This window comes from Bos indicus x Bos taurus, chromosome 1 (assembly GCF_003369695.1).
Source record: "Bos indicus x Bos taurus breed Angus x Brahman F1 hybrid chromosome 1, Bos_hybrid_MaternalHap_v2.0, whole genome shotgun sequence".
Classification (NCBI taxonomy): Eukaryota; Metazoa; Chordata; class Mammalia; order Artiodactyla; family Bovidae; genus Bos; species Bos indicus x Bos taurus.
Window position 1 is genome coordinate 103,690,983 of NC_040076.1, and position 72,089 is coordinate 103,763,071.

Consider the following 72,089-nt stretch of genomic DNA (forward strand, 5'->3'; position numbering starts at 1 on the left):
TTTTCCCTCAAATATTTTGACATATAAGTCCATACAAATTTAAAATTATGTCTTTATATTGACCTTTTTCATTAGACAATATCTCCTTTTAATACATATTTTCCTATTCTATTTGAAATTGATATAGGTACTAAAACTATCTTTTGATTAGTGTGAGCAAACTATGTCTTTCTCCATCACTTTTCTTTTAAACTAACTTTTTATTTAAGTGGTTTTCATATTTAAAATGGATTTTGACATATAGTTGGATCTTTCTTGCTTTTCCCCCACCCCACATGGAATTAAAGGATATTAAACTAGAAATAGCTAGTACAGAGAAGTATTTGGAGACATTTTACTGCAAAAGAGAACAAATAAATGTTAGAGCATATAACATGAGATGGAGTGAAAATAATGTTTTACATTTTTTTTTTTTTTGGCTGGGTAAATAACAATATCAGCCAGGATTGTGCAAATATACTACAGTTAAAAAATGATGTTACCAGCTCTGTTAATTAATCCAGCTAATATTTATTTCATACTCATGCAAAGTATGTGGGTTTTTTTTTTAATTTTTCCAGAATTATCAGTTTTGCCATAGCTCCCTACCAACTAAATGTTTTAAATATCCCTATAGCAGGTAAAGGGAGCATAATAAATCATTCAATGCCTCTCATCACTGGGAATGATTCAAAGTTGCTTTATTAAAGAGGTTGTCTTGAAGGCAAATAAGCACATGAGTAGTTGTTCATATCATTAGCCATTAGGAAAATCAACTAAAATTTTGGTGATATCTCCCTATATGCAACTGTATTAGTTAGATGGGTTACCATACAAAATACCAAAGACTAGATAGCTTAAACAACATAATTTTAGAGTCTCATAATTCTGGAAGATAATAGCACTAACTCAAGGTATTTGGCCAATTTGATTTCTGCTAACTGTACAAAAAAGATCTTTATGACCCAGGTAATCACAATGGTATGATCACTCATCTAGAGCCAGACATCCTGGAATGTGAAGTCAAGTGGACCTTAGTAAGCATCACTACGAATAAAACTAGGGTGGTGATAGACTTCCAGTTGAGCTATTTCAAATCCTGAAAGATAATGCTGTGAAAGTGCTGCAGTCAATATGCCAGAAAATTTGGAAAACTCAGCAGTGGCCACAGAACTGGAAAAGATCAGTGTTTATTCCAATCCAATAGAAAGGCAATGCCAAAGGAAGCTCAAACTACTGCACAATTGCAGTCATCTCACACATTACTAGTAAAGTAACACTCAAAATGCTCCAAGCAGGGCTTCAGCAATACATGAACCATGAACCTCCAGATGTTCAAGCTGGTTTTAGAAAAGGCAGAGGAAACAACATCCGCTGGATCATTGAAAAAGCAAGAGAATTCCAGAAATTCCAGAATTCCAGAAAAACATATTTCTTCTTTATTGACTAAGCCAAAGCCTTTGACTCTGTGTATCACAATAAACTGTGGAATATTCTGAAAGAGATGGGAATACCAGACCATCTGACCTGCCTCTTGAGAAACCTGTATGCAGGTCAGGAAGCAACAGTTAGAACTGGACATGGAACAACAGACTGGTTCCAAATAGGAAAAGGAGTCCATCAAGGCTGCACCCTGATTATTTAACTTAGAGTACATCATGAGAAATGCTGGTCTGGAAGAAGCACAAGCTGGAATCAAGATTGCTGGGAGAAATATAAATCACCTCAGATATGCAGATGACACCACCCTTATGACAGAAAGTGAAGGAGATCTAAAGAGCCTCTTGATAAAAGTGAAAGAGGAAAGTGAAAAAGTTAGCTTAAAGTTCAACATTCAGAAAACTAAGATTATGGCATCCGGTCCCATCATTTCGTGGCAAATAGATGGGGAAACAGTGACTGACTTTATTGTTTTGGGCTGTAAAATCACTGCAGATGGTGACTGCAGCCATGAAAGATGCTTACTTCATGGAAGGAAAGTTATGACCAACCTAGACAGCATATTCAAAAGCAGAGACATTAATTTGCCAACAAAGGTCTGTCTAGTCAAGGCTATGGTTTTTCCAGTGGTCATGTATGGATGTGAGAGTTGGACTGTGAAGAAAGCTGAGAGCTGAAGAACTGATACTTTTGAACTGTATTGTTGGAGAAGATGCTATAGAGCCTTGGACTGCAAGGAGATCCAATCAGTCCACCCTAAAGGAAACCAGTCCCGGGTGTCCATTGGAAGGACTGATGCTGAAGCTGAAACAAGTACTTTGGCCACCTCATGCAAAGAGTTGACTCACTGGAAAAGACCCTCATGCTGGGAGGGATTGGGGGCAGGAGGAGAAGGGGACCGCGGAGGATGAGATGGCTGGATGGCATCACTGACTCTATGTACATGAGTTTGGGTGAACTCCGGGAGTTGATGATGGACAGGAGGGCCTGGCGTGCTGTGATTCATGGGGTTGCAAAGAGTCAGACACGACTGAGCAACTGAACTGAACTGTCAAACAATTTCCAGAGTGATTACAACATTTTACACTCACATGAGAAATGTTTGAGGACTACAGATTCTTTGCACTTTTACTAACATCTGCATATTGTCAGTATTTTTATTTTAGCCATTGTACTAGTTATGGATTTAAAGTGAATTATAATCCCTAAAATATATACATGGAAGCCTTAATGTCCAAGCTGCCTGTTTTGGAGATAAGGCCTTTATGGGAGAATTGGATTAAACAAGGTCATAAATATGGGGTCTTTATCTAGATAGAACTGATGTCCTTAAAAGAAAGTAATACCAGAACTTTCTTTCTCCATAAGTTCCAAGGAAATTCTGTGTGAGAAATATAATGAGAATATGGCCATCTGTGAGGCATAAAGGGAGCTCTTCAGGTCAGTTCAGATAAGTTCTGTCGCTCAGTCATATCCGACTATCTGCTTTTCAATATGCCATCTAGGTTGGTCATAACTTTTCTTCCAAGGAGTAAGCAGCTTTTAATTTCATGGCTGCAATCACCATCTGCAGTGATTTTAGAACACCAGAAAATAAAGTCTGACACTGCTTCCACTGTTTCCCCATCTATTTCCCGTGAAGTGATGGGACCAGATGCCATGATCTTTGTTTTCTGAATGTTGAGCTTTAAGCCAACTTTTTCACTCTCCTCTTTCACTTTCATCAAGAGGCCTGTTAATTCCTTTCACTTTCTGCCATAAGGGTGGTGTCATCTGCATATCTGAGGTTATTGATATCATTTGACAGTATCAAAAAAATTTATAACTCAGATGTCCAATTCCTAAATTTTCACTCTTAAAAACTTTTAGCTATATATTAAATTTTATAGGAAAATTTAGGGGCTCTATTTATAATCACCACAACTTTGAAATAACCGAAATATTGTTCATTGAATAAACAGATGAACAAATTGTGGTTTAGTATCCAAAAGAATACCATTGTGGAGGTTATTTTTATGTATCAATCGTATTGTGTCATGGTGAGTACCCAGGTATTTAGGTAAACATTATTTTTGGATGCATCTGTGAAAGTGTTTCCAGGTGAGAGAATAACATTTGAATTGATGGACTCAGTAAAACATCACCTTCCCCTTGAGGGATTATAAGATGATTCAATAAGATTTTATATGTGTGTGGTGGGTGTGTGTACATATATGTATATGTGCTATTGATTCTATTTCTTTGGATAACCCTGACTAATATAAGTACCCATTATCTTACTCAGTTTATTTCAGTTGCTCAGTCACGTCCGACTCTTTGCGACCCCATGGACTGCAGCATGCCAAGCCTCCCAGGAGTTTACTCAAACTCATGTCAGTTGAGTTGGTGATGCCATCCAAATATCTCATCCTCTGTCATCCCCTTCTTCTGACTTCAATCTTTCCCAGAATCAGGGTCTTTTCAAAATAGTTAGTTTTTCATATCGGGTGGCCAAAGTACTGGAGTTTCAGCTTCAGCATCAGTCCTTCCAATGAACATTCAGGACTGATTTCCTTTAGGATGGACTGGTTGGATCTCCTTGCAGTCCAAGGGACTCTCAAGAGTCTTTTCCAACACGACAGTTCAAAAGCATTAATTCTTAGGCACTCAGCTTTCTTTATAGTCCAAATCTCACATTCATACATGACTGCTGGAAAAACCATAGCTTTGACTAGATGGACCTTTGTTGGCAAAGTAACGTTTCTGCTTTTTAATATGCTGTCTAGGTTGGTCATTATCTCACTAATAATATAAAAATACCGAAAAGAAAGCATTAACAGAGGATGAATTTAAATCTATTAAGCTGAATGAAAACAATTAGTTTCAAAGATTACCTTTTATGTGAGTCCATTTACATAGTATTCTCAAAAACAAAACTAAAGTTTCAGAAAGCAAGTTTTGTAGTTGCCAAGTGTTTGAGTGAGATTCAGTCATGACTATTAATGGAAAACATAAGGGAGTATAATGGAAAACATTTGGGGGTAATGAACTGTTGCTGTGTACCTTGATTGTTGTAGGTATATAAGTCTATACATATTTTAAACTCAAAAAACTGTACACCAAAAAAATAAATTCACTGTCTATTAAATTAGAAAATAACATTGTAAGATATAAAATTAAAAATAATAATGGAAATTTTGTATTGATATAGAGAATTGGAAAAAAAAAGTTTCAAAAAATAGAAGAACTGGGACCATTAAATGGATTCCAACAGATAAATATATATAGGAATGCTATATATGGTATAGGTGACATTTCATTTCAATGAAGAAATACATGATACATTTAGTAAATAGTAATAGCACAAGTAGCCATGCCAAAGTAATTCACAGTATAAATAAAAATATTTGTATTAAATTAAAAATCATAAATGTGAAGAATGTTCACAACAATAAAATTAAAAACTTAGAATAATATTTTGGATATATTCACAATTATCAATTCTCTCCCCCTTATTTATTGATAGAACCACTAAGTTTTAGCTAAGCACTTTTATGGTCACCTAAATATAGACAACTTTTTGCTGGCTCTCTTGCAGCTAAACTGTCAAATAATTAAATTCATTCCAACATGATTTGAGTGGAAACATAGTATTGTCTCTTCCAGGAAATATCTATTAATGAATAGGTAGACCCTTATTTCCATGCTATAATTATTATATTACTAACATAGTAATACATTAGAAAGAGAAATACAGTTGTTGAAGATATAGAACAGCAAGATAGAGAATTTGGAGCCTCCTTGCCAACCTTGAATTGGTAACTTCCAAAATACATTTACATGAGAGAGAGATAGCTTTCTATCTTTTGTATCATTGGCACTTTAGAGTTTCTATTACTTTGAAGCCTGTAACTTAACTCTTAACCAAAAGGGACACCTGGTCATAATGAAATAGAAAACACCTTTTTAATTAAAGTCAGAATAACTAGAAACTATACATGAAAATATTAATATATTTACATAAATAAAAGCAAAAAAAGTTTCACATATGTTTTAGATTTAAAAAAAACTCTCAAAACTGTATGTAAACAAAATAGTAAGGGGATAAGGGGCAGAGACAAGTTGTCAGAATTAAATTTTGATTTCCTTTCTTTGAATCAATGTATTCACATGAACTCCAAGCAAAAAGTGAATTGCTTCCTTCTGAAAAGGATTCCAGAATGGAGTGGGGGTGGGTGGGGGACAGGTGGTATTTTAGAACTATGTTATTCCTAGTTTTCAGCTGCATAGCATCAGGTCATAAATTGAATTTCACATAGTGGTCCTAAGGAGGTCAGGAATTCATTTGATAACTCAACAAGAATTGTGCTATGCATTTGCTTTTTAGTTGGGTCTTAAGCAGGCTTTAGTTCCAAGAAAGCCCATAAATTACACAAATATATTTTTTAATGTTATATAACATACTGGGGGAAGGTAACTTTCTAAAGCAAAATAAGGTATTCATTCCAGAAAAAGAAGAAATGAATGATGAGTAGACAAAATGATAACTGTCCACTATAAAATCAACTTTGACTTGTAATTGTTTTACTTTTCCATTTTTGGATAGTTTACTTAAAATGAAACACTGATAAATATGCTAGAATTATCACATGAGCTAGACAGTTTATTCTCATACTGATCATGGACAATAATGCCTTTGGCTATACAGTTGCCATTAAGGAAAATAAAATAGGAAAATTTCTTCACTGCTTAAAATACATTACACATTTTTTTCATGTTCTCCTATAGAATCTCTATCAGTATATACTCTGCTAGCACAGTTTAGAAAATTTACATGTCTATTATCAGGGGCAGCTCTATTGCTCTCTATATATCCCTTACTCTACCAGTGCCTACTTCTACTCACATGATTGACCTTTCTACATACTCGCCCCAGGCCCCAGCTGGTAATTATTATCAAAGGGGCTGTAAGGGGCATGCCCTTCTGCTTGTTTCCTTGGTAATGAATGAGCCAACCTGATGTCAATTACCCCTATAACTGGCAATCTCTCCTTCCCCCAAGAGCAAAGATTGCTGCCACATCCTGCAGGCAGCACATGGCAGGGTGTCAGTGAAGTGTCAATCCAGGATTTTGCTTCAGATGTATGAAGTTTCTCTATCCATTAAGGCTTTGAAGTCTCTCTTGCTGACTCTGGGCTCTTTTCTTCAGTCAAAACTGGGCAATTGCAGGCTTTATAGGCCTAAAGGCTGCAGCCCAATATAGGTTTATTCTAAACTTTATTTCTCTTAAAGCTAGTGTTTTCCATTCTCCAGCTAAATACATCTTTAATTTCTTATTACTGCAGATCTATTTCATTAGACATATTTATCTCCAGTGAAAAGTTAGACCACTTAGCCTCTCTTCTCATAGTTTTACAGCATTTAATTTACTTTATACAATTCAATAAAAACTTACAAAATATGCATCTCTTTAAAATTATTATTTTTTTTGTTTTTATTTCTCATTCTTAGGAAGTTCAGGAATGTATTGTGGGGAGAAAAAGCTTAAAATAAGTAATTAAAATATTATAAAAGGCCATTTTTTGTTGCTTGGCACTGTCCCTGCATTCCCCATCACCCCTAAACATGAACCACAAAAACAAGCCAGCAGGGATCATTGCATTAGGGAGAAGGGACAGACAGCCCCAGGGCGGTACTGCCCTGACAAAGAAAGAGTCCAAGGTCTAGCACTCAGGGAAGTCTGGTATCTGCTTTGACAAAAGCAATCATGTTAAATTACATACAGGTTGTATGTATGTATATATATTTATTTTATGTGTGAGAATTTGTTGCTGTTTAGTCACTTAAGTCATGGCAGATTCTTTTGTGATTCCACCGACTGTAGCCCACCAGGCTCCTCTGTCCATGAGATTTCCCAGGCAAGAATACTAGAGTGGGTTTGAGAATACTCTAATTATTGGTAACCTTGATTTATCTATATTTTTTCTTATAACATCACTTTATTTTTGTTTTGTAATAGTCTTTGCTTAACAGCTAAGTTTGATTGAGAATTCAGCTAAAACCAGGGATACATTTTTAGCCTTACTTTGTGTGTTACATGTGATTGATTCCCTTTTGTATACTAGGAATTTGCAGGTTAGCACAACTGTGACATTTGCTCAATTAGTCAAGATCAAGTTTGTTTCATACTGTTGATGGGGTTCTCAAGGTAGAATACTGAAGTGGTTTGGCATTCCCTTTTCCCAGGGAATATTCACTGGAAGGGCTGATGCTGAAGCTGAAACTCCAATACTTTGGCCACCTGATGCAAAGAACTGACTCATTGGAAAAGACCCTGATACTGGGAAAGATCGAAATCAGGAGGAGAAGGGGATGACAGAGGATGAGATGGTTGGATGGATGGCATCACTGACTCAATGGACATGAGTTTGAGTAAGGTCCGGGAGTTGGTGATGGACAGGGAAGCCTAGCATGCTGCAGTCCATTGGGTTGCAAAGAGTCAGACACGACTGAGTGACTGAACTGAACAGAAATTTATTTATTGAAAATATTTTTTAGAGATATCTGTGGCTCTATCCTTGAGTCAGGAAGCTCCCTGGATGAGGAAATGGCAACACACTCCAATACTCTTGTCTGGAAAATCTCATGGACAGAGGAGCTTGGCAGGCTACAATCCATAAGGCCACAGAGAATCAGATACAACTTAGAGACTAAACAATAATAATAATAAATGATTTACTCTAAAGTTCTGCTATATAAAGTGAAGTGAAGTGAAAGTTGCTTAGTCATATCCAACTTTTTGCAACCCCATGGATTATACAGTCCATGGAATTCTCCAGGCCAGAGTACTAGAGTGGGTAGCCTTTCCCTTCTCCAGGGGATCTTCCCAACACAGGAATTGAACCAGGGTCTCCTGCATTGTAGGCAGATTCTTTACCAATTGAGCTATGAGGGAAGCCAAAGTTCTACTATAAAATCTTTATATATAATAGAAAATTTAACGTGTCCACATACTTCCTGTTTTCTCAGAAAAATTAAACCAGTGGACTTAATATAATAGCAGAGGGTTCTTGATCATTCACAAAATCTCCCCTTGTGAATTATTTCCATTCCTGACATTGGTATTGCTATTAACATGATACTGTAAATATGAAAATTTTAATAATATGTTATGAAGTTACATTCAAGTAATGAACACAAGGGCTTCCCAGGTGGCTCAACAGTAAAGAATCTGCCTGCCAATGCAGAAGATGCTAGCTAGATCCATGGGTCAGGAGGATCCCCTGGAGAAGGAAATGGCAACCCACTCTAGTATTCTTGCCTGGGAAATCCCATGGACAGAGGAACTTGGAAAGCTACAGTCCATGAGGTCCAAAGAGTCAGACATGACTTAACATCTAAAACAACAACAATGAACACAATGAACATATTTTACTAATAATAACTAATATATTTTAATTTTTTATAGAGCAATGCACTGAATACATTATTTTTAAAACTATTTGATTATACCTTGATTATGAAGAATAGAAACAACCATTATTTCCTTAAATAGAAAGCAAGAAATATGTCATTTTATAGATAAGTAATGTATCACATAGTCATAACTCTGGGAGACAGCTTTGTAACATACTTAAAGCTTATATTTATATCTCACTCTATATACAATGTACAAAAGTAAGGTATTTTTTAAAAATAGTTTTTTCCTTAGAGATTTTGATTCCCCTCATTTTTTAAGTGCTTCTCATTTATTTCAAAGAAATTTCCATAGGTAGAGATCATATCAATTCAATATTTTTTCAATCCACAACATAATTATTTATATATTACTTTATTAGAAATATATATATATCTACATATATGTGTATACATATAAATGTTTTTATATATACATACAGACCCATTGCTTTTGTATTATGAAAATTAGACTGAGACAGAGGAGCCCGGTAGGCTGCAGTCCATGGGGTCGCTAAGAATCGGACACGACTGAGCGACTTCACTTTCACTTTTCACTTTCATGCTTTGGAGAAGGAAATGGCAACCCACTCCAGTGTTCTTGCCTGGAGAATCCCAGGGACGGGGGAGCCTGGTGGGCTGCCGTCTATGGGGTCGCACAGAGTCGGACACGACTGAAGTGACTTAGCAGCAGCAGCAGCAGCCTTCAACCCAAAACATGTCTTTGAGTTCAGTGCTGAACAGACTCATGAAGAATACATTTTTATGGCAATTAAAAATTTCAGCAACTTGTCTACTTTTTTAGCTTTCAATTACTTCTGTATCTATACATTTAATTATACACAATCATAGTTTGTCTTCTCTTTATGCAGATGCTGCTACAAAGGCATTAGACTTTTATATCTTTTAAGGATATAGTATTTTGTTATTTCAGAAAACCAGTGATATACCTTTCCTTTTATATCATACTTAAATTCTAAAGTAAATAAAATTGTTTGTTTATATTTCTATAGTTTTTTGTGTTTTTTTTTGTTTTAGTAAGTAGCATAGTATCTATAAAGAATAAAAAATCTTAAATGAAATTGTGCATACTTTCAGAATGCTGTTCTCAATTGTTTTTACATTCTTTAAAAAATGATAACAGAAAATATTTTCTTTCATTTAAATTACATCATTCCACATATTAGATATATATTTTTATATATTTATCCTTAAATAAAGAAATAGAGAAATATAGTTTTAGAGAGAAAAAAAATATTTGTATAGATACAGACACACACACATTTTTTTTCTTTTTCTCAAAATCCCTCACAGGGAGTGAGCTTTGAGAGGTTCTGGGGTCAGATGCTTGTGTACTCATTGACAGAGACGATAATGATGCTCCTGACAGCGCTGAGATACTGCACGCTGTATGACAACAGGCTTGAAAAGGCATCACTGAAGGTGATAATAATGAGGACCAGCAGGAGGACACACTTCAGACTGAGAAACTGGGAGGGTATTATCAGTCTGATGGAACAGACTGAGCTCTGGATCCATGTGCATGTCATTCTTCTTTTATTGAGAAACCTGCTGAAATAGATATCCTGTACTCTAAGATAGGCTTTTTGCAGCAGCTAAAGAAACTGCAAAATATTCTTCATGCAAGAGCAAGTCTGGAGAATGACAAAGTTCCCACATAAAGAGAATTTTTAAAAAGCAAGAGACTTTAAAAATTATCTTGAGTTCAAATGTATTATAAAACTAAGCAATTTATGCTATATTTTACTGTATATCTATTAATATAAAATTATACATCAGTTTTCCTATCTATAATCAGTCTTTCTAGAACATAGGATATAAAGTCATTGCCCATTTTAATCAGCAGGTTTACCAGTACTACAAATAATGTTCTACCCAGCATGCAATTTGTAGTGGAGTCCTGAATTCGACAAAGGAATTTTCAAAAGAGGCTTGGAACAAGTTCTACATCCTACAATTCCCTTAATCTAAGCACTAGCTAACACAGATGAAGACTTATGTAGTAACATATCTAGGAAGGACAATTTTGGAAATGTAAGGACTCACACTAAATTTGTAACTGAATTTTTAGGAATCACAAGTATAGAAGGAGATAAGAAAATGTCCCTGTTTTTTGTATGAGGAATACATTCTGGGTGTAATTCCAACTGATTTGATTAAATACTCAAGGCACACTCTTCCTTGAATGGTTGCCTAGTTGATCCTAAATGCCTTGGTAGACACATTTTTTTTTTTTTTTGATAAGTGATTTTTCCTTAAATTGTATTTATTTATTATATCTATTTTTAGCTGTACTGGGTCTTCATTCCGGCACCAGGGCTTTCTCTAGCTGTGGAAAGTGGGTGCTACTCTCTAGTTGCAGTGCACAGGCTTTTCATTGCGGTGGCTTCTCTCGTTGAGGCTCAGGCTCTAGAGCACAGGCTCAGAAGTTGTGGCACGTGGGCTCAGTTTCTCCAAGGCATGTGGAATCTTCCCAGACCAGGGATTGAACCCATGTCTCCTGCATTGGCAGACAGATAAAAGGTCTGCCATTGAAAAAAAAAAAAAAATTCTACAGGGGAAGTGACATGGAGGATTCTGCAGCCCTTGAAGAAGATGGCCCATAAGTGGCTAAATACCCATTTCTATTCAGGAGAGATCAAAGTCGATCTGTTTCAGGACACAGGATTCATGTCCATCAAATCCCATTAAAAGAATTGATTATATTTTCTATGTCAGTGTTTTTACTAACCAATCATTTTGAGCCCCTCATAGTCAGCTTCTGCTCCAACCATATCGTTGAATGCCAAGTTTCTAATCATTCTGTTTTTAATTCCAAAGGACACAATTAGCTATTTCATCAGCTTTCTTTGTAATATTTTATTTTATTCCTTCCTTTAAAATTCTTTACTTTTCTCCACAAGATTCTACAACCTCCCATTTTATCTTATTTTTTCCAGCTATTCCTTCTCAATATATTTTAGCATTCCTAATGGATAATAGTAGTGCATCTCTCTTCCTAAATAACATTACTCAAACTGATGCTTCAGAGGATTATATTTCTACTTTCTCACATTTCTCTGAGCTCTAGCATTCTTTATTCTACTGCCTTTAGAAATTTCAACTGGATTGTTTTGAAAGTATTTAAGGTACTTATTTTTTAAATTTTATTTATTTTTAATTGAAGAATAATTGCTTTACAGAATTTTGTTGTTTTCTGTAAAACAACAAAAAAATAGCATTTCATCTGAAACTTTTGGTCTTTTCAAGTATTATTGCTTACTTTTCTTTCAAATTAGGACATTTCTTTATGAAATCCAGTTTCTCCCAACAAAAGATTTTAATTTGTCCTTTTATTTTAACATTAGGTCAACTTTCCACCCCAATCTCCTCTCCTGTGTCTTTTTTTCTATGTATTTTGGACTGTTGTCTGAGCAAGTAAGCTAACTTAACTTCCTGGAAGATAGGCATAAGTAGGAATAAAACAGTCTAACTTGGTTTTATGATAAAGAGGATAACATATGAAAATAATTTAACAGAGTGTGCTACATTTGATAGATCCTTTCTTTGTTTTCCCATTCAGTGCTACTTGTTCAAAATGTTCATGAAACATTCTCAGAGAGGATATCGTCAACAACACTATCTGAATTTGCTCTTGCCCATCTCTGTCCCTTAATACTATCATGCTATCTCATGTCATATATTTATTGGTAGGCTAGGTAAATATATCTTAAAACTTAGTATTTAAGACTGTCCAGTTGAACACTGTATCCAATTTCCTAAAACAACATTGGCAGGCAGTACTTACTCAATAAAGTGTTGATGAATGAATCAATGAAAGAACATACTCTTAAACACAGACATATTATAAAAATATGACTGGAATAACTGTGTATAAATCAAGTATGCACAAAGTATCACCATGTACATTCACAATTTTGAGGCCCCTAAGCAAGTTACTATTATCCTCAATTTATGTTTCTCTTCTTTTTTTGTGAGAAGATCAAGAAAGATAAAGTGTTCCCTTTATGAAGGATTTTCTAATACGAAATATATGACATTTAAAAACCTTCCTGGAATATTACTCAGACATAAAAGGGGATGAAATTGAGTCATTGCAGAGTCATGAATGGACCTAGGGACTACCATATGGAGTGAAGTAAGTCAGAAATAGAAAAACAAATATCATAGAATATCACTTATATGATGCATATATTATCTTTATACTCATTAATTCAATACATAATGAAAAATTTCTCATGCTGTTAAAAATTCTTCAAAAGTGTCTTTACTTGCACTGTAATAACAGATTGTATTCATGAGTCACCTAATAATTCTATTATGGACATTTAGCTATTTTACCAAAATTTGCCATTATAAATGGCCGTCTTCATAGACAACTTCTGTCTGCATTTCTGGCTATTTTCTTTATTATTCTTCAAAATTAATTTACTGGTCAAGTATTTTAAGATTCATGAATTATTGGCCAATATCCAAATAAGCTTCCAGCATCAATGTGTGAAATTATTCATTTTATCCAAAATTCATTCAGCATGCATTCTTATTGCAAAAGTAGCACTTAAATTGTGTTTAAAATAATTTGCACTATTAACATTTTCTCAATCTTGTCGTTATTCTTAAATTTGTCTTTAATTTCTTTTGGTTTGTAATTTTATAGCATATTTTTAAATATTTATAGAATATTTATAGAATAACATTCCTATTGCCAACATAAATATTTCATTGCATTGCCATATATATTAGTTATGAAATAAATCAAGCACACAATCCTTGTTCAGATCAATTTAACTGGTTCAGCTAGTATGAATTTTGTCACCTGCAACAGGTAGGTATAATGTTACATTTATTTCACTTCTCTAAGTGAAATATTGTCTGTTCTAGATCCCATTGAAACATGGAGGTAGGAAATTCAATGGCAGTCACTGTTGGGATTCTTTTTCCCATCCAGAATTCTGGTTAAGTAGAGGGATCTTGGGTAGTTTAGAATCTAGAAGCAGAGAGACGCAATGATTACTGTTTACATACTTCCTCTAACTGCAGGAAATATTTTAGATTTTTCTCTCTACTTCCTGAAGTCTTGCTGTCTGTGGCATAAGGAATAACATGTCTGACAGAGCTTAACTGCTTAAGAGTGAGCCTATCTCCATTTCTTAAACATAATGTATCTCCTGCTACCTAACTACCACATTTAACCCTTTCTTAAAAGTCACTTCTGTTGGGACTTCTCTGGTGGTCTAGTGATTAAGAACCTACCTTGTAATACAGGGAACTTGGGTTCAATCTCTGGTCAGGGAACTAAGATCCCAGATGCCATGGAGCAACTAAACCCATGCATCACAACTACTGAAAGCTGTGCACTCTAGAGCCCCTGTGTCATAACTAGAGAGCCCAAACGCTGCAACTACTGAACCTACTCACCACAACTAGAGCGTCCGTGCACCACAACAAAAGATCCCACATGATGCAACAAATAGCCTGTGTGCCGCAATTAAGACCTGACAAGCCAAATAAATTTTTAAAAGTGGGCTGTCTTGATGAATGTGGGTCACTATTTTCCCTAACATAAGGAGAAAATATTACACACAAGCTCCTCTACACTCAAAGTTGCTAACTTTGACATGTTTACTTTGCTATGGGTCAAAGCTCCTCATCAAAGTTGGGTTTTTTGCCTCAAATTTTAAAAGACTTAACTATTTTTTTGGCTACCTACTCCAGTATTCTTGCCTGGAGAATCACATGGATAGAGGAGGCTGGGGTGGGACAGTCCACGGGGTCACAAAGAGTAGGAAACGACTGAAGCAACTTAGCATATGTGCAAGGTACCAGGATCAATTGTAACTGGAAAACCAGAAGACAACACTTGAGTAAGGTGGAGCTTGAAAATGATTATTGTGCTCAATATTATCTGAAGACACCCATATCCTATGTGGAATTTATATTGCTGGTTCTAAAAATCCCAGGTCCATTATCCTCCATAACTTTCTAACCTCAATAATAAATGTAATCACACTTTCTTCTGCTTCTGGGAAAACTTTACGAAATTCACCTGCAGTCCTTCCAAATTTACAATGTGTCAAAAAAGTTTAAAGTATTTAATATCTAGTCACTGTCCCTGAATGTTTGTCTTGAGTACTTGTAGGTAGATTACAAATTTGAAGTTATACTTCTAAATACATCCTATCAGAGGATCATCTCTCTCTACCCACCCACACTCCTTCCCTAACACAAGAGAAAACACATTGCTTTCTGGATATTTTCCAATATTCCAGAGTGGTAGCTGAATACCTTAATTAACATTTAAATATCTATAATCTAAGAAAGGTATTTTATCCCTGTAAAACATCACCAGTTCTAGAATTTTTATTTCTTCTATCAGCCCATGGTCTTTCTAACCCAACATGTAAACCCCTATCTTGGTGGAATTTCCTTTGGAGGGAAAAGAGATGTTTTTTTTTTCAGAACATTGGCAGTACTGGACATTATATGTTCTTCCATTTCTTGTAAGAATTAGGTTTATTATATTTTTAACTTTTTTATTTTTATATTTTATTTATTTTTATTGAAGAATAGTTGATTCACAATGTTGTATTAATCTCATGTATACAGCAAAGTGATTCAGATTTTATATACATACAGAGAGAGAGATACATACATATATATTCTTTTTCAGATTCATTTCCATTATAAATTATTAAAAGATATTGAATATAGTTCCCTGTGCTACCGTCTATGGGGTCGCACAGAGTTGGACGCAACTGAAGTGACTTAGCAGCAGCAGCAGCAGCAGTACTATACAGTAGGCCCTTATTGTTTATCTATTTTATGTATAGTAATGCGTATCTGTTAAATTCAGTCTGTTAGAGAAAACTTAGAAATGCATCTTTCTTGCCCTCATTTTCTTGGCAACCTACAAGAATCACAAACTAAATCTTGGCAGAAAGCTATAAAAAGACTACATTTCCTATTTATTCATTTCTGTACCTAGGTTCTGCTGAGCACCCTATGCCCATCATGCCTTGCAAACCATTGTATAGTAATGTTCCAAAATTCCTCTTATCATAGTTCATTAATATTCCTCAGTCACTACAAATTATGAAATATAACATTCATTTCTACATATGAATTCTCCAGCAGGGTCATGGCTATTGTTTAATTGTTTCCAATTAGTAAGGATGAAAATACTTACTATACAAGAATTATAGCTCATCATTTGATGATGGAGCCTCCATAATTAGAAAGGATAAATTTTACTCCCACATTCAGAACTGAAAATATCAATTAATTTCATTTTTTGAATAAAATTTAGATTACCTACCAAGTTGGTGAGAAACACAATATCAGTTCTTAAGGAAACTTCTGCCCCAGTATCAGGGGAAGGTGATATTTTCAGAAGTCTCATTCTGTCACCTACACATAAGGAGAGCCCAGGATCTTTGGTTAACACAAGACGTTCCTGGTAGACCCATTTTCCAAATGTTCAGTTCAGTTCAGTTCAGTTCAGTCGCTCAGTCCTGTCCGACTCTTTGTGACCCCATGAATCACAGCACGCCAGGCCTCCCTGTCCATCAGCAACTCCCAGAGTTCACCCAGACTCATGTCCACTGAGTCAGTGATACCATCCAGCCATCTCATCTTCTGTCGTCCCCTTCTCCTCTTGCCCCCAATCCCTCCCAGCATCAGAGTCTTTTCCAATGAGTCAACTCTTCGCATGAGGTGGCCAAAGAACTGGAGTTTCAGCTTTAGCACCATTCCTTCCAAAGAAATCCCAGGGCTGATCTCCTTCAGAATGGACTGGTTGGATCTCCTTGCAGTCCAAGGGACTCTCAAGAGTCTTCTCCAACACCACAGTTCAAAAGCATCAATTCTTTGGCGCTCAGCCTTCTTCACAGTCCAACTCTCACACCCATACATGACCACAGGAAAAACCATAGGCTTGACTAGACGAACCTTTGTTGGCAAAGTAATGTCTCTACTTTTGAATATGCTATCTAGGTTGGTCATAACTTTCCTTCCAAGGAGTAAGCGTCTTTTAATTCCATGGCTGCAGTCACAATCTACAGTGATTTTGGAGTCCAAGAAAATAAAGTTTGACACTGTTTCCACTGTTTCCCCATCTATCTCCCATGAAGTGATGGGACCGGATGCCATGATCTTTGTTTTCTGAATGTTGAGCTTTAAGCCAACTTTTTCACTTTCCACTTTCACTTTCATCAAGAGGCTTTTGAGTTCCTCTTCACTTTCTGCCATAAGGGTGGTGTCATCTGCATATCTGAGGTTATTGATATTTCTCCCAGCAATCTTGATTCCAGCTTGTGTTTCTTCCAATCCAGTGTTTCTCATGATGTACTCTGCATATAAGTTAAAGAAACAGGGTGACAATATATAGCCTTGACATACTCCTTTTCCTATTTGGAACCTGTCTGTTGTTCCACGTCCAGTTCTAACTGTTGCTTCCTGACCTGCACAAAAATTTCTCAAGAGGCAAATCAGGTAGTCTGGTATTCCCATCTCTTTCAGAATTTTCCACAGTTTATTGTGATCCACACAGTCAAAGGCTTTGGCATAGTCAATAAAGCAGAAATAGATGTTTTTCTGGAACTCTCTTGCTTTTCACTGATCCAGCAGATGTTGGCAATTTGATCTCTGGTTCCTCTGCCTTTCCTAAAACCAGCTTGAACATCAGGAAGTTCACAGTTCACATATTGCTGAAGCCTGGCTTGGAGAATTTTGAGCATTACTTTACTAGCGTGTGAGATGAGTGCAATTGTGTGGTAGTTTGAGCATTCTTTGGCTGCCTTTCTTTGGGATTGGAATGAAAACTGACAGGCCTCCTTAATGTCAGGTTACTCCTCTGCTCTGTGTTTGGATCACACTTTGGTATCTGGGTCAAAGAAGGATTTTGCTAGGTTTTGGAGCTTCCATGTACAAACCTTGACTCTCTGTGGGTCCTCAGGGTACTGAAAAAGTGGATTCTATAGATCTGTTCTCACATAGACTTTGCAGTCTTGAGAAAAAAATCTCTAAAAACCAACCTCACCTAATACCACTTTTGCACCTTGGACTTGAAGGTCTCATTTGTATTATTTCTTTCTTTGGAGAGCATCTTACTTTTTATTTATACATATTAAAAACTCTTTAGAGGAAGTGTTGTTTTATTGCACTAACAAGATTTTTTTTTCTTTGCTCAATTTGATTTTGTTTATATACACATATTATAGCTCAGTGATTAACTTTGACTCTTCCTGAGATCAGACATATCTTGAATTGAAATTTTGGTCCCAACATTGACTTTCAAAGGTCTCAAACTTTCACTTTTATCTCCACTGTAAAATTAGAATTATCATAACATTATTATGAATATTTCACAAGAAACATGTATAAATGATATAGTCCAGAGCATGACACATGGTAAAAACAACACCTCTCAAGAAATACTGTAATGATTATCACTAACATTTTGATACTAAATAAAAGATGTGTGCATTATATGTAAAAACTTTCTCTTACTTGTTCATAATAATTTTTTTATTTTTCATTAATCTGGAAACTTATTTGTCTAGTGTTATTCTCACTGCTCTGACCCCAGTCCTTAAAAATCAGATTGAGAACTTAGTAAATACTCATTTAATATTTGTTGGTTTAACAAATAGCCATAGACTTTCACTAAGAGAACCCTTCCTTGGCAAAAAGGTATGACAAAACTATACAGTGTATTAAAGAGCAGAGACATCACTTTGTGACAAAGGTCTGTATAGCCAAAGCTGTGGTTTTTCCAGTAGTCATGTATGGATGTGAGAGTTGGACCATCAAGAAGTCTGAGCACCAAAGAATTGATGCTTTTGAACTGTAGTGTTGGAGAAGATTCTTGAGAGTCCTTTGGACAGCAATTAGATCCAACCAGTCAATCCTAAAGGAAATCAGTCCTGAATAATCATTGGAAGCACTGATGCTGAAGCTGAAGCTCCAATACTTTGGCCACCTGATCCAAAGAGCCGACTCATTGGAAAAGATCCTTATGCTGGGAAAGATTGAGGGCAGGAGGAGAAGGTTGTAACAGAGGATAAGATCGTTGGATGGCATTGCTGACTCAGTGAACTTGAGTATGCACAAATTCCAGGAAATAGTGAAGGACAGGGAAGCCTGGCATGTTGCAGTCCATGGCCTCATAAAGAGTCAGATACAACTTTGTAACTGAACAACAAAGAGAACCCTAGATGGGGGTTGAGAGTTGGAAGAAACTTTCTTAAATTTCTTTGTCAAGTGTGAACTACAACAGACCTTGAGGCAAGAAAACACGAGTTCATTTCCACTATTTTCAAATAGGTAAGGAAAAGTATCTAGGGCTGGTTAACAAAGTACAGCTTATTTTCAGCTTATTTATAGTTTATTACAGGATTACTAAGTAATCCTGTCATGATAAAGAATTTTTAAAAACTGAAAAGCATCAGATCAGATCAGATCAGTCGCTCAGTCGTGTCCAACTCTTTGTGACCCCATGAATCGCAGCACGCCAGGCCTCCCTGTCCATCACCAACTCCCGGAGTTCACTCAGACTCACGTCCATCGAGTCAGTGATGCCATCCAGCCATCTCATCTTCTGTCGTCCCCTTCTCCTCTTGCCCCCAATCCCTCCCAGCATCAGAGTCTTTTCCAATGAGTCAACTCTTTGCATGAGGTGGCCAAAGCACTGGAGTTTCAGCTTTAGCATCATTCCTTCCAAAGAAATCCCAGGGCTGATCTCCTGGGATTTCTGAATCTGAAAAGCATGGCATCTAACAAATCAAAGTCATTTGCCATTCATGGCAAAATTGACTGTGACAGTTTGGATTCCAGACACTTGACTTTTATGATTCTAGCTTCATCTACATCCAAATACTAGAAAATGAGTTGTGTAATTCTTACCGCTCTATCATCCTGTGATTACAGTGCTCTTCCCATGATCAAGCTGTGTCTACTCCAAATCCCAAAACATTTTGATAGTGAGGAATACAGTTTAAATGGAAAACTAGTGGGTTTGGTAATAATGAGGTAAAGCAGATTTTTGTGTTTCAGAAACTAGTGTTGGAATCATGTAGCCATGAATTTGGACAGAGCTAGACCTACAAGGCAATGGCACCACACTCCAGTATTCTTGCCTGGAAAATCCCATGGATGGAGGAGCCTGGTAGGCTGCAGTTCATGGGGTTGCTAAGAGTAGGGCACGACTGAGTGACTTCACTTTCACGTTTCACTTTCATGCTTTGGAGAAAGGAAATGGCAACCCACTCCAGTGTTCTTGCCTGGAGAATCCCAGGGACGGGGGAGCCTGGTGGGCTGCCGTCTATGGGGTCACACAGAGTCGGACATGACTGAAGCGACTTAGCAACAGCAGCAGCAGCAGCAGACCTACAAGAGAGGTAGGATGTGGTATCAGGATAATACCCTTCTACCTCTTCTGAAAGGAAGCACTTTGACAGTGAATACAGTAAGACTTGAAACAACTGATCAATACTAAAAGGGGCAGAAAAAAACAGCAGCAGTCTTGAACTTGAAACCCAAAGATGACAAAAAGCTATTCCTTTAGAACGTGAGAAGCTATCTTTTGTCTTGGTAAATTAAAAAGATGCTTTGCAAATGCTGCAAAACCATGTTTTTTTGTTTGTTTTTTTTTTTTTGACTTATACTTCTTATAAAACACCAATTAACATCATATATTTTAGAAAACTGCATTTAAATTTTTCTGTAACTGTGAATGAGAGTGAGTTTAGCAGTCTTTTAATAAGAATAAAATAACATTCTTAATGAGTCAAAGGGCAGTCAAGTGATACTAAGAATGCTTTCTTGAAAAACAGAATCAGTAAATTTTTATTAGAACAGTTTTTTAATATATACATGTATACAGATACTTTTGCAACAACTACAAAAATTGTAATAAAGACAATATAGTGTTTATAGTACTTGCACATATGTACAAAAATAAGTTAAACAGGATTTAAAACCTTGAAAATGGTAACTACCATTTAAATAAACAATTTATTTGCAGGTATTTGTACAATAATGAGATTTTCCTTGTGGCTCAGAGGGTAAAGCGTCTACCTACAACGCGGGAGACCCGAGTTTGATTCCTGGGTCATGAAGATTCCCCTGGAGAAGGAAATAGCAACCCACTCCAGTACCCTTGCCTGGAAACCCATGGACGGAGGAGCCTGGTAGGCAACAGTCCATGGGGTCACAAAGAGTCAGACACGACTGAGCAACTTCACTTTACTTCACTTCACTTCATACAATGATGACTTATAAAATTAAGAAAAAAATCTTTTTACCTGTGATATTCACTGTCTTTAAAGCCATTATTATCATTCAAATAACCAAACACCTACACCTTCAGATAATGCAGGAATTCTGGTGACTAAGATTATACTATTAGCATACATTGTCTCATGTTTAATTTATGACTCTGAAAGTTTAGCTTTTTTCTTTCTTCTTTGGACTGTAGGCATAGTGCTCAATTTCAGCTAATCCTTTCATCTTTTTTCAATCTAGATTGTGAAGGTCGAACTGAATATAATATTCCATATAAAATCAGAACCAAGGTCAGGCTTTGAATTTTATGATCAAAATTTCCCACAGGACAGAAGACTAAGACCTGGGAATCAATCCAGCATCTGAAACCACCATGAGCTAATTACTGAACACTCTTCTCTGAAGGTCTTGGTTTAAAAAACAAAATATATTCCTTGATAAAAACTTTAGAGCTGCAAATCCAAGTTAAAAATAGTAACAACCAAATGGCTTCTTTATTTTAAGATGTGGTCATTTAAGTAGTTTTTGTAAAAAATGACCACATTGCATTCCTGGCAATTACTTGGTTCCTTTACTCTGGACTCAATGCATTTGCAAGCCCATGCACAGCATTTTGACATGACAACATGATCTATAAAAAAACCCTCACTTATACTTCTGTGTCATTTTTTTCTATGCAAATTCAGGATAGATTCTCTTCTTAATGGATTATTAATTTATGGGTAGGGTACATGAAATCCTTCTCAACTTTAAAAATGTCCTTTTAAGTGAGAATTAGGAGAAAGAAAGAAACCTCTACTAATAACTGCTAAATGTATACTCCACCTTTACTGTTCTTGTTTCTATTTTCAACTTTTTATTTATTCCCATTGCAAGAATAATACATAGCTGCTTCTCTCTATTCCCAATTCCACGTGCTATCCAGAACTGGAAACAGTTTTGTGTACTCTTTCTAAATGCTTAAAAACATACACACATTCTCATATTAGAGCCTCTTATTCTGATGTTTCAATAAGTCTATGATCAAAAATATCTATTAAATTTACTTAAAGAGGACAACACATTTCACAATATGGCAGTTTGTTCAATTTTCCTTAATTTACCTGTAGAGTCATCATATCATTTTTTAATATCTGTGGATTATTTGAGTACATAAAATATACGATGTGTATTTATGTATGCACACATAAAATATATGTGCTTGCTTTCCTCAATGATAAGTGTTCAAGTTGTTTCATATAGCTCTTACTTAAAAAGTGGCAATAACATCTCTACACATACATCTTTGCCTATATATGAGTGTAAGATAATTTTATTTATTTCTTGAATTCCAAATCAATGACCTTTATTTTTAAATCTTAAAATTTTGAAAGTAAACAAAACAGTATAGTGAAAAATGTATTAGCAGCCATGTCCTTAGCATCCCGATGTAACAGCTGTTAGCATTTAACCATATTTTTATATCTATGAAATGTGTCAGATTTTTACTTGAAATGCATTTTCCTTCTTTCCATCAAGGAAACCTTGAACCTAAAGTTCAGGTTTACATGCATTGTCAATGTTTTTATTTCACTACAATATATGGTATATATCCAAATATGTTATTATTTGGCTTTTTTACATTTACCTGAACTGCAAAATTTTCTAAATATCCTTTTATTATTTTTTTACATGGCAGTCATACAAGTAGGCATGTGGGGATCAAGTTCATTTGTAATTTATAAGTGCTGTGTTATAGACAAATTTCAGAATATTGTACACTTTGCTTTTTCATTACCCTATTGATGATCATTTAGTTTATTTAAATTTTCACCACTAGAATGAATTGTTTACTGATTTATCTGGTTATCTTGTAGTGCATGCATATACTCAGGTGATATAAGTATACCAACTTGAAAGTAGTATTGCTTCATAATGGAGGTATTCAGATTCAGTTTTATTAAAAAGTAATCTTATGCTATTCAAATTGATAAAGCTAATTTATGGTTTCACTATTGGATCTGAAAGTTAATATGCTCTGTAATGGTGGCTCAATGATAGAATTCTCACCTTCTATGTGTGAGACCCTGGTTTGATTCCTCACCAGTGCATACCTTTAGCTGCTAGGCACTTCACCTTTTGGGCTCCCCTAATGGCTCAGATAATAAAGAATCTGCCTGCAATGAAGGAGAATTGGGTTCAATCCCTGGGTAGGGAAAATCCTCTGGAGAAAGGAATGGCAACCCACTCTAGTATTCTTACCTGGGAAATCCCATGGACAGAAGAGTCTGGTTGGCTACAGTGCATGGGGTCACAAAGAGTTGCACATGAATAAGCAACTAGCACATATATTTTTCAACAGTTTTAACACCTCATTATATTAAAGCTTTGTAAAATTTTAATTTATGACAATTTTATAGTTCTTAATCGGCATTTAATTGTCTTAGTTGTCTTTCTCAGATTACTAGAGAAGTTGAATGAATCTTCATAGATTGGTGACCAACTAGATGGTTCCTTCTATAAAATATATTTTATTTATAATTCTTTTGCCAATATGTAGAAGTTACTTATATACATCTTCTAGTAATTATTTATGTTTTATTTGTTGCAAATACCTTTAGACAGGTCAGGATTATCTTTCAGCTTATTATTGTTTTTATTTTATAAAAGATGACATGTAAGCAGATGTCAGTATTTATTTTCATGAATGATACTGAATATTGAGAATTAAAATCGCTAGCTTCCATAACAAAATAGATCTTAATGACACAGATAACCATGGTGGTGCGATCATTCACCTAGAGCCAGACATCCTGGAGTCCAAAGTCAAGTGGGACTTAAGAAGCATCACTACAAACAAAGCTAGTGAAGGTGATAGAATTCCAGTTGAGCTATTTCAAATGCTAAAATATGATGCTGCACAACTATTTCTTTCAGGAAATTCTTGCCCAGATAGTTAAGGTTAGAAAACAATAAATAACTTTACTGTCAGCAAACAAATGTATATAACTGGACAACCTTTCCTCTATCAGAAAAATAGAAAGCTAAGCTAAGCATACAGCTTACTTATGAAATAATGATTTACTTATCAAAATTAACTTCATGACCTTCACTTCTTAGTGTCTATCAATCATACACTATTACGTTGCTGCTTTGGCCTAGTTCTAATCAGTTTCTCACCTTGAAGCCTCTTAAACAATTGATAGCAGAGTCAGAGATGTGTCAATATTTTCTATGACAAATCAATTTTTTCTAGGAAGTATTAAGACTGTGAAAATGGTGTTCTATCTTACTAAAGTAACTTTAATGAATTTAATTTGCTGATTTGAGTAATCAGCTTTGCTATGTGGTTTTCTGCAAGAAACAAACAGATGACAACCCTGGAAGTCACACCGAGATCCAGTCAAGATCATCCTCACTGCTATACTTCAAAGTCCCCAGCTGGGAAACACTGTACTCCTGGGAGGACATTTTAGCCTTCTTCCCAAGCCCCTCCCCTGCCCACCTCCTGCACCTCCCAGGAGTTATAATGAGATAGGGGTTACACTGTGTCTGATTCCGATTTTTTTTTTTTTGGCTTTTAAAGCTCTCAAATATTTCCTGAGGAATGAGCAGCACTTTTATGAATCCTTAACTATCTGATCAGATATAAAAACTTTTCTCCTGGGCAGAAATTAGCCTGTTTAATAACAACATGACTATCCATTTTTACATATTCTGCTGTGAATCATTAAGAGGGAAACCATAAAGATGAGGATGGATGCAGAACCCATATGGTCATCTCTTGACCTGAATGTAAAGGCTGATGGATTTTTCAACAGAGTATTGTTCTTTAAGACAAAATTTCCTTGGTTCAACTCTCAAAGCCTTGGGAGAAATCTCCCCTCTCTCATCTTGCTTTGTCCCTAAGATGTCCCTAAGAATCCAGTCTGGAAGTGATCTCTTCTCTAAGAATATGGTCTGCCAGGAACTGAAAATCTGTTAGGTCTAAAACAGAGAGATTCAGCCATTAAGTTAGAGGCCTGAGAAATAAGATACACAAATATTAGTCATTCAGCAATTTTCAGACACTCATATGTCTGTCTTGTAAGTTATGTTCACTCCACATCAGATCACTGCTTCTTATGTATATTCAATCTATAGCTTTAATTCTTATGCTTATCTTTAAAAATAGCACAATTTCACCAAGGATAATTGAGAATTCAAAAGCTGTTTGACAAACTTTCAATATGGACAAAATAGTCAGTTGATAAGTACCTAAAGATAGAAAGGGAATATTGTAAAATTACAAACATCCAATTGTCTATATTTTGCATTATTAGTATGTAAAAGTTTCTAATGAAATTTAAACTGCATAAGTGTTTTGATAAAAAATTTTCTTGGCCAGGAAAAATTATGAACCTACAAAGCTTTCTATTCTCCTACATCACCCAAATCCCAATGTGAACACAGTGGTCTTTATTTTAGTAGCCATCTTCCCCTGTGCTATGTACTTTCATTATCATCGCTCTCTAACCTTTTTTATCACCCACTTTATTTCATTTTTCAAGCCAGAAACACCCTCAGCTTAATTGCTTCTTAAAATTAATCTCCCTTTGAAACAGGCACAATCCTCATGGTTAATTTCAGATCCTGGTATCATTCTTTGCTGATAACTGTTATCTAAGAATTTTCAAAATTCTGACAGTATATAATTCTGCACTTCAAGATTTATAAAAATTGGTTTCTATCCTGAAAGCAATCTCAAATGAAAAAAAATGTATATAAAGACAGAGTGGGGAGATTCTGTGAGTGATTTATAAAACAATAAATTACATAGAACACAAAAATTCAGAAAACCTGGACACTGAACAATATCTTTTGGAGGATTTACCCAGAGTCTCTCCTGTGAAATAGATTGGACTCTAATTCAATCTTGCAGATATGAAAGGATGAATCCAATGGAAACTCCCAAATAAGTTAACATAACTGAACAGCATTCAGAAGTGGATTCTGAAACAGATGTGACACTGACTTTCTTTTTACTTTTTTATAACTAACCTTAAGACATAAGTAAATGTATTTAATTTGTAAGCCAAAACCAGATTGGTAAATGACCTTGTTGCCAGATTCTTAACTCCTCACTGAACACTTGCAAAGAGGGGACATAAGTATACCCTAGGCATTAAGTATCTGACAAGGGATCATCTTGATAAAGACACTTGAGGATATTGTACACAGTAGTTCTCTCCCACTGAGGGATAAAAAGCAGCAAAGGCTGAGTGGGGAGTCTGAATTTCACCTTCACTCTTCCCTAATAGGTGATGTCAGTGGAGGCTAAGAGAACATGACCTTTTAGTAATGCCCAGTGACGTCTGATTTTATTTTTCATAATTGATCTGTCATTTGCATTTTACAATGCTTAATGTTTTCTCAGTATTTCCTGTTTCATTTCTAATATCATTTATCTATATACTTTTTTCTTTTTTCTCAAAACATTTTGCCAGAAATTTGTTTTCTATTGTAATTTTCTAGAACCAGCTTTAAGTATTCTGACTTTATGTATTATAATTATTCTGCCTTCCATATTCACTCATATTACTTAATACCTTTAAATTCACAGTTATTTTACTTTGATTTATTGAGTTGATTAAGCATTAGTTAGAAAAATATTTAGAGATAACAGTAAAATTCTTTGTAATTGTTTATTTGGTTTACTAAATAAGACTTCCTTTATTTTCTTTTATTCTCAGAAAAACTGGAAATGGGTGAGTTGATATTAAGATGACAACATAGCTCCCACTTCTGTTCTCCTACAAGTAGACCAACTAGCAAATACCCAGAGAGAAGAAACCATTTTGAAAATCCCACAACCCCAGTCTGAGGCTGATGCACCCCCACCTCCAACCATAAAGACTGAGAAGTGGAATCTGAAAGAGATATGACAGGTAAGAGGAGCTAAGCCACTACGCTTGGACCATTATACCCCTCTCCCAGGTCATCATAGCACTGCAATAGACCCCCATGGGACTCTGGCCTCTCTAGTGGGAAAAGAAAGCCCAAGGTAGACATCCATGCCCTTCAACATTGTGGGATGCTTCCTAGGAGGCCCACTGGGCCCTCCTCATAGAAATCACTGGTGGAAACTATGGGCTAAACCACTGGGATCAAATACAGATGGAGAAGGGCTGAGGCTTACAGTAACCAGTGTTCTTACCTTGGAGAACCCGCATTCTTGCTTGCAGCAGCACTCAATCACAGATGCCAGCCAGTGGCTCTCAGGTGTGGGATTGCTTGATCATATGATAGTTCTAGTTTTAGTATTTTGTGCAATCTCCATACTGCTTTCCACAGCAGCTGCACCATTTACATTCCCACCGATAGTGTATAAGGATTCTGATTTCTCCACAACCTTACCGATTCTCATTATTATCATCAATCTTTTTAGGTTCATAAATTAAAATTTATTCTCCTTTCCCATAACTGGCCAGTGGAGACAAAACACCTATTTTCTAATATCTTGCTGGTAGAGGAGGTCTTCCACTTAAGAACTGGCTTCCCTGGTGTCTGCCTCCAACGCGGGAAACCCAGTTCGATCCGTGGATTCAATTCTTGGGTCGGGAAGATCCCCTGGAGAGTGAAATGGCAACCCACCCCAGTATGCTTGCTTGGAGAATCCCATGGATGGAGGAGCCTGGTAGGCTACGGTCCACGGGGTTGCAAAGCCTCGGACACGACTGAGCGACTTCAATTTCACTTTCACTTTACCACTTTAGTCGTTCAGTTGTGTCTGACTCTTTGCGACCCCATGAATCGCAGCACGCCAGGCCTCCCTGTCCATCACCAACTCCTGGAGTTCACCCAGACTCACGTCCATCGAGTCAACGATGCTATCCAGCCACCTCATCCTCTGTCGTCCCCTTCTTCTCCTGCCCCCAATCCATCCCAGCATCAGAGTCTTTTCCAATGAGTCAACTCTTCGCATGAGGTAGCCAAAGTACTGGAGTTTCAGCTTTAGCATCATTCCTTCCAAAGACATCCCAGGGCTGATCTCCTTTAGAATGGACTGGTTGGATCTCCTTGCAGTCCAAGGGACTCTCAAGTCTTCTTCAACACCACAGTTCAGAAGTATCAATTCTTCGGTGTTCAGCTTTGTTCACAGTCCAACTCTCACATCCATACCTGACTACTGGAAAATCCATAGCCTTGACTAGACGGACCTTTGTTAGCAAAGTAATGTCTCTGCTTTTCAACATGCTATCTAGGTTGGTCATAAATTTTCTTTCAAGGCTCAGATCATGAGCTCCTTATTGCCAAATTCATACTTAAATTGAAGAAAGTAGGGAAAACCACTAGAGCATTCACGTATGACCTAAGTCAAATCCTTTATGATTATACAGTGGAAGAGAGAAATAGATTTAAGGGACTAGATCTGATAGATAGAGAGCCTGATGAACTATGGACAGAGGTTGGTGACATTGTACACGAGACAGGGATCAAGACCATCCCCGTGGAAAAGAAATGCAAAAAAGCAAAATGGCTGTCTGGGGAGGCCTTACAAATAGCTGTGAAAAGAAGAGAAGTGAAAAGCAAAGAAAAGGAAAGATATAAGCATCTGAATACAGAGTTCCAAAGAATAGCAAGAAGAGATAAGAAAGCCTTCCTCAGTGATCAATGCAAAGAAACAGAGGGAAACAACAGAATGGGGAAGACTAGAGTGTCTTCAAGAAAATTAGAGATACCAAGGGAACATTTCACTTTACCACTTAAGAGACCACTTAAGAGAAGAATCAAGTAGGCTCTTTGTAGCTCGATTTTTAAATTTCTTTTTGTAACAAGTCTTAGAAGAAAGAGGCCTGGGACTTTCTTTACTAACTACTTCTTTTATCTCAGTGTATGGATTCTCTGATCTTAAATAGTCAGGGGAAAGTTTCTCGTGAGCCTTAGAAAGAGTGGGTAAAGGCACTTTCAAATGATAACCTGCAAAAAACAAAAGGTGTGAGAAATGAAATATTATTCAGCTGTAAAGAAAAGCATCCTGCATCTGTGACAACACGTCCACGTGGCATTTCCCTGAGGACATTATGCTAAGTGAAGTAAGTCAGAGAAAGATAAATAGTGTATGATTTCATTCATATATGGAATATTAAAAAGTTGGTATTATAGAAACAGAGAGTAGATTGGTAATTGCCAAGAGTGGAGGCTAGGGTGGGGAAAAAATGAATGAAGGTGGTCAAAGGAATACAAAATTCCAACTATAAAATGAATGAGTTCTAGGATTATAATCTACCATATAATCACTATAGTTACAATTGCTAAGAGAGTAGATCTTAAAAGTTCTTAACATACACAAAAAAGTGTAAATATATCAGCTGATAGGTATGATAACTAACCTTATTGTGAAATGTAGTCATTTCATAATAGTATACATTAAATCATCACATTTTAAATCTTAAACTTATACAATGATATGTGATAATTATATCTCAATAAAGCTGGAAAAATAGTTTTTTAAAAAAATTACTAGAGGCGATCTTTTTTAGGGCAAGGTGAACCTGAAGTATTATGTTGTATCTTCAATATCCATAGACTCTCTTCTCCAAATCACTCCATCATCCAAAACAAATGCTAACACTCTAGCTATGTCATCAGTGCTACAGATAATAATATCTGCTACAGATAATAAGGAAGACAATAGAAAAAATGAAGGACACTTCCAAGTTTTTGCACAAAAATTTGAACCTCAATGCTAAAAATAAAGTCATAAATGTATATCTGAGGTGGTCAAACAAAGATTTTTGGATAAAAAATCTAGTCTTTATTCTGAAGGTCATATACCAAGTTAAAATCAGAAATTATATTACCAAGAAAGAAAGTGTGAAAAAGTATTGGATTACCTATGTTCTCAGCTAAAAATACTTATGAATTAATTCTGAGGCCTTTTTTTTTTTTTTTTTTCTAATAGCTACATTTAAAGTTCATGTTATAGGCTGAATTGTGTTACCAACCAAAATTTGTATGTTGAATTACCGACTCCTGGTACCTCAGCATGTAACTGTATTTGGAGATGAGAACATTAAAGAAGTGATAAAATGAAAATGAGATTTTCATGGTGGGCCTTAATTCCATATAAGAAGCTGAGATTAGGACAGTGACATGCATGCCCAAAAAGGAAAGACCATGAGAAGGCACAGCAAGAATGCAGTCATCTTCAAGCCAAGGGAAAAGGCCTAACTAGAACTGGCAACAACTTAGACTTCTAGCCTCCTAAGCCATACTTTGGTCACCTCATATGAAGAGTTGACTCATTGGAAAAGACTCTGATGCTGGGAGGGATTGGGGGCAGGAAGAGAAGGGGGCGACAGAGGATGAGATGGCTGGATGGCATCACCGGCTCAATGCACATGAGTTTGGGTGAACACCAGGAGTTGGTGATGAACAGGGAGGTCTGGCGAGCTGCGAGTCTTGGGGTCGCGAAGAGTTGGACATGACTGAGTGACTTAACTGAACTGAACTGAAGCCATATTTTATGTAAGATGCTTTTTCAAAGAAACATGGCAACAGTATAAAAAGTTGTTTTTATGAAGTATCTTATTTCTTTAAATTATTTGATCCACAATTTATCTCTAAATTTCTCTTTGCATTATTATTTTCATGTTACAGTACTTTGTTTCTGTTTGACAAATCCTAATTAGAAAAGCATATTCCAAGTTTACATGGAACAAAACTGATTTTTCCACTGTAAATTTTAGTTGTTTCTAAAGTGTTCAGTTGCTTGTTTTAAATAAGCCATCACATTCATACAAACTAAAACATTTTGACAATGCAACTTCTTTTAGATTGCTCTGTAATTGATTATTTTAGTGTTCAACTTAGAATAATGTGATTTCACATATTCTGCCCCACAACCCTCTGGGAGTGAAAATTTTTAACAAAGAGTTTTTGATAAACTCTCTTCTCTGATGTTGACAATCCAGTATTTATTCAATAACTGTAAGAATATGGTTTTGAAATGCTTACTGCTTTGGATATGATATAATCACTAAATGATCTCAATGCATATTGATAAGAAACAAATGCCAGTATATGCTCCATAATTTAAAACTGAAGTTATGATTGCAGACAGTGTATCAGGACATTTTAAAAATATAGGAATTTCATATAAATATATCCTAATGAAAATTTAGGATCACAATGCCACCCATAAAATTTAACATGTCAAAATAAGCCGAATTAGTTCAAACACCTTCCTTTCTTGAGGAGAAAGACTACATCTTTTGAGATTTTTCCAGAGTCCCTCTGGAAAGTCTCAAGTAACTTTCAAGGTCAAAAAGATTGTATTTAGGATTTGATTTTTAGAATTCTTGTCAAAAATATCAAAAAGGTTTAAAACAGTTGAAAAAAGCTACTGTTCAAGAAACTTAGTTATGCATTTAACCAAGTGACAATCAAAGACTTCAAAGGCAAATACAGAAAGCTACATACTCATAAAAACTTAGCTCTTTTAATAAAGAAGACTCAATTTTCTTAAGTAATCAAAGATTTGATAAAGATAACACTTAGCATAGAAAATTATTTTGATAAAACAGACTCCTTCTAGGCAGATTATTTAAAAGGTAAAGAAAATCCTTTCATACTTCCATCAAGAACAGTCCAATAAAACTTTATCTTTTTAGCATATAAAAGAAACGAAATTTTGGTTTTATTTAAGTACATTTTGATATTTAATATTATCTTTCTTCAGTTCAATTAAATAGAGTGCCTTTATAAATTTGTTTGACAATATCCTCCATGGATATAAAAATAACACATATACAGAACATATGTACATAGATATATATAAATTTACAGAAACAAGCAGATACCCCATAGCTTTTATTCTAAAAATTTAGCCATGAATCAGGCATACCAATAGAAAACTCCATTAGTTTATAAAGAACAGTTGAAACTAAATTGTTTCTGGCAGATGGAACAAGTTAGGATACCCATTCACACAGCTAAATCTTTTTACTAATATTTATGGAGAGGACTTTTAAAATTTGTTTTTGCCCATGATCAGTAATCTTACAGAGTCTATGGTTTAGGGCAGGAGAGTTTTTATGTCAGTCTGTATTTTTAAAGGTGTCTTTTTTCCTGGTTTTGTTTTGCTTTGCTTTTTTCAGTCTCCATGTACAGTGTTTTGGTTATTTCCTGGAGTGTTTCCATTTCAAATATATGAAAATATTTATAACTTCAAGAGACAGAGTAATAATGCAAGTTTTCTCCTAGGAGTTTCTGGGATATATTTCTATATGCTTAGAGGTCTAAGGTGATTGCTATTTAAATTTTCTCTTTGTATTAGGGGTTGAAAGGTATGGCCACTCTGTCCATTTCCTAGCCAATCACTACAACATCCTCCTCTTCATTTTCATCACATCCCAGGGATGCCATCTCTAATCATCTTAATCAGTCTTAACTGGCTTTATCACAAGCACTGGAAAACTTATTCAAGGTAGCTTGTGCTCTCTTTGCTTTACAAACGGCACTCTAAGGTCTCCAGCTTATTACTCTGCTCTCTCATTTTTTCTACTTGCCCCAAAGCTAGCAGAGTGGAATACAAGAGCATGTCCTTTGATACTTGCAGCTGTTTTTCCAGCTTTCTGTCTTGAATTTGAGCTCTAGTTGGGCATGATATCCAGCTGAGCTGCCCACTGTAGAGGCCAGCTCACTATAGCAACCATTCATCTCTATTCTTTCCCACAATGAGCTATGTACAGTTCTTCAAATAAGTTGCATCAAGCAACCAGCATTTGGGTGGGGGTCCCCCTATACTCACAAGGCAGTCTTCAAGCATCTGACATATAGGCCACCCCTCCCTATACAGAGATCTATGGACACATCTTTCTCCAAGCATGTTTCCTCCCCTTGGCCTATTCCTTTGTCTTCCTGACTGGCTCACCAACTGTTGGCTCATAAACCATCCCCCATACATACAGGGCAAGGAAAGAGTGAAGAAAGAGGCAGACCAGGTTGGTAGGTAGACAGTTAATAACAAGGGAACTTATTTATGAGACTTGTCTTAGGAGGCTGCAAGATGAATAGATCTTTACACCAGCCTGCCAAATCTTAAAATCTTAGACAGAGACCTTAACCAGTTTCAGTCACTTATACTGTCCGGGTGATCTCAACATCACATTACTATGTCAAGGCTATGTCCTTGAGGCAACTTCTGGCATGAGGAAAGGAAAGGAATATACAGAATATACATTCCAGTCATATAGACGGGAGTGAGGAGCCTCTGATTGCCAGGTTGCAGGCCTCAGGGTGAATTGAGGTCACTCAAACCCTCTCAATGACCTTCTCGAATAGTAGGTACTGAACATCCACCAGTATTCTGCTAAATCTGATAAGAAATTCTCATTGCACAGATCAGTAAATAAACTCTATGGACATTTTTAAAACTTGCCCATCTTTCCTCCCATCCTCCAATGAGGAGTACAATGATGTGTAGTCAGCTGTGTTTACTGAGTCCATGTTTTTAATTATCAAAATGTCATTTTTAAATATCTAGTACCACTTCTCTCTTCTATGTTAGAACCCATAATGAGAGGGAAAAAAAGCATCTATCTAAGTATTATTTCTCTTGTTTCATTTTTTTCTCTTTTGTTTATTTATTTCATAGTGTTCTTTCTGAAGATTTATCAGGTTAACCTAAATAGTAAGGAAAAGAGAGAAGATTTCATTTATTTACTCAATAGTAATTATGATGTTCCTCTGGCCAGTGGGGAGGCCTAGTAAAGGAGACAAGCTTATAGAACTTAACATTCTAAGGGAGAGAGAAAACAACTAATAACCAAAGAGATGGAGATTATATCATTGATATATAAATATCGAGACAAAAGATGAGGGTTTCATAGGTGGTCAGTAGGGAAGTCCCACTAATGGAGTACAGACCTAAAGAAAGAATGAAAGCAAGTTATGCAGACATCTGAAGGAAGATTATTACAGGCAAAGAAAAGAGAAGGAGTAAAGACAAAAGGAAGGAAAGTGTTGCTAATTCTTGAGGAAGAGCAAGGAGATCAATGTCACATTTAAAATAAGTAAATACAGAGCTTTTTATTTAAATTTCCAAATATGTGTGTATGAATACATTTCTTTTTCTTCCTAATGTATTAAAATATAATTAACATATAAATCTGGTAAGTTTAAGGTGTACAAGGTAGTGATTTTATTGTTGTTCAAAATCTCGGTCATGTTCGACTCTTTGTGACCCCGGGGAATGCAGCACATCAGGCTTCCCTGTCCTTCACCATCTGCCAGAGCTTTCTCAAACTCATGTCCACTGAGTCAGTGATGCCATTCAACCATCTCATCCTCTGTAGTCCCCTTCTCCTGACTTCAATATTTCCCAGCATCAATGTCTTTTCTTCACATCAGGTGGCCAAAGTATTGGACCTTCAGCTTCAGCATCAGTCCTTCCAATGAATATGCATGATTCTATATACTTGTGTGTGTGTGTGTGTCTATATATATATATATATATATATATGTAAAATGATTATTTCATGTGTAAAATAATTACTACAAGTAGGTTAGTTAACACATCCATTCCCTCATATAGTTACAGTTTTGTGGATTTTTTTTTTGACCAAAAGGAACAAACTTTTAGTTATAGGATGAGTAACATCTGAGATGCAACCTAGAGCATGGTGACTATAGTTAACAATACTGTATTGTACATTTGAAAGTGCTAATAGAGTAAATTTTAAAAGCTCTCATTGCTAAAAAAAATCAAAAGTATATTTAATAGATTTTCTGAATAGAAATCTCTGCTTTTATTTAGAAAAATATAAAACCAAAATAATATGTCTTCTCTTTCATTAAAGAAAATATTAAATACAAAGTATAAGTAGTACTTTGAAATGAATATACTTGTTAAAAAGGCACTGTAAAGCATACCACTTGGGGCTAAAAATATTCAAGCACCATGTTAAAATCCCTTCACTTTGATGATAAGGCAGGCTAAGAATACATAAATATGTGATCCAGGAAACTAAATAAAGAACTTGCCTCTAACCACTCAGATTTGGTGAAAATATATGTATATATTAATCCTGTCTGATAATGATTGAAAGATTCCTTATATTATTTTTACATGCCACTTAATGTAAAGGTATAGGAACTTTTTTCTTATAAAAGACAACTACATCTAAATTTGAAATTCACTGGCTTAAGCTACACTCCCATAGACAAACAATATGTTTTTCTAAGAAACAGTCCATAAAAATATATGCATATTATTTTTATTTAAATTCTAAATGATACCATCATATTTTTTCTATTCTATTCTTTCTATTTTTTTCTGTTCTTTCTTCAAAATAAGTATAAAATTAAAAGAGGTTTTGTTTGTGGTAGATGACTGCTGTGATCCTTAATCTACCATTTACAAAGTAGATATTGACATAAAATTATTAAGGCACAAACATTATTTTTAGAGTTTCCAAAATCTAAACATTGAATGGGGTATAATTTATATTTCTACATTAACTTTCATTGTGATAATTCATTAAAGTTGAACACTCTGAAAATGAAAAATATTTATCTATATTTCTGTTCAAGAAATATTTACTCAGAACTCCCTGTGCACTAGATATCCCCATTCTGGGGATAAAAGAAAAATTAAGAAAGTGAAAGCTAAGTGTTAGTCACTCAATCATGTCTGATTCTTTGCAACCCCATGGACTCTAGCCCGCCAGGCTCCTCTATCCATGGGATTCTGCAAGCAAGAAAACTTGAAGGGCTCATTCCCTTTTCCAGGAGATCTTCTTAACCCAGGGATGGAACCCAGGTCTCCTGCTTTGCAGGTGAGCCACCAGGGAAGCCGCCCAAAAAAGAAAAATAAAGTGCAGTGTTTATCCTCAAGAGGATCACAGTCTAGAAGGGAAGCCATACTAATAAACAGATTAACATTACAACATTCAATATGAGAGGTGAAATGATCATAATATGCCTAAGCTGGTGTGATGTACAAAGATAGACTGCAGACAATATGCGTGGAACAAGAAAATAATTCAACAGTCATTTAGAAAACGTCTCTTAATCTTTTACTATGTGCCAGTCAGTGTTTTTGTGGCTGGGAACATGGCATGGAATAAAACTGCTTTCACAAGACTTATATTTCATGGCGGGAAAACAGATAATAGAAACAGATAAGTTGTATGTCCTTCAGGCAAGCTCAGGGAGTTAGTGATGGACAGGGAATCCTGGTGTGGTACAGTCAATGGGATCTCAAAGAGTTGGATACAACAGAGCGACTGAACTGAGCTGAAGTTGTATGTCAGGTGATGGTAAGTGCTTCATTCCTGAAAGGAATTCTGAATCTTGACAGCCATTTGAGATGTAGAAAAAACTTGCTTAAAGTAACTTGACTGGGATCAGAAATCATGTCAATTGTCATTCTCATTATCACCACATGAAGAGAACAGAAGATTAAAAGCCAATGAAAATACATTATTCTAGAAATCTCTGTTTCCAAGTTTATATGCACAGTATGGAAAGCATGATAATAATCAAGAATGACTAATAAGCTACACATAGTATGTTAGAATAAGTATGTTGAGGAGTAGACAGAGGTAAGAGTTTGACTACTGGGTAGTCCAGATGAGAAACAAGTTTCCATAACCATAATAAAGATTATAGTTGGAAGAAAAAATTGTAACCGTCCTAATTCTTCCTTCTCATCTTATAAAGAGGGTGCATTCTTTTTTTGTTTGTTTGTTTGTTTAATTTTATTTTATTTTTAAACCTTACATAATTGTATTAGTTTTGCCAAATATCAAAATGAATCCGCCACAGGTATACATGTGTTCCCCATCCTGCCTCTCCAGATACTGTGGGGTGGGATGGAATAATAGGTAAGGAGAGAAACTTTTATTCTTTATAACACAAAGGAAAATACAGCAGTGACTTTTTTGTGGGGTGGGAATTATAACTAAAGGAAAAAATATATATCAAATGTCCATTTAGAGAAACACATTTAAGGTCTTACTTTGTGGTGGATATTATGATCCCAATCTTGTGTCTTCATGATACCTGAGTAAACATCTGTCTTACTAAAGATTTTGTTAGTGGATCTATTGCTCTGTTGAGAAAGCATCATTCTTCAAGAAAACTTGACACAATTGCTAGAGGAAGAATGTAACAACAGTCCCTTTTGATAACACAGTATATGTGGACTGAGTATCTGAAATAGCCTGGGGGTTTTCATTTTACTTTTTCAAAGACAGTATTAACATTTAAAATATGTAGTTGCTATTTTTTTTTTTTTTGACTGGAAAAGGTCACTTTTATTTTATTTTATTTTTTACCTTTTTAAAATTTTTTTAATTTTATTTTATTTAACTTTACAATATTGTATTGTTTTTCCATATATCAAAATGAATCTGCCACAGGCATACATGTGTTCCCCATCCTGAACCCTCCTCCCTCCTCCCTCCCCATACCATCCCTCTGGGTCGTCCCAGTGCAGCAGCCCCAAGCATCCAGTATCGTGCATCAAACCTGGACTGGCGACTCATTTCATATATGATATTATACATATTTCAATGCCATTCTCCCAAATCATCCCACCCTCTCCCTCTCCCACAGAGTCCAAAAGACCGCAGTATACCCTTCTGGTCAAATAATGTTTTTATAAAGCTAATAATTTTTAAAATGTACTTGTAAGGTCATAGTTTAGACAGGAAGAGCAAAAGACAAACTGCATGTTTCAATTCCTTCAAAAGTGTTTACCACAAATCAGTCAAAGGAACTCTCACATTTATTGGCTAGAATCCCTATCTCAAGTGGTAAGCTTTCTAAGAAAAAAGAAGAGAATGGATGTTTTCTGGGTAGGTAGTAAGGTTCATCTGTCTAAATAAAAATATACATTCAAAGTATTCTTATTTTAAAATTCTTATTTTAAGTGATTTTATTGAATTACTGCTGCTTATAGCAACTTGGAGAAGGGAAGGCAACCCACTCCAATTATTCTAGCTTGGAGAATTCCATGGAGAGAGGAGCCTGGCGGGCTGCAGTCCATGGGGTTGCAAAGAAACAGACACAACTGAGCTATATTACATATATACATACCAACTGCTTATACTAGTAAAAGTAAAATAATGGGTAAAACAACTTTAATATAAAGAGTAATTAAAATTTAGTAATAATAAACAAATATGTTCTTTAGTAGACTAAGAAAAACTTAGACAATGAGCTCTGGCATAGACATCTCTCTATACTAATTGAATGAAATATCTATAAGGATCACGAATTGAAAATCTTTCAAAACATGTCATCCATGTCTATTTCTTGGTAGCCTTTGGGCATAAATGAATTTCAATCCTAGACAATTTATAAATGTACCTTTCCAGAGTACATCATGAGAAATGCTGGACTGGAAGAAACACAAACTGGAATCAAGATTGCCGGGAGAAATATCAATAACCTCAGATATGAAGATGACGCCACCCTTATGGCAGAAAGTGAAGAGGAACTCAAAAGCCTCTTGACAAAAGTGAAAGTGGAGAGTGAAAAAGTTGGTTTAAAGCTCAACATTCAGAAAACGAAGATCATGGCATCCGGTCCCATCACTTCATGGGGAATAGATGGGGAAACAGTGGAAACAGTGTCAGACTTTATTTTTCTGGGCCCCAAAATCACTACAGATGGTGACTGCAGCCATGAAATTAAAAGACGCTTACTCCTTGGAAGGAAAGTTATGACCAACCTAGATAGCATATTCAAAAGCAGAGACATTATTTTGCCAACAAAGGTTCATCTAGTCAAGCCTATGGTTTTTCCTGTGGTCATGTATGGATGTGAGAGTTGGACTGTGAAGAAGGCTGAGCGCCGAAGAATTGATGCTTTTGAACTGTGGTGTTGGAGAAGACTCTTGAGAGTCCCTTGGACTGCAAGGAGATCCAACCAGTCCATTCTGAAGGAGATCAGCCCTGGGATTTCTTTCTTTTTTTTTTTTTTTTATTTTTTTAATGAATTTATTTTTTATAGAAGGATAACTGCTTTACAGAATTTTGCTGTTTTCTGTCAAACCTCAACATGAATCAGCTGTAGGTATACACATATCCCCTACCTTTTGAGCCTCCTTCCCATCTTCCTCCCCATCCCACCCCTCTAGGTTGATACAGAGCCCCTGTTTGATTTTCCTGAGCCATACAGCAAATTCCTGTTGGCTATCTATTTTACATAAGGTAATGAAAGTTTCCATGTTACTCTTCTCATACATCTCACCCTCTCCTCTCCTCTCCCCATGTCCATAAGTCTATTCGCTATGTCTGTTTCTCCACTGTTGCCCTGTAAATAAATTCTTGAGTGTCATTTTTCTAAATTCTGTATATATGCATTAGAATACAATGTTTATCTTTCTCTTTATGACTTACTTCACTTTGGAAGGAATGCTGCTAAAGCTAAAACTCTAGTACTTTGGCCCCCTCATGCGAAGAGTTGACTCATTGGAAAAGACTCTGATGCTGAGATGGATTTGGGGCAGGAGGAGAAGGGGATGACAGAGGATGAGATGGCTGGATGGCATCACTGACTCGATGGACGTGAGTCTGAGTGAACTCCGGGAGTTGGTGATGGACAGGGAGGCCTGGCGTGCTGCAATTCATGGGGTCGCAAAGAGTCGGACACGACTGAGCGACTGATCTGATCTGATCTGATAGTTTCTAACAAGAAAAGGCAGGCAAATTCAGCCAACATTTTATTATAAACATACTACAGGTGAAGCATCATCAACTAACTATAGATGACCTTGAGATATTAAACATTTCATGCTGAATTAAGAAATACTTTAATCTGTTCCTCCTTTCATTCAGCAAATATTTACTTTGAACCAATTAAGTATTACCCCTACTGAGAATCTATGATTCAACTTAGTGTTTTAAAATATGTTCTATATAATTAACTGTTTTATGGTTGATTAAAGGAAAAAAGTTTTTTTTTTTTTTTAAATATTTTCATCTGCTTCCTTGAAAAGCTGTCTGTGACTTGGGAGTACCAAGCTTAGTATAACTAGGCTGTTGATGTGAAGAGGCTCTGGGCGGGGGATTGGGAGATGAGAGGCAAACTCATAAGAAATGGCACAGATCTAAAAGGAAGACAGAATCAAGTGAGATATAACAAGGGCTATACTTAACAAATACTCCTTACAGCTTGAGAGCAAATCAAAAAGGGACAAGAGTACCCTCACTTCAAAAGCTGACCTAGAATAGTTTTTCAATGGTTACAGGCAAGTATTCTCACTGGGAAAGGCAAAGTCTGCAATAACTAAATGGTTTTAACCTAAAATCTGATTAGATATGGCTCATAGAAATGCCACTTCCTGAAATGGAAAAGAAGGAAGTTCAAATGGTTAAATTGAGTCAAAATGTGAAGGTTGTATGCACCACACAAAACTGTGAGTGATTTGAAACTTCTTTTGGATGAAATTGTGCTGCATCTTAATTCTTATATCAAGCCAGAAAATATATTGATTGATTGACCACTAAGTGATAAATTTTCTGAACACTGGTATATTTTCCCCAACTATTAAAAAAGCTTAGAAGAAAAATATAGCCTAGGAAAGTTCATCTTCTGTAGTATGATGTCATCATTAAAGTAATGTATAGAGAAATAAAAAGATAGTTCTAGATATTAAATTTCTTACATGAAATGTAACAATCCCCAAAGAACTGTGAAAAAAGAAAATTATTGGATCTTCCTGGAGAATTTGTTTTTTCTTTTACAATTATTATTATGTTAACACTTTTTGCTAGTATTACTAATGTTGCAATCATGCCCATGTTAATTTCTCCAAGAAGGACAGATAATTGATCAAATGTTTGACCAACTATTGTTGGTCTAACAAATGTGATGATAAAGATGTCTTGATCAACCACGAGGGGCTTTTTAAAAGCTAGCTTAGAAAAAATGAGTTTAGGGAGTTCCCTGGTGGTCTAGAGGTTAGGATTCAACACATTCTTTAAAATGATTTTTGGTTTATAAACTGCCAGACTGTTTATGGGCATGTTTATTTCAAGTTGTTAATTTTGACAGAGAGCAAGAGAATCAAGTGAAAAATACCTTATCTTAAAATCCAGCATAATTGGTATGAAAAGGTAGTAGCAAAGAGTAGTAAAGGTATACATTTCACTATTTAAAGAAGGAATAGGGAGAGGCTGTGATTGGAGAAGATTTAGAACACATTATAAAGAAAATAGATGTGTGGAGTTCAAAAAAGTCTGTTACAATGTCTTGGAGCCAGAGCTTGCAGAAACATGCAAGGTCACCAAGATAGCCATCTGCCATTCAGAATGCATATGTCTGTGCATTCAATTAAGAGACAAGAACTGAGATGCTTTTCATTTACTTTCACAAAACCTTAGAGGAAAAATAAAACCTACATGATCTGATGGCAGGAAGCTGAGGGGATATCAGGGTGTGGATTAGTCTTTGAACTTCATGAATACATGAATGGTAGTAGAAGTTCAATATGGAACAATTTCTAGGCAAAGTACAAGTCTTAGAGACAGAGAAAGGAGCTATACATGCAAGAATTTGGACGGGAAAGAATACACAAGTAGAACTAACACAATGCATCATATAATGTAGTCACAGGAAGCAAGAAAGGATTGACAAATTTAGCAATTTACCTTTGTGGCATGCTTTGGAAGATTTCAAAACCAGGAGTATGAACTTCAATGTAGGTGATTGCAATATAGCTCAATGATGTGAAGTTTCATTAAGCTTGCTTCTGGCAAATGCCAGATTACTTCATGGAAAAAGAGATTCCATGAAGATATTGAAGATAATTTCAATATTTTGAAAATGACACAATGTGGGAGGATATGAGAAGAGAACTATTAGTTATGCAAGGTTATTGGATTTTCTGGGCTTCCCAGGTGGCACAGTGGTAAAGAATCTTCCTGCCAATGCAGGAAACACAAGAGATACGGCTTTGATCCTTGGGTTGGAAAGATCCCCAGGACAAAGAAATGGAAACCCACTTCAGTATTCTTGCCTGGGAGATTCCATGGACAGAGGAGCCTGGCAGGCTGCAGTCCATAGGGCTGCAAAGAGTTGGACATGAGAATGATTGAATTTTATCCAGAAAGCAATGAAAATATCATCTGCATTTTAAAAATTCTTGTTTGCAGTGTGGATAATATATGGAGGGGAGATGAGGTCAGAGGCAGAGGGATAAATTGGAGAATGCTGCTTGATTCAGGGGAGAAATAGTCATGTTAGAGAGAAGATTATAGATTCAATGAATATTTCAGAGTTTGACTTGTCAGTATTCAAATATTAATTTAAATGAAACTGTTGAAGGAAAAGATAGAATTAGAGGAGAGTCATAGCTCTCTATCTTGAGCAAATAGGAACAGACTCTCATTCTGAGATGTAATAGGTATTTGGTAGGAGAAGCTTTATGGTAGTGGGTAGTGGTGGTATGTGTTGGGTTCCTTTAGAAGAAGTTGGAGCAGCAAGAGCTCTCATTCACTGCTGCTGGGACTGCAAAATGTTACCACCACTTTGGAATGTTTGGAGGTTTATTACAAAACTATAAACACACTCTTACTATTTGATGCAGTAATCATGCTCTTTGGTATTTACTCGAAGAAACTGAATATTTGTGCCCATGAAAAGCCAGCACAGTGATATTTATAGCAATTTTACTCATAATTGCTCAAACTCGGAGGCCATAACGTGTCCTTCAGTAGGTAAATGGATAAAGGTACAACCAAACATTGGACTATTATTCAGTGCTAAGAAGAAAAGAGCCATCAAACCATGAAAAGACATGAAGAAACATGTATGCATGTTACCAATAAAAGAAACCAAACTGAAAAGAATATGTACATATAATTCCAACTACATGAAATTCTGGAAAAAGCAAAAACTTTATAGACAGTAAAAAAAGTCGCTGTTTTCCAGGGGTTGGCAGGGAGGGATGAATAGGTAGAGCAAAGTGGACTTTAGGTTACTGAAACACTCTTCTGTTACGATCACTACAATAAAGGGTACACATCATTACACATTTGTCAAAACTCTTAGAATGTAAAACACCAAGAGTGAACTCCAATGTAAACTATGGACTTTGGGTAAATGTGTGCCAAGATAGGTTCATGGAGTGTAACAAATGTGCCACTGTGGTGCTGGATGTCCAGGTAGTGGAAGTTGTGTTTTGTGTGAGGGTGTGGATGTGGACAGGGTATATATGGGAACTTTCTGTACTTTCTGCTATTTTGCTATCTTGTTGTGAATCTAAAACTAATATAAAAATTACTTTATTAATTTAAACAACACAACCTCATGGGATCTTGGTAAATTTCATTTTCTGTGTATATTTTTTTATGACACATAGTTCTTGAAAGAATGTTTGGAGGCGTATAAGGATACGGGAATCTATATCTATGCCTATATTCATATCTCATAAAATGGTAGAAAATAGGGGAAAACTGAAAAAAAAGCTAGGGCAAGTACAGAAATTACTCAATAATAAATTGAACATATCTATAATATTTACCTTCACACCTCTACAGGGCTCAAAATTTGTTAGAAACTCTTGTTTAAAAAGAACACATTTTACTCATGTACACATTTCACATAACAGGATTAAATATATTTTTGAAGATGTGATAATTACTCTTTAAAGATAATGTTTACTGTAATGAGTCCTTGATGGCACTGTCTTTTCATAGTTTCAGGAAGGCTTTGCTTCCTGAGCTCCTGTCTTAGCATTTTCTCCTGTAGAGATCCATAAGTAATCTCCCAAAAGCAATTTTGCAGAAGTGGTATGTGGAGCAATAAAATGCAATCCAGTTACTAACTCTCTATTGCTTTTATTGAACCCAGTGGAAGTACCTTCATATAAAGTATCCTATATGAAAGACCTCACATACAGTCTGACACTCCAACAAATGTGTGTACTCAACCAACCTTTCCAGTATAATCCCCTGTTGGGCACAAAATGTCTGTACATATAGACATGCAGGCATTCAGAGAAGCTGAATGACTTTAGCTTGTCTTAAGCTTCAACATCCTGGGTTGCATATGCATGTTGTCCATCAGAGAGGAATTCATGCAGTGAGATATGGAAAGAGAAGTAAAGACTAGGATAAATCAGATCAGCGTGCTTCAGGTTGAAAACTCATGAATTCCTGAATGTATTGTGACCTAGCTTACCCTATATAACTCTTGAAAAAGCACGCTTTCTGTTTGTATCGAATAAAAGAAGTAGTGTAAGTTATAAATCACTCAATTTCACATGTAAAAATATACATCAAGTATAGATTTGAGTTGACATTACCAATTTTCTTACTTGAAACATAAGTACATGAACTGTGACAATTAAATGTGGCAGAACAAACAGTATCTATGAAGTATTTATAATGTTCTGCAAAGAAATCTTTCAATGTTTAATTGTAACTGCCAACTTTACATAATACCATAATAAAACACAGAATTTCCCTTTACATATCCTTTATTTTTAAATTAAACTTTCACTGCATTATGCGTTATTTTACTGTCTAGCTGGGTATCTTGAACACAAATTACACAAATAAGTATAAATACTAAGTCACTTCTGCCTCGAGAAACACACACACACAAAGTATAGTATTTTAAGAATTAGAAATCTTAGAACATCATAAACTCGATGATGTAAAACTCAGGCTCACTAATAACACACCAGTACTGCATGATATTTTGGTCAATACCGACTTCAAACTCAAATACCAATATGGGTCAAGTAGATAACCTAACTGATAAAGTTAGACAGCTGGAATCTGTCGTAAAAAATAAATAGTCACCACCCAATCTTCCCTTGTGGCTCAGCTGGTAAAGAATCCTCCTGCAATGCTGGAGACCTGAGTTTGATCCCTGGGTTGGGAAATCCCTGGAGAAGGGAAAGGCTACCCACTTCAGAATTCTGTCCTGGAAAATTCCATGGACTGTATAGTCCGTATGGTCTCAAAGAGTCAGACACTGAGTGACTTTCACTTTCAATGGTATCCTTCAAAATCATGAAGCTGAGTTGTGCCTTATCTTTTGATTTTCTAAGTTAATTGGGAATGAAGATTTTATATTTAAAACAGACAGCCTATATATAAAATATAGACAATTAATTCTAAACACACACACACACATATATATATATATACTTATACATATATATATACTTATATATATACTTATACACACACACACACACACACATATATATATATATATATACTTATCTCCCTACTTCTGTAGGATGGTCCTAGCCAAATAAAGACTCCCATTTAACAACAATCTTCTGAACCCAGATATGGAACCCAGGTCTCCTGCATTGCTGGCAGATTCCTTACCAGCTTAGCCACAAGAGAAGCCCATTTAACACCACCAAAATTAGGTAATTATTAACAATATGAATTGTTAATGATGAAAGTGAAAGTGGAGAGTGAAAAGTTGGCTTAAAGCTCAACATTCAGAAAATGAAGATCATGGCATCCCGTCCCATCACTTCTTGGCAAATAGATGGGGAAACAGTGGAAACAGTGTCAAACTTTATTTTTCTGGGCTCCAAAATCACTACAGATGGTGACTGCAGCCATGAAATTAAAAGACGCTTACTCCTTGGAAGGAAAGTTATGACCAACCTAGATAGCATATTCAAAAGCAGAGACATTACTTTGCCAACAAAGGTTCGTCTAGTCAAGGCTACGGTTTTTCCAGTGGTCATGTATGGATATGAGAGTTGGACTGTGAAGAAGGCTGAGCACCTAAGATTTAATGCTTTTGAACTGTGGTGTTGGAGAAGACTCTTGAGAGTCCCTTGCACTGCAAGGAGATCCAACCAGTCCATTCTGAAGGAGATCAGCCCTGGGATTTCTTTGGAAGGAATGATGCTAAAGCTGAAACTCCAGTACTTTGGCCACCTCATGCGAAGAGTTGATCATTGGAAAAGACTCTGATGCTGGGAGGGATCGGGGGCAGGAGGGAATGGGAACAACAGAGGATGAGTTTGCTGGATGGCATCACCGACTCGATGGACGTGAGTCTGAGTGAACTCTAGTAGATGATGATGGACAGGGAGGCCTGGCGTGCTGCGATTCATGGGGTTGCAAAGAGTCCGTCACGACTGAGCAACTGAACTGAACTGAACTGAAACATGTTTTTCTTAATATTTCAATACTATTCATTTATTTAAAATTTTAAATGATATTTTCTCACTGTTGAAAATATAGGCAAATAAACATATAAATCAAAAGCGTGCAGATACATCAAAGAGATAGCCAGGGTTAAACTTTCAGTGAATTCTTTTCCTGATACTTTAATTGAATACATATAACCAATAGAGAATTTAGGGTGAATTGGCTTTAAAGTTCTATAATCTGTCTTATAACTTTTATAATATAAGCATTTATACCATTAAATGATGTTTGAATATTTACTTTTTAATGGCAATGTGATATGCATCATGTAATTACACATAGTTTATTAGGCAAAACTTATAGTATTAGTAATGTGTGATGCTCTCAATATTTTACTATTATGAAAAATGCTATGAAGGACATTCTATTAATTAATATTTTGTGGCATCTTTAGAATAATTTTCTAGAGAAATTCTGAATCGTGTAACACAGCTACATTTAGTGCCAGAAGGCTTTCCACCATTCTGTGAAAATTTTCATCTCTGCACAGTCCTGCTGGCTGTAAATATGAACAATAAAAAGAATTTTATCAATTTGATTAATGATAATCTCATGAAATGTCTATTCTTATCTCCTAATGAATATGAGCATATTTTTATGTGTTTGCTATTTGTATTTCTTTTCCCTCCAATAATTTTTTATTATACTTGCTCGTTTTTCTACTGGGGAGAAAGTGATTAGTGATATATTTTCAAGGATATGTAGTAAGAACAATAATCTTTTCTCTTTCATACTTACTGCAATTATTTTCCTGTGTTTTCATATTTTAGTATTTTTACTAAAGGAATGGATAAGACACTAGAAATATCTAATATTTACATGTTTATGTCATTTTGCAAAATATGAGAGTAGCAACAATAAGAAAATGCTAAAGCAGATTTATTTACCCTTGATATATATTCATTTTCTTATGAATTTTCTCTCACTTTATAAAAGATTCTATTTCTTGTGCCAGTGTGAGAGCAATCTCTAAGTTTTCCTCTCTAGAAAAAGTGGATGAAATAATTGGCTTAATAAAATTGTAGCAAACTAAGGAAAATTAGGCAAAATGATAGATTTGTAGTTTAACCATAGTGTTGGGGAGACTGCTGAGTATAGAAAAGATATAAAGATTTATTTAAAACAATCCCTGTCACACTGCTCTAAATATGATTGAATGTGTGATATACTATGTAAATGCTACTGTGTAAATGCTTGTAACAGAAATATATCTTGACTCTAGTCCTAATAAATATTCCTGTTGTTTTATTCCATATTAAATTGACCCATGCTCCATGAATGTTTGGAAAGAATTTAAAATTGTCTTTACTTTCAAGTAGCAAGGTAGAGAATAATTTTAACACTCAAAATCAGCTTTCACATGTCCTAGAGAAATGAAAATACAGTTCTATATAAAAGAATACAATTATGTTGCAGAGATTCACTCTTGTGATTGTGAATTTATAGTTGGAAACTTTGATAGTTGGGAAAAAAACTTTTAAATTAATTGATGCAATGTAATATAAGTATGAGAATATCACAAACTGAAGCTTTTTAATGGTTGTTACCTGTATATTTTATTCAAAGAATTCATCACTGAAATGAATTTTATTGAATAATCTATAATTTCATGATATACAATGAAATCCAACTTAAATCACTTTATACAGTTTAACTTTGCCTCATATGGATTGAATTTTTGATAGAGAACAAGAGCTGAATGAATAAAGAAGGTTTGACGCACGGTACTGGATGCTTGGGGCTGGTGCACTGGGACGACCCAGAGGGAGGGTAGGGGAGAGAGGAGGGAGGAGGGTTCAGGATGGGGAACACAGGAATGCAGGTATACCTGTGGCGGATTCATTTCGATATTTGGCAAAACTAATACAATATTGTAAAGTTTAAAAATAAAATAAAAGTTAAAAAAAAAAAAAAGAAGATGATGTGTAACTACACAAGAATGTGGGATTCTTGGGAAGAGGAAGTTTAAGTGATGAGTTAAGATCATTCTATTTTCATTCATGTAATAAAGGTATATTGTTATTTATGTAAGTAATCCAAGTTGCTTTTTTATTAATCTGAGCAATAATGTTTGCTTAATCTTATTTAGAGATCCAACAACTGAAAAAGGTAACCACTTTAACTTTGAATTATATTAGTTTTAATGTAATCAATGGATTCTATTTAAAACATATAAAATGTATTAATGAAAGAAGCATAAATATTAAATCAAACTGAGAATCTTCCTGAATTGTATACAGTTTATATCCCTATTCATAGAATATCCATGGATAAGTTGTCATTAACAAAACCAAAAATGAATCATTGATAAATCATTGTCATGGATGATGTCCATGAGTGACTAATTTTTAATTATTAAAACTGATAAAATCATAGATAATTTCCCAGTGGGGTGATTTAACTTAATATTGAGTTATAGAAAGATGATGAAATAAAGTTAAGATAAATTAGAATCAAGTGGGCATAAATAAGGATCTAAGATGAATTAAAGGTCAAAGTTGCTAGAGAATTTTATCAACTTATCTACATGAAACATTCCTGGGATGAATTCTTTCAAGCTGGCTTGAGGAATAAATAAATATGTAGCAGCAGAATTGATCATAACTGGTGGGAGTTAATATTAGAGAAATATTTCTTAGGAGAGAATGAGACCAACATATGGCATCTGACACACATTAGGAGTTTAATAAATGTTAAATAAAATTTAAGACTTAAAATAGGTTGGGAAAAGCAGATCAAAACATTATCTCTTCTGATAGATGGTTATTGAATGTCATATTAAAAAAGCTACTCAAAAAAAGATATTTTAGTCAATTAATTCACAGCTAATTTGATATTTATATCTTGCCAAGTACAAATTAAGCACCTGTATATACTCCTGAGGGTTAATAAATAGATTCATATGAATGCAGTTACAATTTTAGCATTTATAAGGTTTTAAGTTAATGATTCAAAGAGCAATACATTACATACATATAAATTTCTATGCTTTATGACTTTATTTATCAATATTTTTAAAAATCCATTGCCTTTGGGTTTATTTGTATGATAAACATATAATATAATCACACAGTGCAGTAATCATAAAACTGAAATTTTGATATTTGGCAAAACTAATACAATTATGTAAAGTTTAAAAATAAAATAAAATTAGAAAAAAAAAAAAGTTGCTCTAGATACAATGTAAAAATAAAAAACTGGAAAACTCACTTACAGTGAGAAAATTATGTTTCATGTTGATGTTAGGTACAAATCAGTGCAATATTATAAAGCAAGTATGTCTCAATTAAAAATAAATTTTAAAAATTTTTGAGAAAATTAAAATTTTAGTACTGTACATCATTTAAAGACATGAATGAAGCAATGTGGCACGCAGGCACACAGTTCATTTAAAACATCCATACTAAGGACAATAAGTCTGATTTTGCATGAATATATGATTTGTTTATTTGTGACTATCATATATATTATCATCAATATTTTAGAATATCATATAGCTTTGGAATAGGTAATAGTTTTGTACAGAAATGTTATTATAGCCATGAAGTGGCAAAGAAGCAAGCTAAATGACCAAAAAACAATTTTAAATGGGATAGAGTTTAAAAAAATGATTAGGAGGTGATGACGATTCATTGAAAGTCTACTATATCCCAGAAAATGTGCTATATATTTTCACATTGTTTAATTTTCCAAAATATCTTAGCAGGTATTTTTATTCTCATTTTTTAAATAAATAACAGTTTGATAAGTTAAAGGAAAGAATTATGACTTTTTACTTTCCAGTACAAATGATTCAGAAATGATGAATACATATTCTAAAATTATGCAGGTAGAAGGTGACAAAAATTGTTCAACCATAACTGCAAAACTTACATTTTTACCATGATATCATGCTGAATTTTGGTATAATAGAAGTCAAATTACCATTAAGCTGAGACAAATTTATACCATTATTCCTCTTAGTGTGGAAAGGCAGTTCAACGTAAATCCTAATAATGAGAGACACGACGTATGAGAAAGTCAGAGACTATTTAGATGGCCATATAACTAAGTAAACAAAGTTAACACTGAATGGGGATTTTCAAGAGGAAGTAAAGAGCTTTCTGCTGCCGCCAAGTCGCTTCAGTCGTGTCCGACTCTGTGCGACCCCACGGACTGCAGCCTACCAGGCTTCTCCGTCCATGGGATTCTCCAGGCAAGAACATTGGAGTGGGTTGCCATTTCCTTCTCCAAAAGAGCTTTCTAGTCCTGTACAAATAACCATGGATTAACTGGCTGAACAACACTAGCGCACTTCTCTATTGTGTCTCTCTGCTTTATTTATCGGAGTCATAGACCTTGAATACATCACATACCAACTCATCCAAACATTAAGCATGATGCTCACTTATCTTTAATGAAGAACTGTAAGTATTTGTTTACCAAGACAAAATTTCCTAACTCTCAGAGGCTATAAATGACTAATTATATTCACCAAATAAATTAAATCGGCCTAGAGTCAGTTTACTTACCACTGGGAGTTCTGAAATTTTAGTCTTTACATGACAATGTTTGCCCTGTTGTTCAATTGCTAAGTCATGTCCACCTATTTGCCACCCCATGAACTGCAGCATGCCAGGCTTCTCTGTCCTTCACTATTTCCTGGAGTTTCCTCAAACTCAGGTCCACTGAGCCTGTTATGCCTTGTGAACATCTCATCCCCTGTCACCCCCTTCTCTTGCCTTCAATCTTTCCCAGCATCAGGGTCTTTTCCAATGAGTTGGGTCTTCATATTATGTTGACAAAGTATTGGAGTTTCACTTTCAGCATCAGTCCTTCCACTGAATATTTCTTTAGGGTTGACTGGTGTGATCTCCTTGCTGTCCAAGGGACTCTCAAGAGTCTTTTCCAGCTGCTGCTGCTGCTGCTAAGTCACTTCAGTCATGTCCGACTCTGTGCGACCCCATGGACTGCAGCCTATCAGGCTCCTTCATCCCTGGGATTCTCCAGGCAAGAACACTAGAATGGGTTGCCATTTCCTTCTCCAATGCATGAGAGTGAAAAGTGAAAGTGAAGTCGCTCAGTCATGTCCGACTCTTAGCAACCCCATGGACTGAAGCCTAACAGGCTCCTCCATCCATGGGAGTTTCCAGGCAAGAGTACTGGAGTGGGGTGCCATTGCCTTCTTTTCCAGCACCAGAGTTCAAAATCATCAGTTTTTCAGTGCTCAGCCTTCCTTATGGTCCAACTCTCACATTCGTACATGACTACTGGAAAAACCATAGCTTTGACTATATAGACCTTTGTCATTTGTCAGCAAACTAATGTCTTTACTTTTTAAAGTGCTGTCTAGGTTTGTTATAGCTTTTCTTTCTAGGAGCAACCATCGTTTAATTTCATGGTTGCAGTCATCATCCACAGGGATTTTGGACCCAAGAAAATGAAATCTGTCTATTTTTCACTTTCCCCCCCATCTATTTGACATAATATGATGGATCCAGATGTCATTATCTTCATTTTTTGAATGTTGAATTTTAACCTAGCTTTTCCAATTTCCTCATTTACCCTCATCAAATGGCTCTATAGTTCCTCTTCAATTTCTGCCATTAGAGTGGCATCATCTGCATATCTGACTTTGTTGATATTTCTTCCAGCAATCATGATTCCAGCTTGTGTCTTCCAGGCTGGCATTTCACATGAGGTATTCTACATATAAGCTAAATAAACAGAATGACAATATACAGCCTTAACGTACTCCTTTCCCAATTTGGAACCAGTCTGTTGTTCTATGTCCGGTTCTAACTGATGCTTCTTGACCTGCATATAGATTTCTAAGGAGGGAGGTAAAGTGGTCTGGAATTGCCATCTCATTAAGAATTTTCCACTGTTTGTTGTGATCCATATGGTCAAAGGCTTTACCGTAGTCAATGAAGCAGAAGTAGATGTTTTTCTGGAATTTCCTTGCTTTGTCTGTGAGCCAACGGATGCTGGCAATTTGATCTCTGGTTTGTCTGCCTCTTCTAAATCCAGCTTGTACATCCTGGAAGTTCTTGGTTCACATAACACTGAAGTCTAGCTTGAAGGATTTTGAACATTAATTTGCTAGTATGTGAAATGAGTGAAATTGTATGGTAATTTGAACATTCTTTGGCATTGCCTTGTATGACCTAAAGCAAATCCCTTATGATTATACAGTGAATGTGAGAAATAGATTTAAGAGACTAGATCTGATAGACTGCCTGATGACATATGGATGGAGGTTGGTGACATTGTACAGGAGACAGGGATTAAGACCATCCCCCCCAAAAGAAATACAAAAAGGCAAAATGGTTGTCTGAAGAGGCCTTACAAATAGCTGAGAAAAGAAGAGAAGTGAAAGGAAAAGGAGAAAAGAAAAGATATACCTACTTGAATGCAGAATTTCAAAGAATAGCAAGGAGAGATAAAAAGCCTCCCTCAGTGAACAATGCAAAGAAATAGAGGAAAACAATAGAATGGGAAAGACTACAGATCTCTTCAAAAAAATTAGTAATCTTCAAGAATATTAGTAATCATGGCCTACCTACCATTTACCAGCTGAGCCACAAGGGAACCCTCAAGTTGGCTTAAAACTCAACATTCAGAAAACTGAGATCATGGCATCTGGTCCCATCACTTCATGGCAAATAGATGGGGAAACAGTGGAAACACTGAGAGACTTTATTTTCTTGGACTGCAAAATCACTGCAGATGGTAATTGCAGACATGAAATTAAAAGTACACTTTCTCCATGGAAGAAAAGTTATGACTAACTTAGCATATTAAAAAGCAGAGACAATACTTTGCCAACAAAGGTCTGTCTAGTCAAAGCTATGTTTTTCCCAGTAGTCATGTATGGGTGTGAGAGTTGGACTATAAAGAAAGCTGAGCACTGAAGAATTGATGCTTTTGAACTGTGGTGTTGGAGAAGACTCTTGAGAGTCCCTTGGACTGCAAGGAGATCCAACCAGTCCATCCTTAAGGAAATCAGTTCTGAATATTCATTGGAAGGACTGATTTTGAAGCTGAAACTCCAATGTTTTGGCCACCTGATGCAAAAAACTGACTCATTTGAAAAGAATGTGACGCTGGGAAAGAGGAAGACAGGAGGAGAAGCATATGGCAGAGGATGAGATGGTTGGATGGCATCACCGACTCAAAGGACATGAGTTTGCGTAAACTCTGGGAGTTGATGATGGACAGGGAGACCTGGTGTGCTACAGTGTGAGCGACTGAACTGAACTGAGATTGAAATGAAAACTGACCTTTTCCAGTCCTGTGGCCACTGCTGAGTTTTCCAAATTTGCTGGCTTATTGAATACAGCATTTTAACTGCATTACCTTTTAGGATTTTAAATAGCTCAACTGGAACTATATCACCTCCACTAGCTTTGTTCATAGTAATGCTTCCTAAGGCCCACTTGACTTCACACTCCAGGATGTCTGGCTCTAGTTTGGTAACCACATCATCGTGGTTATCTGAGTCATTAAGATATTTTTGTATAGTTCTATCTTTTCTTACCATCTCTTCTTAACCTTTTCTGTTTCTGTTAGGTGCTTGCCATTTCTGTCTTTTAATTTGCTCATCTTTGCATGGAATATTCACCTGGTATCTCCAATTTTCTTGAAGAGATCTCTCTCTAGTCTTTTCCATTCTATTATTTTCCTTTGTTTCTTTGTATTGTTCATTTAAGTATGCTTTCTTATTTCTCTTTGCTCTTCTCTGAAACTCTGCATTCAGTTGGGTATATGTTTCCCTTTCTCCTTTACCTTTCACTTTTCTTCTTTTTCATCTATTTGTAAAGCCTCCTCTGACAACCACTTTGCCTTCTTGCATTTCTTTTTCTTTAGGATGGTTTTGCTGACTGTGGCTCAGATTATGAGCTCCTTATTGCAAAATCAGGCTTAAATTGAAGAACGTATGGAAAACAACAGGACCATTCAGGTATGGCCTATATCAAATCCCTTATGATTATACGGTAGAGATGACAAATACATTCAAACAATTAGACCTGGTAGACAGAGTGCATGTAGAACTATACACAGAGGTTTGTAACATTGTACAGGAGGTGGTGGTTTTGTCTGTTTTTGCTTACATGTTTCCAATCTGATAGATAAGAAAGGTATATAAGTTTAGTTTTAGTTTGCATTGCTTGTATTACAACCTAAGTCTGTTCTATTTTCAAGTGTTTATAGACTGTTTATATATTTTTCTTTGTAAATTACCTGTTCATCAATTGCAAATATTTAATAATACTACATACCCATTAACACATTGGCATAGTAAACTGCTTCTAGAATCTTATTGTTTACTTTTTAAAGTATCAAAATATATGCATTCATTTTATATACATTGTTCACCATGCAATATATTCATACATACAAATGCAAAAGGTTTTTCTTTGAGTCTTTAATTTCACTAATAAAATATTGAAAACACAGGAACAAGCAAGGATTACTTCTTTCACCACTACTATTCAACTTAGTATGGAAATTCTCAGCTACTTCAATAAAAAAGGAAGATATACACACACACACACACACACAAAGATATAAACTGTGGAAAATTCTGAAAGAGATGGGAATACTAGACCACCTGACCAGCCTCTTGAGAAATACGTATGCCGGTCAGGAAGCAACAGTTAGAACTGGACATGGAACAACAGACTGGTTCCAAATAGGAAAAGGAGTACATCAAGGCTGTATATTGTCATCCTGTTTATTTAACTTATATGCAGAGTACATCATGAGAAACTCTGGACTGGAAGTAGCACAAGCTGGAATCAAGATTGCCGGGAGAAATATCAATAACCTCACATATACAGATGGCACCACCCTTATGGCAGAAAGTGTAGAAGAACTAAAGAGCCTCTTGATAAAAGTGAAAGAGAAGAGTGAAAAAGTTGGCTTAAAGCTCAACATTCAGATAATGAGTGAGGTCCCATCACTTCATGGCAAATAGATGGATAAACAGTGGAAACAGTGGCTGACATTATTTTTCTGGGCTCGCAAATCACTTCAGATGGTAACTACAGCCATGAAATTAAAAGATGCTTACTCCATGGAAATAAAGTTATGGCCAACCTAGACAGCATATTAAAAAGCAGAAGCATTACTTTGCCAACAAAGATCCATCTAGTCAAGGCTATGGTTTTTCCAGTAGTCATGTATGGATGTGAGAGTTGGACTATAAAGAAAGCTGAGTGCTGAAGAATTGATGCTGTTGAACTGTGGTGTTGGAGAAGACTCTTGAGAGTCCCTTGCACTGCAAGGAGATCCAACCAGTCCATTCTAAAAGAGATCAGTCCTGGGTGTTCATTGGAAGGACTGATGTTGAAGCTGAAACTCCAAGACTTTGGCCACCTGATGCGAAGAGCTAACTCATTTGAAAAAACCGTGATGCCAGGAAAGAAGGAAGGCAGGAGGAGAAGGGGATGACAGAGGATGAGATGGTTGCATGGCATCACCAATTCAATGGACATGAGTTTGGGTAAATTCCGGGAGTTGGTGATGGACAAGGAGGCCTGGAGTGCTGCAGTCCATGGTGTCATAAAGAGTCAGACATGACTGAACTGAACTGACCAGTAGTTAATTATTTTTCTATATACCAGCAGCGAACAATTGCAACTTAATATTAAAAGAAAGTACCATTTATTTTATCATCAAAAGGTAAGCATAAATCCAGGAAAACATACACAAAACTTGTAAATGAAGAGGTACACAAACTTCTGAAAAGAAACAAAGAAGTTCTTCTGTGTTTATTGATCAGAATATTCAATATTTTTACACTGTCAATTCTTCCAAACTTGATCTACAGACACAATGCAAATTTCATCAAAATTTTAGCAAGGGATTTTGTAGATATCAATAAATGATTCTAAAGTTTATATGGAGAGGCAAATATATAGAAGAACCAAAAGAGTATTAAATAAGAATAAGGCTAAAGACTTACACTAGCTGATTTCAAGACATAATATAATGTTACAGTAATCAGAACAGTGTGATAATGAAATTAAGATACAAATCAATGGAACAGAGTCTAGAAACATTCACACAAATACAGTCAAAGGCAAGACAAAGAAGCAAAGACAAGTCAATGGATAAAATATATTCTTATCAGCAAATGGTGCTGGGAATATTGAATATCCATATACAAATAAATGAAACTAGACACAGAACGTATAATATTAATACACACATGCACAAACTAAATAATAGATCTACATGTAAAGTGAAAATCTTTAAATCTTCCAGAAAAAAAACAGGAAAAACGTTATAGGACCTTGAGGTTAGGATGAGTTTTTAAATATAAGAATAAAAGTATAATATATAAGAGAAAAAAGTGATGTTATGCATTTAATAATATAAAGCTTAAAGCTTCTTCTTTGCAAATGACACTATAAATAGAATGAAAAGACAGGTCACAGACTGGGAGAAAATACTTGCAAAGTGTATATCTGATTAAGAACCTGGATTCAAACTCTATAAAGGATTTTTTAAACTCTACAATAATAAAATACATATCCTGATTAAAAATGGGTAAAAAGACCTGAATAAATACTTTGCTGACTAAATATATGCATGGCAAATAGCAGGTGAAAAGATGCCCAACATAATTTATTATTTAAGAATTTTAAATTAAAACATCAGTAAGATACCATTAGCATCTACTAGCAAGGCTAAAATCCCAAAACTCCAACAATACCAGTTTCTTGGTAGAAATGTGGAGAATAGAAATGCTTAGTCATTTGTTGTGGAATGCAAAAGAGTACAACTTTGGAAGACAGTTTGTAAGCTTCTTATAGAGCTAAACATAGTCTTACAATAAGAACCAGCTATTGCACTCTGTGTTTAGCATTTTCTACTTCTGAATATTTACCCAATGGCTTTGAAAACTTATGTACATACAAAAATCTGTATGCAAATGTTTATAACAGCTTTTCCCTTAATTGCAAAAACTGGAAGCAAACACAGTGTCCCTAATAGATACAAGGAAACAAAACTCTGTTACAACCATACAATGAAGAATTAGTCACCAACTTGACAAAATGAGCTATCAAGATATGAAAAGAAATGAGTGAGTATATGCATATTGCTAAGTAATTTAAACCAACCTTAAAAGGTTACATAATATATGATTCCATTAAATGACATTCTGAAAAAGGTGAAATTACAGAGATAGTGGAAACATCATTGGTTGCCAGGGTATTAGAAGAGGGGGTTTAAAAGGTGGAGTATAGGGGATTTTTAAGGCAGTGAAACTACATTTTATGATACTATAATTGTAGATACATGACACATGCTTTTGTCAAAACACATAAAACTTTAAACATAAACAGTTCAGTTCAGTTGCTCAGTCGTGTCCGACTCTTTGTGATGCCATGAACCGCAGCACGCCAGGCCTCCCTGTCCATCACCAACTCCTGGAGTTCACCCAAACTCATGTCCATTGAATTAGTGATGCCATCCAACCATCTCATTCTCTGTCATCCCCTTCTCCTCCTGCCTTCAATCCTTCCCAACATCAGGGTCTTTTCAAATGAATCAGTTCTTCGCATCAGGTGGCCAAATATTGGAGTTTCAGCTTCAACATCAATCCTTCCAATGAACACCCAGGACTGATCTCCTTTAGGATGGACTGGTTGGATCTCCGTGCAGTCCAAGGGACTCTCAAGAGTCTTCTCCAACACCATAGTTCAAAAGCATCAATTTTTCAGTGCTCAGCTTTCTTTATAATCCAACTCTCACATCCATGCATGACTACTGGAGAAACCATAGCCTTGACTCGACAGATCTTTGTTGACAAAGTATGTCTCTGTTTTTTAATATGCTGTCTAGGTTGGTCATAACTTTCCTTCCAAGGAGTAAGCATCTTTTAATTTGATGACTGCAATCACCATATGCAGTGGTTTTGGAGCCCAGAAAAATAAAATCAGCCAATATTTCCACTGTTTCCCCATCTATTTGCTATGAAGTGATGGGACCGGATGCCATGATCTTAGTTATCTAAATGTTGAGCTTTAAGCCAACTTTTTCACTCTTCTCTTTCACTTTCATCAAGAGGCTCTTTAGTTCTTCTTCACTGTCTGCCATAAGGGTGGTGTTATCTGTATATCTGAGGTTATTGATATTTCTCCTGGCAATCTTGATTCCAGCTTGTGCTTCCTCCAGCCCAGCTTTTCTCATGATGTACTTTGCATATAAGTTAAATAAGCAGGGTGACAATATACAGCCTTGATGTACTCCTTTTCCTATTTGGAACCAGTCTGTTGTTCCATGTCCAGTTCTAACTGTTGCCTCCTGACCTGCATACAGGTTTCTCAAGAGGTTAAACAGTGAATCACAAATAATGCAATTTTAAAATACTAATCTCATGTAGGAGTTCAGAGAATCCCATGATGAAATGCTGAATATGACAAAATAATTTAACTCTGTGACAAATATACAAAACAACCACACAGAAGGTAAAGGAAAAAGAATGTGCTAATCTAAATAATTTTGTAAATGAGTACAGTTTGTAAGACTAAAGGCAAAATAACTGTACATAAATATTATACACAAGTAATAAGTTATGAGGTTGTTTCCTATGGTGGCACGGTTAAGATTCTGATATATTACACTTGTATATATTGTACATATATAATGTAACTGAACTATTAATATGTGAATGACAGATAATAGAAGCCAAGTTTGCTACTATTGGATTGGAAGTTTATATACTAACGTTGGGAAGATAAGACATTCCATGTAATAATGGACTGGATTTGGAGACATTAGGATGAACTCATGCTTACCTATATAAAACCTATAGGTATCAGTACTTACCTAAAGGAAAACTTACAGATATGTGTCTATAATGACCAGTAGGCATGTATGTATCTCTTTGATCTATAGGCTGAGAGGTCCCAGAAGTCATCATATCCCAGTAGCAATGAAAACACCTACCATTCAAATACTTGCTTCTAGTACTGTATGCAAATGAGAGGAACCACACTGACTAGGAATATGTCTAATTCTAGGACTAAGGCAAGAAATGTGCAAGATGAACCCAAAGCATCTTATAATTACAGAGTAAGGAAGTGCTAAGAAAAAAAATAATCACATTGAAAGGGTATATGCCAAGGGACATAGGAGCCAAAAAGAGTTCTCATTGACCAAAAATGAGAAGTAAAGCACATAGCATTGATTTATAAGCCAAAGGGTAAAATAAATATGCATGAGTTCATACTGATATAAATAAAGGATCTGATAAATAAACATGGAAAAATAGACAAATCTCTGGTTAGAAAATTTCTAAATAATTTATGTAAGCACTCCACTCTGAAGGCTATGGAGTGGAATTTCTACTCAAGTGTGTATGCCTCATGACTTGCTCCCAAACAATACAATATAGAAAGGGAGAAAAAAAGAGTGACTTTACAGTGGAGAAACCTGAAATGTTAATATCAATAGTGATAAGGTAAAAAAATTGCAAGTAAGACCAAAGCAGAAATGAGCTTGCCTACGGAACACAACAGAAAAAAAAAAACAAAACAAAACACTGGTATGGCTGTAGTGTAGGAAATGAAGGGGATGTGGGCACAAACCAGTGTCAGTAAAGGCAATCAGGATATGAAATATACTTGAACTAGGGCTGTATACTGGTCTTATGTGGCTTGATATATCTTTGTTTTTTAATGGTAAATGATCACCTTTATGTGGTCGTTGTTGCTCACTCAGTCAGTTGTGTCCTACTCTTTGTGACCCCATGAGCTGTGGCATGCCAAGTTTCCCTGTCCTTTGCCTTCTCTCTCAGTTTGCTCAAACTCATGTTCATTGAGTTAGAGATGCCATTCATCTATATCATTCTGTCTTCCCCTTCTCCTGCTGCCTTCAATCTTTCCCAGCATCAGGGTCTTTTCTAATGAGTCGGCCCTTCAAATCAGGTGGCCAAAGTGTTGGATCTTCAGCTTTAGCATCAGTTCTTCTGTGGTTATACACCAATTATTCACAACTGTAGTGGTTGAATTTGTACCTATTAAAATCGTCACTTTTGGTGTGGGGTGGCATGTGAAAAATTCCTCTGCATTAAGAATATAAAAAGCATTTTTCAGTAACATGCTTACAAAAAGCATTTTCATTACCTAAATTGCTTTGGTTGGCTTTTCGTCACAGAGTATAATGGGTTGTGAAATGCAACAGTATTAATGATTGGGACATAGTGTTAAGACTTATAAAAAAGGCAGAAGAGTCATCCCTATATGACCTATGACCTATGACCTATGACAGGGTCATAGTCACTGTGGTCTGGTCAGTCCCATACATCACAGAGGGATGTAGACATGCTCAGGAAGGCACTCTGTAGCACTAGGCCCTCTGCAACCCAGGGCCTGAGTCAGGGCCATACTTGCCCAGGTCTAAGAAGGTACTGTTCTTTATATAACTGAGAATACGCTGTATTATTCTCAGTATTATTCTCTGTAATACTGATTCAGCATTCCTCTCCACAATTTATTCCCCACTGTGGTCAAAGGATTTGGAGTCATTTATTAAACAAGAGGTTTAAGAATGGTTAATCTTATGGCTGGTGCTCAGGACCTTACAATAACAAGGCACAGAACTGCTCCTTTGGGAGAGGACTGAAGGTGCCTCTAGGTGCTTTATTTGCCCTAAAAGGTAATTATAATTCAAGAGAAGAAAATTCTAAGCCCACTTTGAAAACTGAGTCATATTTTCTGATCTGGTTTTACTTTGATTTTTCACTCATAAATATTGTGTTAGAATTTAGAAGGTACATAGTGTTACTTCATTTATGCAAATATTTAAAAGAAAATAGCATCTGTAAACTATAAAATGACATAAAATTTATGGACAAAACCACGTACTCATGTATACCATGGTTTAAAATCATATATGTACAAAGGATTAGGCAGTTTGAATGATTGTCTAGGTCAGGTTAAGTATAAATTTATGAATGCATGACCTGCATAAGAACATTCCCACTCACCAATTTTGAGACTGTTAGTCAAAGAAAACATTTGGAAATGGGCTTATACTGGGGCTAATAAAATGCATTTTCTTTGAGGTTTGAGATTGATTGTGCTTATTCTTTTTAATGTCCTTAGTACCCATCATTACCTGGTGTGCTATTAGGTACCCAGTGAATATTTCTTTATTAATTGCTTAATGGATGAAGAATCAGTTCTCTTGAATTTATAATTTATTATCTATAGCTCAAATTGCCCTAGTCAAATGTTCTTCTACAGATAATACTAATAAGGCAACAGTATTCAAGTGTGCTAGATTGCCAATCTACAGTAATTATACACACACACGTTGTTCAACACAAAAATGAGTAATGTTAAGGACTGATGTTATTGGATACATCAAATATATAAGGCATTGGTATATTCTGTTACATAAATTCAGTTTTATGTATTAGGGAAATTGAAATCAAAGAAACTTTCTAAGAATAAATGTTACAAATAGGTGAAATATATATCAATAAATAAAGAAGATTCTGAATGTCTTTTACCTATAAATTTTGTATTGAGATATATAAACTCAATCATGATAGGTCAAATATTTTCCTCAATTTTTCAACAGTTTCTGATAGTTTTTCATTTCTAAGAATATCTAGTTTTATCTTAGAAAATCTCAGGAAATTCATCAATTTTAATTTTGTAATGTTTGCTAACCCAAAGTAATAAATACTCTCCTTATGGCCAAATTCAGACTTAAATTGAGAAAGTAAGGAAAACCACTAGACCATTCAGGTATGACATAAATCAAATCCCCTATGATTCTACAGTGGAAGTGAGAAATAGATTTAAGGGCCTAGATCTGATAGATAGAGTGCCTTATGAACTATGGAATGAGGTTCGTGACATTGTACAGGAGACAGGGATCAAGACCATCCCCATGGAAAAGAAATGCAAAAAAGCAAAATGGCTGTCTGAGGAGGCGTTACAAATAGCTGTGAAAAAAGAGAAGCGAAAAGCAGAGGAGAAAAGGAAAGATATAAGCATATGAATGCAGAGTTCCAAAGAATAGCAAGAAGAGATAAGAAAGCCTTCCTCAGTGATCAATGCAAACAAATAGAGGAAAACAACAGAATCGGAAAGACTAGGGATCTCTTCAAGAAAATCAGAGATACCAAAGGAACATTTCATGCAAAGATGGGCTCAATAAAGGACAGAAATGGTATGGACCTAAAAGAAGCAGAAGATATTAAGAAGAGATGGCAAGAATACACAGAAGAACTATACAAAAAAGATCTTCACGACCCAGATAATCACAATGGTGTGATCACTGACCTAGAGCCAGACATCCTTGAATGTGAAGGCAAGTGGGCCTTAGAAAGCATCACTATGAACAAAGCTAGTGGAGATGATGGAATTCCAGTTGAGCATTCCAAATCCTGAAAGATGATGCTGTGAAAGTGCTGCACTCAATATGCCAGCAAATTTGGAAAACTCAGCAGTGGCCACAGGACTGGAAAAGGTCAGTTTTCATTCCAATCCCAAAGAAAGGCAATGCCAAAGAATGCTCAAACTACTGCACAATTGCACTCATCTCACACGCTAGTAAAGTAATGCTCAAAATTCTCTAAGCCAGGCTTCAGCAAGATGTGAACCGTGAACATCCTGATGTTCAAGGTGGTTTTAGAAAAGGAAGAGGAACCAGAGATCAAATTGCTAACATCCGCTGGATCATGGAAAAAGCAAGAGAATTCCAGAAAAACATCTATTTCGGCTTTATTGACTATGCCAAAGCCTTTGACTGTGTGGATCACAATAAACTGTGGAAAATGCTGAAAGAGATGGGAATACCAGACCACCTGATCTGCCTCTTGAGAAATCTGTATGCAGGTCAGGAAGCAACAGTTAGAATTGGACATGGAACAGCAGACTGGTTCCAAATAGGAAAAGGAGTCTGTCAAGGCTGTATATTGTCACCCTGTTTATTTAACTTATATGCAGAGTACTTCAAGAGAAATGCTGAACTAGAAGAAACACAAGCTGGAATCAAGACTGCCGGGAGAAATATCAATAATCTCATATATGCAGATGCACCACCCTTATGGCAGAAAGTGAAGAGGAACTAAAAAGCGTCTTGATGAAAGTGAAAGTGGAAAGTGAAAAAGTTGGCTTAAAGCTTAACATTCAGAAAATGAAGATCATGGCATCCAGTCCCATCACTTCATGGGAAATAGATTGGGAAACAGTGGAAACAGTGTCAGACTTTATTTTTCTGAGCTCCAAAATCACTACAATGGTGACTGCAGCCATGAAATTAAAAGACGCTTTGCTTTGCTTTCCTTAGAAGCAAAGTTATGACCAACCTAGATAGCATATTCAAAAGCAGAGACATTACTTTGCCAACAAAGGTTCATCTAGTCAAGGCTATGGTTTTTCCTGTGGTCATGTATGGATGTGAGCGTTGGACTGTGAAGAAGGCTGAGCACCAAAGAATTGATGCTTTTGAACCGTGGTGTTGGAGAAGACTCTTGAGGGTTCCTTGGACTGCAAGGAGATCCAACCAGTCCATTCTGAAGGAGATCAGCCCTGGGATTTCTTTGGAAGGAATGATGCTAAAGCTGAAACTCCAGTACTTTGGCCAGCTCATGCGAAGAGTTGACTCACTGGAAAAGACTCTGATGCTGGGAGGATTGGGGGCAAGAGGAGAAGGGGACGACAGAGGATGAGATGGCTGGATGGCATCACTGACTCGATGGATGTGAGTCTGAGTGAACTCCAGGAGTTTTTGATGGACAGGGAGGCCTGGCGTGCTGCGATTCATGGGGTCGCAGAGTCGGACAGGACTGAGCGACTGATCTGATCTAATCTGATCTGATCATAAAAGTGTTTAGAAGCTGTTGATTTCCAAGTTCTTTATTTACATATGTATGTACTACCTAAAATCCAATTGTGAACAGGAATATCATGTCAAACTTCTATTTACAACATAATTCCTGTGATAAAAATGATAGAAATGATTGATATATAAGTGAATTTTAACAGTAAACATTTTGGATTCAGTTTGAAATATAACTACATCTGAGTCATTATAAACAAAATAGCAATCATATTCCTTGGGATGGCTTGAACAAACATTACTGAAGGTCAAGGATTTAATGGTAATCTTTTCAAATTCCCCCTGTATTTTCTTACTGATTTTAATTTCATGGAATAGGCTTCCATGTGTTCTTATATTGTGGAAAGAAATTTACCACAGGAATTTAGTGTTCAGTAATTTTGACACTTTTAGAGTACATATTAACAGAAATTAATAAAAGGCGACACCAAAATGAAATGTTTCTTCCTATCCACCCCAAATACAAATTTATATTTGAGTAGACACCCTACTACCCACAAATGCAGAAGCATGCCTATACTTTCGTTTAATGGCATTCCTTTTTACTTCTTTGTAAATTTGAAGCAATCCGAAGAGACCATTCACAGATTTCTAATACCTTATCTCCTTAACTTTCAGCATCAAAGATACATCTCTTCTTCCTTCCTATTATCAAAGATGAACTCTCCGTGAATCTTCATCAGTTCCAATCACTCTGTGGCACTAAATCCACCCCATTTCAATATTCTACCTAAAGATATTGCCTCCCACAACATTCTTCTCTTTCTGTTCTACATCAAAATTTTGCTTTTTACTGGATCATTCTTGTTACCATTCAAACATTTCTTAATTTCTTCCATTAAAAATAGAGAAAGAAAACCTTTTGATCACATTTATCTTAATGAGCTATCACTTTAGTTTGCAATAACATTCCTCAAAAGAGTTACAGATATTTGCTATCTCAGGTTCCTTTTTACCCATACTCTCTTAAGTCCATTCTTCTCTGGCTTTCACTCCCAGTACTCCAGCCAAATTGCTTTTTACAAGAGCCAATGTTCTCCATACTGTTAAGTCCAATGGTCAGTTTCCAAACCTCATTTTCTTTGAGCTACCAGCAACATTTGGTGTATGTGATCATCCCCTACACTGTAATTCATTTCTTTGCTTGGTTTCCAAGATACCTTACTTGCCACTCTTTCTTATACCCTTTTACTGGATATAATTACTTGCTCATAATCATAATAACCTCTTTCCTAAACTAGTACTATGGGTCTCTTATTGCAACATCTGCATCTATTATTGCCTCTCACACTCCTCATCTCCATTCTTTTTTAAAAATATTTTATGTATGTATTTATTTATGTATTTTTCACTGTGCTGGATCTTCATTCCTGCATGTAGGCCTTCTTTAGTTGTGGCAACTGGGAGCCACTCTCTAATTGAGGTACTTATAGTTCCGTCTCTTGTTGCAGAGCTCAGGCTCTAGAGTGAAAGCTCAGTAGCTATGGCACCCAGGCTCAGTTGCTCAGAGACATGCGGGATCTCAGTTCCCTGATCAGTGGTCAAACCTGTGCACTCTCCATTGTAAGGTGATTTCTTAACCACTGGACCACCAGGGAAATCCCTATTTCCATTCATTTGTCAACACAACTGCCAGGATGATTCTTTAAGAATCTTAATCAGATCAGTAAATTGCTAGTGAAAACCCTGCAATGGCATCATACATTTAAGAGTTAAAATCTTAAGTTCTGTAAGATGGCCTAGTAGGCCCTACTTGATCCAGCCTTCCATTATTTTCTTTTTATTCCTCTTTTCCATAAGCGCTTTGCTGAACTGACCTTCTTGACATTCCTTGAACACAAGATTCTCTCCTGCCTTAGGGTCTTCACACTGCCATAAATGCCAGAAAATTTGGACAGATAATTCTATGGACAACTCTATGATCTTCTTCATGATTTGCTCTACTGCTTTTTTTTTTTTTTTAATGTTTCCTTTTTTAAAATTTTTTAATTTAAATTTATTTATTTTAATTGGAGGTTCAACCTCATCTCAACTCTCATCTCAAATCTTGCATACCCAATTTCCCTTACCATTATTGACATTTCTCCCATCCATTTGAAAATTACCTTGTGACATACTATGGGCTTTCCCTTGTGGCTCAGCTGGTAAAGAATCCGCCTGCAATGTGGGAAACCTGGGTTTGATCCCTGGGTTGGGATGATCCCCTGGAGAAGGGAAAGGCTACCCACTCCAGTATTCTGGCCTGGAAAATTTGATGGACTGTATAGTCCATGGGGTCACAAAGAGTTGGACACAACTGAGCAACTTTCACTTTCACTTTTGTGACATACTATATACCTATATGAATTGTCCCTTATTAAACTACTAAATTTTAAGTCTGGATTCCTGGTGACTCAGATGGTAAAGAGTCTGCCTACAATGTGGGAGACTTGGGTTTGATCCCTGGGTCAGGAAGCTACTCCTGGAGAAGGAAATGGCAACCCATTCTAGTATGCTTGCCTGGAAAACCCCATGGATGGAGGAACCTGGCAGGCTACAGTCCATACGGTCGCAAAGAGTTGGACATGACTAAACAACTTCACTTTCACATTCTTTTTCAAGTGCAGGGCTTTTAACTTTATTTTTTAGTTGCTTGGGGTATAGTGGTTGCTCCAAAAATTATGAATAAATGGACAAAAAAAACCCCAAAAAACTCACCGAAAAACATCATGCATGTTACATTCCTATGAATCTAATTGCATCGTTTATCACTTCTTGAATTGTTGTGTATGTATGTATTTATAATCTGCTTCATGATTATTATTAGTGTACTTTATGATGATGTTTTTCCTATACTGTGTGAAACCATGCTCAACAGGAAAACCCAGAGATGACTGTTTTCACCAGATAGCTGCATTAAACAAACACATACTATGATGTATTTGTGGTTCATTTTTTAGGGCTATTGATGTTGTTTCTCATGGATTTGGGATACACATACACACACAAACACACACACACACACATATATATGTGCATGCATGCTATGTCATTTCAGTTGTTTCTGACTCTTCGCAACTCTATGGACTATAGCATGCCAGACTCTTCTGTCCATGGGATGCTCCAGGCAAGAATACTGGAGTGGGTTGCCATGCCCTCCTCCAAGGGATCTTTATATATATATATATATATATATATATATATATATATATATACTTCCCAGGTGGTGGTAGTGATAAACAACTCGCCTGCCAATGCAGGAGATGTAAGAGATGCAGGTCGGAAACATCCCCTGGAAGAGGACATGGCAACCCACTCCCATATTCTTGCCTGGAGCATCCCATGGACAGAGGAGTCTGGTGGGCCAAAGTCCATGGGGTCACAAAGATTCGAACATGACTGAAGCAGCTTAGCAGGTATGCATATATATATGGTCTGTGTGTATTTTGACTCATGCCTTTTTAATTTGAGAGGCTTTTTGTTCTTTGTCCTATTCTGTATTCAAATTTTCTACAGATTTTTCGTGTCTTTCTTTGGTCATACAATGTAGTGGTCAAGTGTACATTCTGGAATTAGGGTACTAGCTGAAATCTCAGCTCTTTCCTTTATTGTGTACTCTTGGAAGCTGTTCAGTATCTCTGCACCTAGTTTTTATATCTGATAATTAAAGATGATAATTGCACATCTCATTGGATTTTTGTGAAGATTAAATAAGAACTCTTCTAGTGGGGTCTGGCACAAAATAAATGCTAACATTTTGTGTCTTTCATATTTCTGCCAGTGTTATCAACTTCTTGCTTCTTTCTAACTTCTTATTATAAAACTTATTTTTTTCTCCTCTAAAAACACTTGCACAAAGAAATTTTGTAAAAACTTTAGTCTTCAGATTTTAAATGGTAGAACTGAATTTCTGCTTGATCATTTAAAGAAATGTCACTTATGCTTTTGTCATGTTATGAGTCACTGACTGTATCTCTCACTCTCACTCTCATTCTCACTCTGTCTCAAACCTAGTCACTCTGTGTTCATCAGGGGTGTTTTTTTTCTTTTTTGCCCATATATTATTTTATCAAAGTAATTATTTTTTTCAGGAACTGTGGCCACAGGCCAGAAATTTTACTTTTAGGTGGAGCCCTCCCCATTTTAAGTTTTACAACAGACACGAGTCTTTCAATGCTAAACATGGGCACCTTGACCACTCCCATGGAATATCCCTCTGTGCCCTAGGAAGTTGTGGCTAAAGGCATTATTGTTTAATTAAATCACACCCAGTATCATAAGATTACATTTGTTAGTATAAAGACACATCTCTGCACTGGTTTTGGGATTTCTTTAATCCTCTTTTAAGATTAAGATGATATCAACTCCCATAGTTCTATGAACTCCCACATCCAAAGCGCAATATTATCAACATGTGCAAAGTTGACAAGCCTTCATTGCCTTACTAATGAACTAAATATGTTCTCTATAATGAACCAAAATGTTGGAGAATCTTCCTACATTTAGAACTAATATTTAGTACTATTTTTATGCTTAATTCTGTGAGTATGATAAGAATAGCTTTGCAGTTTAAAATAATGCTATGCTGGAGCCAGTTCATGTGCTTTCAAATTTCTTATCTAGATTCTGATATACAAAGTCTAACTATAAAGCAAATACAGCTCATAAAGCAAATATCTTTTCCACTTTATTGCATATGTTATCCATCCCAGTTCTTGATTGCAAATGACACTGGTTCAAGCAGATTTAAGTGCAAAAGCAGTTTTAGTACAGAATCACTCAGAGTAATGCAGAAAAAAGTGGAGAATCTGTCTTGGAAAATAGAAAGGAACAAAGAAGGCTTTAAGTCACAGCTAAAGTAAAAAAAAAAAAACAACTTCAGAACCCTTTGAGTAAGGACATCATTTCCACTGTTTCCAAACACTTAATTTCTGACTTCACTGTAGACAGGGCCAGCACTGGACAATGGGAGCCCCACAGGTTCTATAGCAATTACTACTTCTGGAAATTAGACATCACCTTTGTTGCTGATTCAGAGTTAATTATCCACACTCTATTCTGTTTTTCATCAAAATAGTTCAAAGACTAGGAGTTTGGATTTAATTTGCTAAACAAGAGAGATTGAGGAAATAAGTATCTGCTCTTTCCCTGTTCTATAGTTGAAGGTGAACTCTACATAGAACCAGATTTCATGAGTGGTTAATTTCCCAATTATATGAAGGAGTTCAGAGCAGGTTACCAAAAATAATGAAGTTTGATTAAATTTCCACTAGATAGTTTGCCAATAAAATTTATGTTTAAAAACTTGGAGCAAGAGATTATATGTATCCTCACATTCACCGCAGTTTTTCACAGCACCAAGGTATGGAAACAACCTGTCCATTAATTGATAAATATATGAGGAAAATATGACACAGCTGCTGCTGCTAAGTCGCTTCAGTCATGGCTGACTCTGTGCGACCCCATAGACGGCAGCCCATCAGGCTCCCTCGTCCCTGGGATTCTCCAGGCAAGAGCACTGGAGCGGGTTGCCATTTCCTTCTCCAATGCATGAAAGTGAAAAGTGAAAGTGAAGTCGCTCAGTTGTGCCCAACTCTTAGCGACTCCATGGACTGCAGCCTACCAGGCTCCTCCATCCATGGGATTTTCCAGGCAAGAGTACTGGAGTGGGGTTCCATTGCCTTCTCCGAATATGACACTATATACAATGAAATATTATTCAGCCATAAAAAGAAAAAAAAGCCATTTTTGACAACATGAATGAGCTTTGAGTACATCATACTAAGTGAAATAAGTTGGATAGAGAACACAAATATTGTGTGATCTCACATACAGAATACAAATGTCAGTGTCATCAAAACAAAGAGTCAACTGGTAATTACCAGGGTCTGGGGGTTTGGAGGAAATGGGCAGATGATGGTCAAAAGTTACTAACTTCCATTTATAAGATGAGTTCTAAGGATTTAATATACAGCATGGTGACTATAATTAACAAAATTATATTGTATTTTTGAAATTTGAAAGAGTGGATCTTAAATGTTCTCACCGCACATATACACACGAATGGTAATTATGTGAGATAATAGATGTATTAACTTATCAATACTGTTACCAGATGTAAACTTGTGTGCCTGACACATAGGGAGGCCAAACAAACTGAAATGCTGGAGTCTGAAGCAGAGAAAGGTTTATTGAAGTATCATGCAAGGATGTAGGTGGCTTGTGCCCCCCAAAACCTGAACTTTCTGAAGGGTTTCAGTCAGGTACTTTTAAAGGGAAGGTGAGGGAGGGGCATGGTTAGTTGTTACAAACTTCTTGGTATCAGAATCCTTTGTTCTTGCAGTTATCAGGTAGATCAAGTAAGGATGTTCCTGTAAACTTCCAATAAGACAAATATTGTTCCTTGTATTTGATCAGTGATCAAGATTAGAGCCTTGAGAATAGGCTATCATGTATCTCTCAGGCTGTAAGCAACATTCTTTTATGAAAGATGCAGATCTAGCATGACTATGCACAGGCAACAGAGCACAAAGGCTAAAGTAAAAGGAACAGAACTGATACGGGGTCAGACTTGTTCTTCCCTATTACAATAATATTTTGTTATAATTACCATAATAATCTTATTATGATAATTTCACAAAGTATTCATATATCAAATCATCATACTGTATAATTTAAAATTACACAGTATATGTCAATTATATTTCAATAAAGCTGAGGAAAAAACCCTTAGAGCAGTATTTTTTAATCTAGCTATAAAATAGTACATTTCCACTATTAAATATTCAAGTACCTGCACTTAGAGAAAACTACTGCTAACATTTTGATAAACATGGTTTGAATATTTCTCTATGTGTTCATGCAATATGTAATCTTTATTACTAACCTGGCATCAGTTTCTCATAACACAGAGTCATTTTTGAGGTATGAAATTACCCCTTCCCCATGCAGTTATGTGCCATAAGAAAGAATGACACAACACTCAACTTTATTTTGGGGTTTGAATGATATAAAGTGTCCCAATATACATTTCCAGGGAGTAGTCCAGGAAGGACATATACCATATTTTTTAGAGTCTGCTTAAGATTCTAAGAAAATTTCCCTTTGATTTTAAGAGTGTGAGCTATTGTAAAACATTATAGATAGACACAAGAAAGATGAATGTAGCACTGATTGCAGTTGGCAGCTATTCTACAATCAAAACAGAAAAAGTTCTAAAATGAAGTTGACAAAGAAGGGAAAATAAAATCACTGAAAAAAATCTGAGCCCATGAAAATATTTTAAACTGCTGGATCTAATGAAAGTTGAAACTTTGTTACTCCATTGTATGTTATCAAATATATTACCTGTGGTATAATTTAATTTTAGTTAGATTTTCTACTGTTTGTGGCTCAAAGAGCTTTAAATAGAGCCAAACAAAATAAACAAAAAGTCATACAATACAAATGTTCATAACATTTAAACCTTTTAAGCTACTCTCCCCCATCTCAAAATAGATTTATTAACTAATAGATTGATTTAAAAACTCATAGTTCCAACTTTTATGAATTTTAGTAATGCATAGTATAGATGTATGTTATTTTATTTCAGCATGTCCTTATTAATGAATGTCTAAAATGCTTTGCTTTATTTTGTTTTATTACTATAATTAATGCTATAGTGGCAAAATCTTGGCATGCCTCTTTGTGCATAATCATTATTATTACATTAACTGAAAGTGCATGTTTGCTCACTTCAGTCGTGTCTGACTCTTGGTGACCCAGTGTAGCCCGCCAGGCTCCTCTATCCATGGGATTCTTCAGACAAGAATACTGGAGTGGGTTGCCATACCCTCCTCCAGAAGATCTTCCCAATCCAGAAATAGAACCCGTTCTCTTATGTCCTCTGCATTGGCAGGTGGGTTCTTTACCACTAACACCACCTGGAAA